Source organism: Malaclemys terrapin, chromosome 22 (genome assembly GCF_027887155.1).
Source record: "Malaclemys terrapin pileata isolate rMalTer1 chromosome 22, rMalTer1.hap1, whole genome shotgun sequence".
Lineage (NCBI taxonomy): Eukaryota > Metazoa > Chordata > Testudines > Emydidae > Malaclemys > Malaclemys terrapin.
The window spans coordinates 8224290-8295717 of record NC_071526.1 but is presented as its reverse complement, the minus strand read 5'-3'; the positions used below and the strand labels follow the sequence as shown (position 1 = coordinate 8295717).

General features: G+C 47.8%; 1 protein-coding gene and 1 long non-coding RNA gene across 4 annotated transcripts in view; one reads left to right on the top strand and one right to left on the bottom strand.

The window, feature by feature from the left end:
* LOC128827895 (uncharacterized) overlaps window positions 1-15943 on the top strand; it is a 25170-nt gene extending 9227 nt beyond the window's left edge. The window contains exons 1-2 of one of the 2 annotated variants that reach the window (XR_008443114.1): window positions 15252-15373; window positions 15636-15943. This is a non-coding gene — a long non-coding RNA (uncharacterized LOC128827895). Of the gene's footprint in view, window positions 1-15251; window positions 15374-15635 lie in introns of those variants that run through there. The other variant, XR_008443113.1, reaches the window with a different exon arrangement.
* A 24838-nt stretch (window positions 15944-40781) lies between these two features.
* Window positions 40782-68750, bottom strand: YTHDF2 (YTH N6-methyladenosine RNA binding protein F2). Of its 2 annotated transcripts, XM_054011917.1 has the most exons (6): window positions 68519-68750; window positions 68042-68066; window positions 67328-67407; window positions 60561-62147; window positions 58100-58185; window positions 40782-41708 (listed from the first exon to the last, which is right to left on the bottom strand). In XM_054011917.1, the coding sequence occupies exons 1-5, from the start codon at window positions 68543-68545 to the stop codon at window positions 58129-58131; spliced, it is 1776 nt and encodes a 591-aa protein (XP_053867892.1). In that variant the 5' UTR covers window positions 68546-68750; the 3' UTR covers window positions 40782-41708; window positions 58100-58128. The 2 variants fall into 2 exon arrangements, with proteins under 2 accessions (XP_053867892.1, XP_053867893.1); XM_054011918.1 differs by lacking the exon at window positions 58100-58185 and having other exon boundaries at window positions 68519-68738.
* Between the last annotated feature and the right edge of the window lie 2678 nt (window positions 68751-71428).

Genomic DNA, 71428 nt, shown 5'->3' with positions numbered 1-71428 from the left:
GGGCTGGCTCTCTGCTGGATGCATCCCTGGCCCCAAAACTGACACTCTAAATACACAAAACAGGCCAAAGATGGGAGGGGAAACTGAGGCAGGGAGTGGGGCAGCGACTCACCCAAGGTCACCCTGCAGGCCGGTAGCAAAGCCAGGAATAGAATCCAGGCCTCCTGAGTCCCAGGCCAGCACCCCCACATCCTTTAGAACATCCTGCTTCAGAGGAGCAGAATCGCTACGTCTTCCAAGTAGAAGGCTCCTAAGTGGTGTTACCGGAGATAGCATTTATTAAGCCAAAAGGGACATTTTCTCCACTTAAGAAAAAAAAACATGTTTCATCCCCCAAAGCAAATAGGTTCCACACTGCTCAGATCCCTAAACCAGCCCCTTTTACCTTCCCTTCTCTTTAAAAAGAAGAATAAAAAAATAGACTGAAACATGGGGATAAAATGTTAATCCGGCCCCTTTCCCCCAGCTTTTGAGATCAGTCACTGAACTGGAGGGCCACCGAGTGAATGCACGTCACTGAAACTGTAATCAAGTCCTTCCATTGACAGGTTTATTATTTTTAAGGCCAGGCCCACTAAGGTTTTCATAATTGCAGTTCAGAGTGTTGAGTGCAGCTGGGGGACAAACAGAGCCAGCCTGGCACTGCGTTAAAAAGAAATATTGTGGATGTGTTTAGTGCTCACGAAAGGAGAGAGTGGCCTGGCCGCTGCTGGGCGACTTTCTCTGCCAAAGCTCCTCAAACTTGACCTGCAGCATACGGACCCTCTCTCCTGACCTGCAGCCCCCTCTTACCCTGCCAATGCTCCTCACTGATGACCTGCGGCCCCCTTGCTATTCCAGCTCTGCCAATGCCCCTCATTCCTGACCTTCAGCCTCCACTGATAATCCTGCTGTGGACCCCTACATAGCTCTGCCAACAGACCAGTCCTGCACCCCCCACAGCTCTAGCAATGCACCTCAGTCACCCCCCTGCTCCTCCAGTTCTGGGCTCCCCACACAGCTTAGCCCAGGCCCCTCAGCCCTACCATACCATTGCCCTCTTGTTCCAGTCCCACATCCCGCCTCTTGAGTGGAGGCAAAGGGCCAGATTCCGAGCTCAGTTACACCAGTGTCATTTCTGACTTCGGAGGAGTTACTCCAGCTTCACACCAATGCAACTAAGATCAGATTCTGGCCCCTCTTGTGCAGTGGTGTCACGTAACGGGGAAACGTTTGCTACGGGTTAGGATGAAACCACTGGAGCCTCCCTTGAAGTCACCAGAGTTGCACCAGTCATGAAGTTGGCCAGTCTTCACTACTGATGTGCGGCCATTAGCTGGGATTTGGACTCTGGGTCCCCAGGGGTGAAAGGCAAGGGCGGGGGGTTTCCTTTCCATCAAAAAACATTAGGGCCTGGATCCTACAATTCCCGCAGGAGTGGAAGATGCTCAGCACCTGGCAGGATCAGGCCCGTAGCCCTGACGGTTGAGCTCTTGGAAATGGTGCAGTGCAGATGGGTTCGTTATTAGGGATTGAAGCACCTTCCCGCAGAAGGGCAGCTTCCATCGAATGCCGTCCCTTGCACGATGCACTGGACGAATGCCGTCCCTCCTGCCAAACCCGCTCAGCTTCACGCTCGTTGTGTGCCATCCTCGATAACCCGTAGCCCCACCGCAACGCCGCGAACTCCCGGGGAAGGCAGATTGATGGGAAACGAGCCAGGCAGCCGTGACGGAGACTGGGCCCACACAGAGCCTTTGCTTAGAAAGGCCACGGCTCGCCTCTTTCCGTTCGCCTGCTCTGAAATCTCACCTCGTTTTCTCCTGTCGAGCTGAAGCATCGACGGAGCTCACCAGTGCAAAAGGACATCCCCCAGAAAGCAGAGACGCTCCCAACAGAAGAGATCCCTCTGTCGCCTTCCCAGGGCTATTAGATAGAAGAACCCCTTTTATTCATGCATAGCGGAGATCTCCAGTCTGCCTAGAGCAAGCTCCTTTCTTACACCTCCAAACTCAACATCCCTTATGAAAAATGAAGCAAAACAACATTCTCTTCCACGGAGACTTGTTTGTACTGACTCGGGTTTATTGCCTTGGTCAGATCTCTGGGGAAAACATTGGTTTTCAAAGACCACCACCATGTCAGGGTTTGGGAGAGAAGTGAGCTCCAGAGATGGGCTATTAGCACCAAATAAATGAAAGGGGACTGTAGATTTAGCAGTCGCTCAAAAAAAAAAAAGGGGGGGGGGAGACGACCTTCCTCGCTATATTATTACTAAATAACAAATTAAATATCGATATTGTGGTAGTGGGGAGGCACCAGAATTGCCCTTATTTGGGTTTTCTATATTAGGAATTTATGTTTCAATTATTCTGGCATTTGATTGGTCTCTGCAGCACCCTCCAAGCCTTTGATGGCAAAACAGGGGTGTACTATTAATTATTATTATTATTCACAAAAGATGCCCATCCCAAGCCATCCCCAGCATAACTGAATTTCACAACCACCACACAATCCAGCGGACTGCTCTCTCCAGTAAAAGTCAGTACAGAGCAACAGACCGAAGCAAATACATGCAGCCATTTAACAAAACTACCCATCTGTGAGCGCAGCCCTGCGGACACTTCTGTACAGGGCCGGCTCCAGGCACCAGCCAAGCAAGCTGGTGCTTGGGGCGGCAGATTGTTGGAGGCAGCGTTCTGCCCAATCCTAGGGCGGCACGGCCGCTTTTTTTGTTTGTTTTTTTTGTTCCGCTCCGGCCGCCCTGTAGGGGGCGGTGGCGCGGAGAACCAGAGCGCCCTGCAGGGCAGTCCTCTTCCTTCCCTCCCCGCCGACCGGAGCGGAGCCCTCGCGGCAGGCGGCAGGAGGCGGCGCAGCGGGAGGGGCCGCGTGGCAGCGCCCCTGCTGTAGCCCTGGCCGCCCCCTTCTCTCTTTCTCCCGCCCGCTCCCTCCCCCTCCCCACCCCCCAAGCCGGTCCCCCTGCACCCGTGCTCCAGCCGCTCCGCAAGTTTTTTTTTTTTTTGCTTGGGGCGGCCAAAAAGCCAGAGCCGGCCCTGCTTCTGTAGATCAACGTTTGCAGGATTGGCCCCTATCTTAGGTAGTTATAAAAGTCAAATTGCTGGGGGGTATTGTCATTAATATCATATGCATATAGACATGATTATATTTAAATTACCATCCCCAAAATGTGCTAAGCGTTTCTCAAACACATGAGCTCACAGTCCCGGCCTCAAAGAGCAAACAATCAAAGGCCCCAGTTCCGGAAACCGTTAAGGGAAGGGCCTGGTCCAAAACCCACCAAAGTCAATGGGAGCCTTTCAGTTGTCTTTAAATAGATTTTGAATCAGGCCTCAGCTGAGTAGCTTGATGCAGGTTAGCACTGCTCAGACAGGCCGAGGTTTGCAGAACAAGGGTCTTTAAGAATAATTTAATAGCACCCATGTTATTATTGGTTTCAAAGTAGCAGCCGTGTTAGTCTGTATCCGCAAAAAGAACAGGAGTACTTGTGGCACCTTAGAGACTAACAAATTTATTTCAGCATAAGCTTTCGTGGGCTACAGCCCACTTCTTCGGAACATCTAGGTCGCATTAGCTTTAAGCTGCTAATCAAAACAGGGCCCATTTTTGCTAGGCATGTGTTGATGCTCAAAATGGTTTACACTGAAGGTCCCTTCATCGGAACTAAAATCAAAATAATTATCTAGGTATTCCGAAAGCGCTTATCATCATGAGATCTGGGCCCCACGTAATGTAGATCTGATGGGATAAAATAGAGAGCATCAGTAACACCTGATAAACCAGAATAGAATGGAAACCAGTCTGGCTTAGCGATATTAATGAAAGCATCATGTGATTGCTTGGAACGCAGCCAGGCCAAATATTTTGGAGGGGTTTCGCGTATGACTGATGAAAAAAAAAAAAAATCTCCTGAGGTTTTATTGCAACTAGAATGTGAATACGTTGATGGCAAGTTCACAAGGGGAATCTGCTGGTTTGGAGATTTCTGTGCATGCATGGTGACACCCCCGCTTGCTATAAAAAGACTGAGATTCACAGGAGGGAATAATTTCTCTGTGAAATTCTCCCATCTCATTCCTGGCTCTGGCTAGAGACCCAGTCTTCCAATACTGACAATGCAGACGCACCGGAGTCAACGGGATTGCTAGCTGGTTTAATGGCTGCAGCATCAAGCCCATGGGGCGTATGCGTCTACAAATCTACTCTCCGTTACGCAGACGTCAAGCCATAGCAACCCCCTTGAAGTCAGTGGAGCTGGAGCCGGTCAGAATTTACAATGGCATAACAGAGATCAGAATCTGGCCCCCCCGCATGCAGGGCTATATGAAACCATCTGTGTGGATTCACATGTCTTCAAGGGAAGTAATTGATGTGCTCAATCCTGCCGGGTGCAGAGCACCCTGGCCCGGTCCAGCATGGACTCTGTATTCCACTCCAGGGAAATGGACCTAGCTAATAGGGCCATGTAAGTCTCCTAGAATCTCAGGGTTGGAAGGGACCTCAGGAGGTCATCTAGTCCAACCCCCTGCTCAAAGCAGGACCAATCCCCACACAGATTTTTACCCCAAATCCCTAAATGGCCCCCTCAAGGATTGAATTCGCCAGCCTGGGTTTAGCAGGCCAATGTGCAAACCACTGAGCTATCCCTCCCCCCTCATACACAGACCCTACCAAAATCAGACCGATCAGGGGTGTCAGGTGCAAATGGGCCACGTGACAGCAGGCTGCCCAATCACACACTTTCATTTCTATTCATTAGGCATGACTAAGCATATCCCGTTGGTAGCTGGGTCTCCAGCCTCCCTGTGGGTCACGGGATGACCCCCAAAACTATGAAAATAAAAAAGGGAGTGCCCTCCTCGCCCCATACTCATCCCACAGCATCAGGGAGGAACACTAAGGAAGGCAGAAAAATCCTATCCAAGACCGTGGCACTGATGGTCACTGCTGTTATCTCAATGGTGGCTCAGCAAACTACCCTTCCAGGGTTTGCTAAGGGCCCTGACCCATTGACGTCAGTGGGTTTTGGAGCAGCTCTCAAATCACCCCGCCAGCTCTGCCTCTCAGTCACTCGACTGAACTCAGTGGGCGTGGCATGAAGTGACTCCTGTTCCCTCCCCATCTCACCGTCCCGGCTCTCCCAAACTAGGCCAGGTTTGCTGCAGATGTGCTGGCTGGTGGGCTGTGTCAGAGCCCAGCGGAATGATGTTCCCAAGCACGCAGAGCTCCATAGCAGAGCCAACCCCCTGACAGATTTCTTTGCACATCAGGGTCCAAGCGAGATATGGGTTGCGTCGAATGATTAGAGATAACCAGCGATGAGTGGCCCTCGCAGCGTGGAGCAGCATTAGCGGAGGATGCTAATATCCATGTTTGGTCCTCTCGTGTTTCATTTTCTCCTTGCTGGTATTAGGATCAATTTCATTTAAATGATCGTTAAATGATCGTTTTAATCCCAGCACTTCGCTTGTCTCTGGCACCCTTTTCTCCGAGGACTGCAAAGAGCTTAAAAAACACCCATTAAGCCTCCCAACTGGCCTGGTAGAGATAATAACGCTGACTCGTGCCCCTTTTACAGCTGGGGAAACTCAGACAGACAGAGAGGGGAAGTGACTTGCGCAAGGTCATCCAATAAGTCAGTGGCAGAGCTAAAGGAAGGCTTCAAGAGTAGTTCTCCAGCCACTCAATATTCTTCCTACCCACAAACAGGGATAAAACGAAGAGACCTGATTCCCAGTCCCAGGACCATACCCCTCCCCCCCAAATCTGGGAATAAAAATCCAGACTCCCTGCCCCCTGCTAAACATTGCTCATTCCCTTTCCCTTCCAGGCCTGGAAAGAGAACCCAGGCGTCCTGACTCCCCGCCTCTCTTGCTCTAACCGTGACTTAAACGCACTGCCTTCCCTTTAAATATATTTAAGTGGAAGTAGCCAGGATTCAGCTTCTAGGAGTAAAACACCCAGCGGGGAACGCCAAATGTATTTACCCGAGCTACAAAGAGGAGGTCAACCATCCACTCGGCCTCATCCCTGCAGAAGCCTGGATGCCCTCTATTGACTCGTGTGGAGAAATCCGCTGGCCGGACTGCGCCCGCTTGCAGGCTTTCTGGGTCACGGCAGGCCTGCAGAGCTAATTTGTCAGCTCCAGAGCCTAACGGTGCCTGAAGCGGAGCTCAACCTAGATCCATGGATTTTAGGGCCAGAAGGGACCATTGTGACCACTGACTCTAGTCTGACCTCCTGTATAACATAGGCCAGGAAGTTTCCCTCTGTATCAAACCCAAGAGGCTGCAGTGCAGTAGAATATAGAGATTCGTAGGCTTTATGGACAGATGGGACTCGGATCATCTTGTCGGATCTGCTGTTTAACAGTGACAGGCCATAGAATTTCACACAGACCCCCCACTCCTACCTCCGGCCTATCGAATCCTCCATCCCCGCTGTTATGTCATGGGGCTCTTCGCAGCTGGCTGGTTTCTGGTTCCGAGTCCAGCGCTAAAAACACACCTGGATTCACCCCGGTCCAGCTCCTCAGCTTGCATGCAGCAGACCTAAGGCTTGAGGAGGGCAGGGTCCTGCGCTGGTGACAGCATGATTGATGCAGCCCGCTCTCAGAAGGCTCATCCAAAAGAAATGAATTACACATATTGATTAGATTCTCATCTGCCTGGGCCAGGCCTGGGTGGGGGAGAGGCTGGCGGGCATGGGGAGGAGAGGGAACCAGGAGGAGGTGACAGTTAATTCAAAAAATTAATTGCTGTCAAGCGGATTTGGATCCCAATCAATCAAGGTCAGGGCGCTGCGATTCCCCGTCGATAGACTTGTGTGCTGCACTGCAGAGCCTGGGCCCGCGGACATGCTAATTGACTGGAAGGGCTCGGCTAGGCACAGCCACGGAGGTGTGGGGGGGATTCTGTAGCCTTCGCCGACCTCCTGCAGGCTCCCATCACTTCCAGCTAAAAATACCCATTAGACAATATCTGCACAACACAAACAGCCGCAGCCCTTCCCTCTCCCAGCCCCCTCCCCGCCCCCTCCTGGGATTAGAAATATCTCGCTTCAGGGCAGAATGACACAATGATAATCATTGATGGGGGTGCGGGGGGGGGAGCAAGAGAGAGAAAATGAACAGGGGGGAGAGACTCAGGGCCCCGGTTCCAATCTGGAAAGGGGTTATTCCTGATTGACACTGGCAAGGATCAGGCCTGCGGATTCGAAGGTGCCAGGAAGGTGGAGTCAGAACCGGTGCTGTCCCTTTAAATGATGCACTCTAACGAATATGACTAATCTCTTATTTATAGCCCCTTCCATTTTAATGAGGCTCCCTGACACTGGCAGCAAACCGCTCTCAATGCATCGGGCTCGGACTCCCCGCCCCATTGACCGAGGAAGATCCTGGGCTCTGGAAGCGCTTGAGTGATCCTGACCTCCCTCCTATGAAGGCCAGGAGGGGCTAGATGCTGGGAGGGAGTTCCTGGGAAAGCCAGGGCAGCGGCCAATAGGGGCCCAGCGATCGCTGCCCCTGCAGCTTGGGTCATTAGAATGGCTTGTGCTGAGCGAGGGGACGTTGAGCCTTGGCTAGGACAATGACGCGGTTGGCTCCCATGCCAGGCAATAGCCTTGAGGCTTTGTGAGCTCATATAAGGGTCTTGTGGCAGGAGCAAGGGGAAGGGCCCTTGGCTTTAAGGTCTCCTCTGAAGGGCAGCACCCCCCCCACCCCCCCGAGCACGGCACTACAGTGCCAGGCCGTGCTCGGCCGCAGACACAGAAGCGGCCACGGAACGTCTGGCTGATCCCAGCTGCCACAGACGCCCCCCTGCGCCGGCTGCCACAGAAATCCTTTTCCCCCGGGCGGGCGTGACAGTTACAGCTGTCATCTCACACGCTGTCTCTCCCCTTCCCAGCAAGCCGCCTGACTGCCTCCCCCCACTCGCCCAGGGGTACACGTTCAAAGGGATTCACACCAACCCAATTAAGACGCGGGGCCCCGATTCCCCATTGCCTTGCACCCTGGGCCGGTCCCTTTCACCAGTGGGCGTGGAATGCCACCGATTCAGAACCGGAGCAGGCCCAGTTTGCACTGGGATAAAGGATGACAACAGAGGATCTGGCTCCAGGCCTCATTTGCCCCTGCCTGGTGCCTCATCTGGTCAACTACCCCAGTGTAAACGGGGTATAAAATGTTACCAAGCTGGAATCCTCTACTCACTCCCCTCTCGGTGCTGCTCTTTTCTCTCCCATCCTGTAGCTGCCTTGTCTCCTTCTGTCCTCAGCTCTTTAGTGCAGAAACGGTCTCAGTCTCACTACGAGTCCGTGCAGCCCCTAGCACAGCAAGTCTCTGATCTCAGTTGGGGCCTCTAGTTTCTAGCATAACAGATGTTCATTGGCTACTCCCTAGCGTTTCTCTTCCGGGAGCATTCCAGTTTGCAGAGTCTGTAATTTGGGTGGATTGTGTTGCTTCTTTGTTTAAGCCATTTGCAAAAGAACATCATGGACCAGATCCTCGGCTGGAGTAAATGGGCTTCAATCACCCTATTGACGTCAAGGCAGCTGATACCTGTTTACAGTAGCTGAGGGTCTGGCCCTGCATGCCTTCCCACAGGAGAGCGGTGCAGTCACAAAGCTCCAGGCTGGGAAGAACGTGTTGTTTTCAACTTGTTCGGTCATCTAGCTGATAAGAAAACTCTCTCCTCGTCTCCTGCTTTTTAAGGAGCTCCTCTGTAGCTGCCTCTTGTGATTTGTGTTTCCGTCTCTGTTTGCAAGGGGTTATAGTTATTATGTGTATTACAGTAGGCCCAGGGTCAGTCAGAGTCCCCATGTCATGCCTCACCACTAGATTAGGGCTGTGGTGAGAAGAAATAAGGCTTATTTATACTGTAAGCTCTGAGGCAGGGACTGTAGGTGAAATGCTGGTCCCATTGACTTCAGATGTCATCCCATGTCTTTAGTGCGTGTCAAGCATCTAGCACGCTTTTGCAGCCAGGCTAATAATACATTGTCCCATCAGGTACAGTCACATGTCACCTTCTCCTGCACCCATTTCTCTCCCCTACCTTAGCTCAGCAAAAGGCCACCACTGTCTCCTGCTATCCGGGGAGTCAGCAAACACACCTATGCACCTAACCAGCTATGCCCCCAATGCTACCATACGATCTGTACAGGCTGGGGAGGGATTCCTTTGCTGAAGCAAATGTTGCAGGGTTAGTTATGGTCATTCAGGAAAGTGATTTAAAGCATTAATGTGGTTGATCATATGCAGCGTGTTAAAGATTTATTTCATTAAAACCACGTGCCCTGCAATGGGCTTTGCACTCAGTTAACAACACAGCAGAGTTCAAAAGATTTGCCGTAGCGCACTGCAGAAATCAGGGTGATTTACATAGAATTTAGGGCTAGCGGGCTTCAGAGGATGCACATAGCACTCGTTACAAGCACAAGTCTTGTTCATCCAGACAGCAGCCTGCTAGTACTAGCTAAGTGTAAGCATATATCTCCTTTTAAAAATACCTGTAATTATTTAGCCATATGAAAGTGAACGAATTGTATTGATTAAACAAATCAGAGATCTGTTTAGTGTTACTACCCAAACCAGGGTGCAGTTTTTTTTATAGGTTAGAAATCTACTATTGGGTTACAGGGACAGAGTCAGGAAAGAAATACTATATTTAAAATATATATAGTTTAAAATTCATATGTTACCAAGACCATCCCTAGATTGCTAGTGCAGAAGGGAAATTAGATTTTCAAAATTCTTTTTCCCTTTTATTTCGCCTGCTTTTATCTTAGTTATTTTTAATTCCACCTAGCTAAGACAATGAAAATAGCTGATAATAGTTGATGTTGGGTCAATTTCACTTCTTGGTTCTCCGGCGGAGCTGCGGCGTTCAGGGGTTTGCAAAGACTGCAGGGGAATTATTTAAGCTCTGGTCCTGCACTGAGAATTCAGGGCATAGGTATGCAAACAAGCTATTGTTCCCATTTAAAGCAAATTATGAACATATTACTAATAATAGAATCATTTCTTTTTAACAAAAAGTGGCATTTTCTAAAGCCCTAAGCAACTCTGCTTCTGCTGAAGCCAAGTGCTGCTCAAAATCCTGCTCAGAACCAAAATATTGGTCCTAACTATTGTGTGGCCAATTCTCACCATTTCATCCCCACTTTCATGATATTGGGTGGTTTGCTTAAAGCCCCAGCTCCTGGAATCAGGTGATTATATGAGAATCTCAGCTTCCATTTTAAAAAAAATTGCTAGCCCTCATGAGTGTGGGGGGAAACAAACAAACAAAACCCCATGAATCCTGAAGGCTCAAACGCAAATAAAAATAAACTAAAAAATATTTTTGTAAATCTCATGATTTTGGAGGAGGAGTGGGGCTAATTCATGACTTTTGAAGCCTTGGCATTAGCAACACTGAAACAATCCATTTTAAATAGCAGAGTACTATGCAATTACTAGGACAAGACTCTAGGAGATGCTCATGCCTGTAGCCTCTGGACACCCTGGGCAAGTTTTGGGTTGGATAGCAAACCACATTCAGTTATTTGCATCCGATAATAATATAGCAGTTTCCATTTGCCAAAGGCCTTGTCATTACCCCCACCTAAAGCACAGAGCAGTGATGGGGCTTGCCCAAATTCAAACAGCCACTGACATCACCCAGGAATTCTGAGCACCAGCCTCACGCTCTCCTGATATCCCCCTGTTAGCTCTGAAAACAAAACCCTTAAACCAACAGGTGCAGCAACCCCCTTACCCTTTACAACGACAAGGCTACGGCTCAGAAACCAGCATGTTCCCCGCACCTTCCCTATTTCCCACCACGTTCAAGCTGCATTAAACCAACCTGAAGAGCGGCTGTGGTTGGCTTGATTGTTTTGCCTTTCGAGGAAGAAACACAAGGCCACTTCTTCATTTGCCAGAGATTTACCCTCTAACCCCACACCCAGGAGCTCTGCAGAGGGGCCTGCAGCCCATCCCTGCAACAGAAGCTGTTTCTAATACCCAAGAGGAACTGGGGCCACCATTACCCTGCCCGCAGAATAGACAAAGGCACTGGATGGTTAGATCTGAGTGAATAAATATTGCAGTGACATGGGGCTTTACATTGTCAGTGGCTTCATCTCTATTTTCTATCTAACCCAGGGCCTGATCCGCACCCAAATGGAGTCAACCAGCGTCTTTCTATTTACTTCAGTGGGCTTTGGGTCAGGCCCCATGCTCCCCACCACATGTACCCTCCTGATTCTGATGAGCTCAGATCCATTTGATTTGTACACAAGTCCAATACCCTAACAGCAAATCTTGCCCATAAACTCACCCTCTACTGTCAATCTCTCTCTGGTGTGCCGCTGACTCCCAAACAGGTCCTTGTGAGGACAAAGCGCAGGGCTTGCAACCTGCCTCCTGGATCTAGTTTGGGGTTTGTTTCATTTTGTTTGTCCTGATCAGGAGGTTGCTCTGGTATCTGGTGAACTCTGCCGCTGGGCTTACACTCATCATGGAGAGGGGAGTTTGGTTTGGTTTGTTAAAGTAAACCCGATCAAGGTGCAGGGAGCTTGACCAAACCCAACTACAATCGATTTAAAGGCGGGGAGGCAAATTCCACACGCGCCCACCGCCTGGGACAGTTTAAATCCTAGGCTGAGCGGATCTCCACCTGAGGGTCATTGAGGGCGGCTGTTTTTAGCTCCAGCCTGGACCTGCCTTGGGTTTCTTTGCTTGTCTTTGTCCGTTTAGTGCTCACGGGACTTTTGGGGCTTCCCTTAGACATGAAATTAACGTCTTTCATGAGCTAATCTTCAAAATGTAGGGGAAAAAACCAAAATGGGTTCAGAGGCGGGGCATCAGCTGAAAATTGGGGGCATCATTATGAATCCGGCTGCAAGAAGCAGCTATGGGAATTCGGATCATGGGAGTTTAGAAACGGGAATCGGATTTTGTGCAGTTGTAGGGGAGCAGGTTATTTAAAAAAAAATAAAGACTTTCCCGTGAAAGAACCTGTCTTTTTGGTGCTTCCGGGTTTCTGATTTCCGTGGGAGATCGAATTATATTTGCTGAGGACTTTAAAAAAAAAAAAGAAGCCCCCCCACCCACCCACTAAACAACCTGCGACCGATTCTAGAACGGGATTTGCTGAGCAAAACAAAATATGGAACCGCGCAATGGAGCCACGAGTCTCCTTTGCTGGAACGCTAAAGAGATGTAACCTCTGAAAATGGGGAGCAGGAGACATGAAATAAACGTCATTTTCCCCCTGACTAAATTATCCCCCTACGAATGTGAATATTTCTCTGGGCCGTGCAGGCGATTTTCTCTATTCAAATGAGTAATGAACAAAATAACATTATTTCCAAAGGCTGATCCCGACCCAGAAACGAATTTTAAGAGGAGAATTTCTTTCCCCTTAAGCGCTTCTCGCTTTCGATGGAGCTGGATTCCCTGCTCAGAACTAGAAATCTGCAACAAACGCAACCACTACGAAATCAAATCAGAGACAACGCGGGTTGCCTTTCAGGAAATCCGTAGATTTTCTATATATTATTAATCCCACCTAACCTTGGCAAGTAGGGGAAGATTCTGAACTTTTACATCTCTTTGTAATCATAATAATTAAACCTTTACAGGGTCTGATTCAAATAAAGTCATCATCGGTGGTTGGGTTTTTTTTATATATATATAAAAACAGGGCGACAAACGTAATGAAGCCACCCAGAAAATACAGAACTAACTAAATCTCCGTTCTAAAAACGATCCCTCGAAAGTTCCCGGGGCCAGCGACTGATCGACACCACCTTTTGGGCAGACACCGGCGGCTTAGAGATTCGACCACTGTCGCAGTCCTAATTAGGGGAATTAACTATTGTTGCTATTTGTGACTGTTGTTAGTTATTGGTCTGGCTTGTTGTCCTTTGCATTTCCGTGGTCCTTTACGATGCGTTGTGCGCCTCGTTAAAAGCCCAGGAAAATGTCGCCGATACACAGCAAACCAGAAGCCGCAAAAGCGGCAGCAAGACAGAAGAATTGAGGGCATGAAGGGAAACCCGGGTGAATTCATAGCAGAGTCTTTCGGGGAAGGGTTAAATCCTTCTATAGGGTGACACAGCAGGCCCCCATTAATATTTATGCATATAGGCTAAAGCCACAGTACGCTCTGGGTGTGCAGCTATACATCCCTGAGTGGGGTCACACAAGGCAGAGGGTTTGGTTTGGTGTCCACGTGAGTTTGTTTATATGTTGTCCAGTTTTTGAGGATAGAATCGTTGAGGATTTTTAGTAAACGGGAATACACTTTTCGGGTGGTTTGTTTGTTTTAAATCATCCATGCAAGTGTTAGTCAACAGGAAGGAGATTAAATGAGTGATATGATTTGCTTCCCTTGCCGCTGTGAAATATACAGATTTTTTCCCCCTCACCCTCACACACACCCCTGTAAAAAAAAGAAATTGACATGGCGAGGCTCCCATCAGTTGCCTGGATGCCTGGCCGTATTTCTAGCAAGTTACCAGATCTCAAGGCTTGTTCTCATCTCCCAGGTGCATAACAGGGTGCCGGGGGGACACCGATGGGTGGCGAGGAGGGTGAAGGATAGGAAGCACAATGAGAAATAGCCTTCGTGAAATAGACAAGATAGGTGGAGAAAATGTTGTCAATTTCAGCCTCCGGGATCACATCTAGAACGAAGACAGCCGTCAGCTAGCAACTTGAAAACTCCAGAAATCTGCGTTGGGTTGTTTTGCTTTGTTCCGAAAATCGAAACGTTGGGGTGTTTTTTTGTTTTGTTTTTGTTTTGTCTTCATTTAAAAATCGCATTAAAAATGAGGATCGTTTCCACCTAAGGCCAAACAAACCAACCACAAGCCTTCAAGTGCTAGAGAGACGGAGACAAAACAGAAAGCGATCCGAGAGGTTCCCCGTAGGTCCTAAGGACATTTTAGGGTTTTAATTCAATTGACAAATAGGGTGGGAACTATTTTTTTTTCTCCCAAAGGCGGCACCATCTTTCCCCCCCAATGTCCCGTTTTCCCTCCGATCTCGGTGTGGGGTTTGTCTAGCAGGCTAATCGCTTTCCCCGGGATTCGTTGTTTAGCAAAATTCCTTTGCCAAAAATAAGCCCCGGCGACACATCGCCTACCGCCTTCTCCGTCCCTTTGAAAAGTTACATGTCAGCGAGGAGCCGCGCGCAGTTTGAGGCGTCACCTCCTTGCTCCGGGGCGCGGGGGGTTTGACCCCCGTTACCACCCACGGTTTAAAAGGGGGCGCAGGGACAGCTGTGCGGTCTGAAATGGTCCCCGGTTGTATTTGTGTCTTGGCTCCGGGGCATGTGTGTTGGATTCACCAACAATTTTGCAACCAGCGAGGCTGCCAGAAAGGGCCCCCAATGCTGCGGATCGAACCGCGGGCGCAACACGCGCGGAGTTTAAGCCGTTATGCAGCCAAGCCTCCCCCCACTGCGGCTTTCCCCCACTCCCCCTTCCTCTTCGCCGGTTTCCATGGCTCTGTGGGTGGCGCTGGCTTCCCCGCTGGATGTGATGGGTGGCCAGGGACGCTCGGGGATGCAAGGACAAGCTTGCGGGGGGATTTGATGAGGGTGATCATCATCGGCCTCATTTCGTTCAAAAATAGCGGCAGCGGCTAATGGACGGGCCTGCTCCAAAGGGAACCAGCAAACCAGCCCAGGGGCGTTATTTGCCTTGTGAGCCTTCAGGGTTCAAACCAACCAGCCCCCATGAACTCGTCCCTCCTCCGAGCAGCTGCCCGCTGCAGGCCGTCTGGAGCGAGGGGCTCTAGGAAGAGGAAACAGAGGCAGGGTTTTCCCCCCTCCCCCCTCTAGCTGGGGGGGGGGTCATCTGCCATATAACCCTATTGTCTGCCTCTCGCCTGTGCCCCAGATCATCTGCCCTTTCCATGGCTCTCACCCCGCTAAATAAACCACTCTGTTGCCCCCCTTCTCCCCTCAATGAAATATTACAACCCCGCCACCCAAAACCCCTCCCCCTTCCCCCACCTTGTTCTCCCCCTGCCCGGCCTGCCGGGTCCCCCGAGCCCCTGTAATCTGAAACAGCTGAGGCTCTGTCACTAATCCTGCTCTCCGAACCGTCGGGGGGGGGGGAGAGAGGAGGGGGCGGGATGGGAGGAGAGAGGCAGGGAGTAAATCGTATAGCACAAGGCATCGCTCGCCCAATGCGGGGCTGCGCTTTGGGGTGGATCGGGATTAGCCAGGCTGCTCCCGAGCGAGCCGAGCCGGATTTCTGGTTTCAGTCCGATTGCCCCTGGAAAGGGAGCCGGCCGGGAGCGGAGGGGGGCTGGCTGGACCCTTCAGAGATCACCTCGCCGCTGCGCCGAGACGCGGGGATGCGGCGGCTGCCGCCCCAGGTGCGTGGAGGAGACGCTTGGAAGGGGCCGGTGTGAAGCCAGTTCTGGGCTAGGGCCGAGCAAAGCAGGAACTCCGTGACCCGGGCGCGGGTGGGGTGGAGGTGGGCGCTGGGCAGGACAAGACTTTCCCATTGTAGTGCTCGGAGGGGGACCCGCTAAGCCCTGGTTTCTCCCCCCCCCCCCCCCCCAAAGACTCTCCGGTGCCTGCCCTGCGTTTTTTTTGTTGCATGATCCTTGTTTGTGTCCCCTCCAAAAATAAAAGCCGACCCGCAGCGGCTGCGGAGAAGAGGGATCTCAGGGTCCGGGGAGGAGCGGGAGGAGAATCTCGACCCCAGCCCTGGAGGGGAGGAAAAAAACAAACGAACCAGCCGAGCAGCCGACCGCGATCACACGGGAGACGGAGGGACCTGGGAGCAGAAGACCCTAAAGTGAAGCGTGGAGGCAGAACCAGGAGTTATCCGCAGCCAGCAGCAGCCCCGTTCCCCGTCTTTGGATGGCGAACCATCCAAAGGAGCGTTGCTCGCTAATCCGGGGTGACTCCGGTTCCTTCGCCGCTCGGCTTCCGCTTTTCGTGTTCACAGCGGACCTTGATTTAATTTCATACAATTAAGGCACGCGGTGAATGCCAAGAGAGAAGCCGGACTCGTACGCCTCTCCCCTGGCACCGCTCCGCGGGGAGGAGATGGATCCGAGACCCGGGCCGCTCCGAAGACAGGAGGGTAAGGCAAAGGGCGAAGATCTCCTCGCTCGGGAGCCGGGTTTGAGCAATAAATACTGTGTGTGTGTGGTTACAATTCCCAGCCTGTTTCTTTTGGCTCGATTTGGCCGTTCTGCCCTGGGCACCTATGGCGCTTGGCTGTGTGCTGGGCTCCGGCGAAGGGCAGGGATACCGCGCAGGGAGCGACCCACTCGCCGGCCAGGGACTCGCGAACCCGGAGGGACATTCGGAGCGAGGCGCAGAGGAGGTGTTTGTGTCCGTGTGAACACCCTGGAAAAGGGACTGCTCCCTTCCAGGCGGTCGATCCCCCGCCTGGGGCATTGTCCTGTGCACACAACAAGGGGGGAAATGTTGCTTTGTACGTGGCGGGGCTGCAGTGTGAGGGTCTTGCTGCTGTCTGCCGGCTGACGGCTCTGCTGGGGGTCCCGGGGACCCTCTTTCACCGGCTGGGGGGACGGGACAAGGGGAGAGAGGCGCTGCTGGGTATTTTGTTACGAGGGATTTAAAAAAAAAAAAAAGGATTCCCCTGGATTTAAAGCGCCAGAAGATGGAGAAGTCTCTTGGGGGTGAAACCGACAAGAACCGACCTGTGTCCTAACGCAGCCGTGTGCGGGTCTTGTCAATTGCAGTCAGAGGGAGGGGGAAGAGGGATGGATGCTATTTAATTCCTGGGATTTAAGACCAACAAGATCTTTGTCCCTCCCTTAAGGGAAACGCCGGCCGCCTTGGCCGATGCGCCCTCGGGGCTTTCCAGCAGCCTGGGCAGGTAATTTTAAAGCCGGGGAGGCAAATTGTGATGGGTCTGGGTTAACTGCAGCTTCCTCGGGGCTGGGGTTCTCCCCTTCCTTACCACGAGCAGCCAGGCGCACTTCTCCATGGGGAGGGCGGGGGAAAGAGACACTCCCAGAGCTGCCCGTGCTCTCCGGGGTTTACGGTAACGGGAGGCCTGGCTGCACGGCGAGAGGCGCCGGAAGCCGCTGGGTGACGGTCGTGCAGCGCAGGAGGGAGCTCTGAGAACGGAGCCTGTCACCCAGGGGTGCCCTGGCTCCATGGTTCTCCCCGCCGCCTCCCTGACCTTTCGCCTTCTCAAGGACAGAAGGACCGGAGGTGTGTGGGGGGTGAGTCAAGACCAGAGTCACCCAGCTGCACCGGGCTGGGTTCTGCCATAGACCGGATTTAAACTAAATGGCTGCATCCCAGCAGTGCCCCCCACCCCAGCCCCATCCACTAACCCCCACACCTGTCCCATGCATCCAGGGGCACCCAGAGGCAAAGAAACGTAGCCCACCACTCTCTCTTTCTCGGGGCTCGTCTACACGGGGCGATCAGGGAATTCAGGCCAATGTGAAGTGGATTAAACTAAACCCGATTAAGGCCACTTTAATTCGGCATAACAGCATCCTCGCAGGGATTAAGATGGTTTCACCCATCCCCTTCAACTTCACACCTTTAGTGAATTCGGATTAGATGGCCCCCATGTAGACAAGCCATCCATAAATACACTCAACGCTGCAGCCACACATACATATTCACAGCTGCCCGCCCTCTGAAATGCACATGCAGATTCACGCTCATGCAAAGCCACACACAGATTCCCAGCCACTCATCTGTACACACTCACACCGGCAAACACAGCCACTCACTACCTGTCACCTTGACCAGCCAGACACAAAAACAACCGGTGATTCCCCCTCCCCCCCTTAAATAACAAGGGGTTTGAGGATGTTTCAGTGACAAGCTTTTAACAAAAAAAACTGTTCTTCTGTCTGTTTGCATCTGTGTCTCTTACCTTGTGACTTTTATTTATAGGACTCGCTTCCAAGAAAGGGAAAGAAGCAGCTAAAAGGGGGAAAAAAGAGACAGAAAAGCAGCACTGGACTTGAACATAATGGGTGAAATCCCCCCTAGAAGCAAAATTCCCCTTATCTTCAATGGAGGCAGGATTTGACCCGGCAGTGGGTGAAACGAGCGAGCGCACGCTGCCATTAGATATAGTTCATGGCAGGGTATAGCCTGCTGCCCAAGTGATGGAGCTCAGAGAGGTTCTGATTCACCAAACACTGGTGCAGCGGTGAGTGCAAAACCACTAAGCCCCAGGCTGATCTGCTGGCACTGGGTACCTCCATTGCGCCAGTGTCAGCGACTGGGCCAGGTGCAGGCCAAGGGTGACTCACCGCCCCAGGGGGGCTTTATTTACGTATTGGTGTTTCTGGTGTAGGGAGGCCTGACCCAAAAGCCCCTGCAAAGGTTCCCAGGGCTGAGGTTTGGCTCAGACCTTGACGAGAGGCATTAAGGAATGAGCCAAGTCTTCACCGGTGCCCCTTTGGAATGCAAAGTGCCGGGTTTTAAGGTTGCGATTTTGATTTTCCCCTGAAAAAAATAAACGCCTCCCTTCCACCCCCCCAGTTTAGCAGCTGCCCATTCTCAGCGCTCTGCTCTGCCTTGCCTAGGATCTCCCTTTCGCCCTGCATTTCCCAGGAGCCTCATCTTTCATCCTGCTGCTGGTTTCTTGATAACTACGCTTCTTTCCTGTCATTCAGCATTTCCAGCCACACAAGCTCCTGTATCACCTTTGATGTTGAGTTAAAATCCAGTGGCCCTCACTTGTGTGTGTGTGTAGGCCCCAGCCAATTTAAATGGCTAAGAGACCCCCCAGGAATATTTTTATCCCACTGCTAAGGAAATTCATTAGAATAAAGCAGCCAGGCATGTGTCAGGCTAGCTGCAGCTAGAGATGGAGTGGCAGCTCATTATAATCCTTAACAGGCGTTTTTCTGATATAGGGCTAATTTGATGGCAGGCCATTAGGAAAGCACCCCTGGGTGAGGTCCCTCATTCTTGACCTCCAGGAGAGGGTGGCCCGTCCTGCTCACATTATAGAAGGATCATAATGTGATCAATGGGATTGATCATCCCTTCCATTTTTTTCATAGCTAGACTGATGGCACAAAGCAACCCCAGGGAAATATTCCCCGTGAGCTATGCAGCGCTAGGCTGAAGCTGTGCAAGGGAGAGCATCTTCAGGAGACTTTAGGCTGATCCATCACCCATTGAAGTCAGTGGGAGTCTTCATTTGATGGCAGTCGACATTGGATCAGGCCCCAAACACTAGAACCCTGGCGGCTTTAGGTTTCCATAACTCACGGGGCACCTTGCAGCATTTTCATCCTAGCCCCGTGCAAGCCTTTTGGGGCAGGGTCCACTTTATGGATTCAGCTCTTTATTCAAAGCGGCTGAAGGAAATACTGGGTCTTGCTAAGAGATCAGAGGCGACAGGGCAAAAGGGGAGGTGGAGTTACCCTATAGTAAGAAATGACTGGGAAAGGGAATGTAAACTTCAGACATAAGCCCGGACTGTAGAGCAAAATGCCTGCCCTGCGCCCCCTTCTACAGCCGTAGCGATCAGGCAAATACTGTTGTTTTGATAGAAAAGAGGAACCGCCAACTGTCTCCATTGCTCGCCTGCCTCCGAAATACAAAGATGGATTTTGGCTTTTTAGGATTTTTCTGAGCTGAGGTGGATTGAAAACATAAAATAAAAATCCATACCTGTTTTTTCTATTTGACCAGTGGCTAAGGGGCTGTGTGTGTGTGTGTGTGTGTGTGTGCGTGTATATATGTGTGTGTGTGTGTGCGCGTGTGTGTGTGTGTGCAAGGAATGTCTACATCTGGCCGAAACACACAGGCAGGCAGGGAGTTAATGAAGTGGAAAGAATGACTATAGATAGAGGACATTTGAGAGGAAGCACGCATTAGGCAAAGCATTTAATAAGAGGGGTTGTTTTTTTCTACATAGAAATGGGGCTTTTTTTTTTTTTTAAATTGGAACTCCACCTTTCCTTCCCATATCCCAAATCAGGCTGCAGTTCTGCTAGTGAGAATACCCTGCGTTTTTCCACCCATGCAAAAAAACTCAATTGGACATTGGTTATCAGCTCTTAACAGAAACAGGACAGCACTGTTCAGCCGTGGGCTGAGAGGATGGGGAAGGCGGGTAACTTGTCAGTGTCATCTAACAAACAGCGACCAGTTCAAATCTTTCCAAAGAAGAGATTTTTCTGTTTAGAAAGGCCTTGACAGTGGGCTGAGAAACAGGCAGACACACAAAGCATACAATGCCTTAAGGGGCCTTCTCCAAAGCCCACTCAGGTCAAAGGGAGTCTTTTCCATTCCTGCTCCATTCCTCTTGCACTCAGCTTTCTCGTCTTTCCTTAGGGTGTTCTGCTCCTTTCCTCTCTTCTACCAGGCTCCGGCACGGAGTTTTCCTACAAATTCTTAATTGATGAAGGAAGAAAAAACTGAAGTCCCCTCCCTCCCCCCCAAAGCTGGAGGATGGAAATGGGAAATTGACAAGGAGGGTTAATTCACAAAGCTCTCCGCCCACGCCTCATTCAGGCCCCAAGTACAATGAAAATGGCCGACCAAGGCCGGTTGGTAGCAGGCAAATTCAATGCACTGCAATAGCAGGGAGGCTGCGGATCAGAGGCTAAGCCTATGAAATCAAGGAAAGGAGAAAAAGCCACGTGCCTCCAAGATCCTTGTTCAGTGTCACTCGCTGCCCCCCTTGCAGTCTGTGGCAAAACACCTGCTGATCAAGGGAGCAGGCCCCAAGTGCCGGAGAGAGCCTGTTTGACCCCTTGCAGACAGTCCCATACAATGAGGCCAACATCGATCATAGGCTTTGAGCTTTATTCTTTATATTACGTTAGATACAAACCAAACCCAGCTCCTGGGTTGATCCAAAGCCCTTGGCAGTCCTCGGAAGGACTCCTGCTGACTGTAGGCCCTTAATTACTGAATTAATGGTCCCGATCCTGCTGCTTCCATTGGGGACGTCTGTGGCCAGTGGTAGCCCTGTGGCAACAAGTCTCTGAGTCCTGATCCGCAGCCGTGGGCTTGTGCTACCTCCCTAAGTGCTGAAGGCCACCCCTACACTCACCCCACATTTCAGAGCCCAAAGTCCAGCCCGAGGCGCAACGTTTACACGGCTGTTTTTAGGGGAGTCGTGCAGGACAGGTGAGTCTGTCAAGCCTGGCTCAGAGGGTCACTACCACGGGCTGCGCAAACATCCCCCTAGAATTCAGTGGCACAACTCCCCTGAACCTGGCTGGCAGGAGGATGGGGCCGTACCACGTCAGAGGTGCAGAAATTGAGTTTCACGTGTCAGGTTTCTCCTGGCCTGGCTGTTTCTATCCCACCCTGTACCATGAGATTTCATGGGGGATTCTGGGGACAAACCAAAACCATGCGCCCAAAGTTACAGCCACTCCGAGAAGTTCAAGAGTTGGCCTTTTGTTCAGGCAGATGAAATTTTTTTACCTTTCCCATACTCCCCTGACGCCCCCTCTCCATTGGCTAAACCAACTAGCTAACATGGATTAATGATGGGACCCAAAACCCTGAACCTTCAGTGCTCAAAGCCTCAGCCAATACTGCTTGAGCTAAAAGGCCGAAGGGCCAGATTTGAAAGGTATTTAGGTGTCTAAAGATGCAAATCAGCGTCTCTCAATGACCAGTCCGAGAACCGGCGCCAGTCCATGAGGTCTCCCTGACACAGTTTAGGGAGACAGCAAGCCGGTCTCTGGCATCCAAAAGGTTGAGAAACCCTGCTTTAGAAAACACCTTTAGGTGCCCACCTCCAATACATTTGAAAATTCGCCCTTAAGACTCCTAGAAGTGTCAGTAGCTCTCTATTTTTTTTTAATGTGAATCAGTCACTAGAGGGCAACAGAGACTCATTCTCCTAGCATGGGTTATAAACACAGGACAGTACTTACCAAGCAAGGTGTCATCTCCCCACCTTTGCATTCGATCTTGGGGGACACCCTGGGAGCATCTGTCCCCCTCGGCATGAGCCTGCAGGTCTGGAGGAGGCACAGGGCAGCTGCTCAACCTGGGAAATGGGGCAAACCTGGGGTACGTTTCCTCCAGGCTGAGCTCTTGGCCCATGGCCTGTGACCTGAGCACTCAGGACGTATCAGGAACCAACACTTCACATTTTACATTTGCAAAGCACGAGGCAAACTAAGGACCCAAGTCCCCACCCACTGGAAGCAATAGCAAAACTCCCGTTGACTTCTCTGGGGCCGTCAGGGCTCGAAGGGCAGAGCACCCGCAGCTCCTAGGAGGTGCTCATTGATACTCAAGGGTCACACTGTGGGTCAGTGGGAGAGCCAAGCACAGAGCAGGGCCGGGTTGTGGTCCTGGGTCCAGGCAGTTCTATCATGCTACCTCTCCAGCTAATGCAGTTAAACTGAAGGGCTAACAGAGCTCAGGCACTGCCTTGGGCTAGTGGGGAGGGGAGGGCACTAGCCCAGACTAGGTTTTCCAAAGTGGAAACATCAAAGATCAGGTCCACAGTTGCTCCTGAACTGTGCTCCCAAGCAAGGCCCGTTTGCTGGCACCAGAAGGATTTGCAGGACGGTGTGCGCGTGCTACTGAAACAAAAGGCACAGGGCACGTGCCTTTGGCTCTAGGCTGTGTGATGCACTGCTGCTCGCTCGGCCCCCCCATGCCGCAGCCCCCGTGGCGTGCTAAATACTTGGGATGCCAGTGGGAGGATCCCTGAGTTCTACTCCCAGTTTGGTCACCAACTTGGACACGTCGTTCCCACTCCGTGCCTCAGTTTCCCCATCTGTAGAAGGGAGATAACACTGATGCACCACACTGAAGAGCTGTGAGATGGATGGACAGAAACCGCTCCGGCAGCATTGAGGGCTATTAGCTGGGCCCTCCCTTTGAAACACCCGGAATTTACATCTTCCTTTAGCGCGAGACACAGATCTGTCCATTTCCGCTTACACCTTTACCCTTCTCCAGGATGACAGAACCTTGGAAATCAGGAAGTTTGCTAGGGCCTCACGGTCCTTGTTCCTGCTGGGTGATTTTTCCATTTGGCCGGGACAAAAGCCTGGTGGAGTTACTTACATTTGCAAAATGAAGCCAGCTTCCCCGCCTGGGCGGACGGCATGCGTCGCCGGGCTTTGCCCACGCACACCTGCTCTGTTGCTTTTCACGTGGAAGCAGACAGAAGCCCCAACCCCACTGCGCCTCTTGCCCGCAGTCGCTGGGCCAGCCAGCACGATGCAGCAGGCACAGGACAGAAAGGGAAGGGACCGACCAAGAGGACTGACGGGGAACTCACAGTCAGGGGGCTGCTGGGAATTCTGGGAGAGGGAATGAAAACGCCGCCATGAATAAGAAACAGCTGCAATTACACCCACTCAGATAAAGCGAGCAGGGCCATCAATCCTCACGCTTTGATGCACAAACTGATCACCAGCTGGGGGTAGGAAGACATCTCTCCCCTCCCCCTCACCTCCGCAGTGATACTGGCCAGGATCACCATGCAGTGCTTACTGGCATGGAATTCCCACTAAGCCCCCTGCCACTACCGGCCTCCCCCCCCCCCCCCCGCCAGTGCTGTACAGTAGGTGCATTACAGGAGATTGGGGGTGTGCCAGGGGGGTGTCAAATCACAACACCCAGCCCTGGCTGCGACCGGAGTCCCACCCTGTGACAGCTCTGTGTCCATTCTGAAATGGAAAGGAATTCTCTTCCCTTAAGGCAGTGGTTCTCAGCCTATTTATCATTGTGGGTCGCATATGCAGGCTACACTATGTTACCTGGGCCGCAGGTTGAGAACCACAGCACACACACCCCAAAATCCCTCCAAAGACCCCTATGCACAGCGCCTCTGGCTCAGAGACCCCTCCACAGAGTGGGGCTGACAGCGGAGCCCTGGGCAGGGGGCCGGGTGGGGCCAGGCGTCAGCCCTGACCCTGGACCTGCCTGCACAGGGTCAGGCAGCCCTGACCCCGGACCCCCACCAGGTAGTGGGGCCGGGCGGCGATCCTAGACCCCTGCTGGCAGCGGGGACAGCAAGTGGTAGCGGTACCAGACCCCCGCCGTGCCAGACGGTCAGGACCCCGGACCCCGCTGTGCGTCCTGGTGGCCTTTAGCACACAGCTGGGAACCGCTCCCTTATGGCAAAGTGTCTCCAGGGCCACTTGGCACATTACCGTCACATCCTAATACATTCAAGAGCCTGCCCAGAAATTTAGGAGCAGGGGATCCCACCTTTCTCCTCGGGTGGCCCACATCTTCAGAGGGAGATTGTCCTGCGGACACCTGCCAGTCATGACCATGCACCCACCCAGCTCCCCTCTCACTGGCCATCACATCCCAGCCCTGAGGCAACTGCTCTCACGGGAAAGAAGCAGTCAGGAGGTATTTAGCTGCTTCTAAAGCAAGATAGCAGCCGGAAATGAGGCAGAGCCAGCTGCCCCTCCACAGCCCACCAGCAAGTGCACCGTGTTTGGGAACCCAGTGAAGTGCTGGAGGGGGACGGTCATGCCGGGAATCAGGAAGTTTGCCTGAGACATGAGCCTGGTGCCAGAATTTGGACCAATCAGCAGGAGGGCGTGTTACAAACAGGTAACACGAAAGGGTGGCTAGGCAGCCCACACCATGCCAATCATTGCTGCTAAAGAGAGGCAGGGCTTGGTGACTTCCCCCAAGTCCCCGCCCCTGCCCGGCCCCTTCTCCACCTCTTCCCCTGAGTGTGCCGCCTCTCCACTCCTCCCTCCTGGAAAGTGGTAAGCGCCGCCAAACAGCTGTTAGGTGGCGGGAAGTGCTGGGAAGGGGGAAGAGCAGGGATGCGGTGCACTGGGGGGAGGAGGGAGAAGGAGGTGAGGAGGGAGGAGCTTGGCTGCAATTTTAACCAGTGGGTGCTCCAGCCCCGGAGTACCCATGGAGTCGGCGCCTCCCTCCCGCTCACCTCCTTACCTGAATATCGGGACAAATGGTGTCCCGAGCGTACATTGATCGGGATGCGGGACAAAGGGTTAAATATCACTCACCCTATATCTGGTCACCCTCGCGCAGGGTAAGGCACTCTGTACAGGAGTCAGGGGTTACATTGGGACTGGGACCAACTCTCAGCCTTGGTGGATCAGGCACAAGCAGAGAAACACATGCCGACCAGCGGGTCCCAGCTGCACCCCCTGCAGGGCCACAAGCATGTATCGCATGGTCCAGAGCGAGCCCTATGTCGCCGTCTCAGCCGGAGTCCGGTTCCTGGGAGCCTGGCCCAATGCTGCACTGCCACTCCAGTTCTGTAACTGAACGCTCCCCTGCCTTGTAAACAACGCCAGATTGGAAACAGCCAGCCAGCTGCTCCATTAAAGCAAACAGCTTTGGAACGCCCGAGAAACTTGTGCTTCACGTCAGCGTCTGTAAGGGACTAGCCACATGCAAAAGCTTTAAATAAACGTGTGATGTAAAATTGGTTTAGTTAAACTAGTGCAAAGGGCTGTATGGACACTCTTAATTCAGTTCGAACCAGGCTTAGCTCCATTAGGAGCAGGTTAATGGAAACTAAGCCACTCAGACTGAAAGAAGAACGTCCATCCAGGGGGTCGCACCCAGTTTATTTCAATCAGTGCAAGTTGGCCTAGACAAGGGCCAAGGAACAGGGTTTTGGAAGAGGGTTTAGAGCCTTCTGAGGGTGAATCCATTAGAACCAGACTCCTCGTGACTTGGCTCCATTTTTTATCCAGAGTGTAAAATCCTTAAGGCTCTGTAAAGTGCTGTAACCACCCAGTTCAATACACATACAAGCTGAATCCCCTAGTGGCTGCACCAGCTGCCTGTGGGTGGGTTTGCATTAGAGACCCCAACCAAGATCATGGCCTCATTGTGCCAGGTGCTGTACATATAACCAGCAAGAGACAGCCTCTGCCCAGAAGAGCCTTATAGACCAGACAGAGGCTGGGCGGGAAAACAGAGACACAGCGAAGGAATAGAAAGCCGGCCTCCCAAGTGCCAGCCCAGCAGCCCAGCCACCACCTGACGGCTGGTGGGGAACCTATGTAAGTCGAGGACTTGAGTACCTATCTCAGATACTTATAGAGCCCCCTTTAGTGTAGTCCCTGAGGACTGTAATGTATTTATCGGCATAACAGCCCTGCAAGGTAGGTTGCTGCTAGTGTCCCCATTGTACAGATGAGGAACTGAGGCAGAGAGAGATTAGTCCCAAGTTCGTACCCTAACTGCTGAGCCATCCTTCCTCGGCCTCCCCAGTCAAACCCAGGATCTTTTACCAGATAAAAAATAAAGGGAAGGGGAAGGGGTTAAATCAAGGCTGGTTTTCCAAAGGAGCCTACGGCCTTCACATCCCTCAGCTGCCTTTGAAAATCTAAATCAACAAGAAAAGTCAGAACATGTGAAATAAGGGGAGGAGGAAAGGGCAAAATGAGACGCTTTATAGCAGCTGCCGCGACCCACCCGGAGACGGCTGGGTTACCATGGCAGGCGGAGCAGTTCCCCTCGCGTGTAGCTCGCACGGCTTTTGGGGAAGAAAGACCCTGCGCATAGATGTTAACGCTGGCAACAGGGAAACCAGGGCACGGGGAAGGGAAGAGAACGGCATCTGCAAGTGTCCTGAAGACCCTAAGCCACTTTGGAGTTGGTCAGGATGGACTGACAGATGGACAAGCAGCCAGACACAGCAGAGAATCAGAACAGCTGTTTCCTCAGAAGCGGGGTGGGCAGCACTATCGTCAGACGCATGGTTGCCGGTCTCTGCGTTGGGCTGCATGAAAGGCTCCCCTGATAATCTCCGTTCCCAGAAGGATGGGGGAGCTAAGAGGGGAGTGAGGAATCAATAAGACAAACAAGGTGTCCTGGCTCCATCCCTTGTCCAGACAGATGGATTCGCCCGGTAAGCAGGCAGGTGGGAGGCCAGGGTGAAGTGAACCCGTCACACGTGTCCACTGCAGTGGGGCTAGTCTGAGCCAATGTCTGAAGTTTGGTAGGAGCCACTAGCCAGGGACACCTGTGGGTCGCCCTTCCCCCACTCCTAGTGACTTCTGCATCTGCTTCACGACCAGACACTAGAGCAGATTACCAAAGCTGGTAACCGGGGTCACCGCACACGTGGCCGAGAGGACCCACTGGGGCAGCAGCTGTTCTACAGAGGAGATGAAGGGCCGAGCCGGCTCCAGCTGTGTTAAGACGATGCCAGCGGGCACCTGCAGGCCACAGTGTCTCAGCTGCGCCTCGTACAAGAAACTCTTTTAAAGTGGGATTGGTGCATTTAGCTCTGGGTTTAGCTCTTGGCCATGAGCATTAACAGAAAGGCCCCCTGGGCTGATGGGTAACCTATGAAAGCCTTTGCCACTTGCTGCCCCACTCACTGAACAATGCTGCCATGGGGAGGGAAATATTTGGGATGTGGAAAGGAAGGTTTGATCCTAATGGGGCAAAAAGCAAGGCTGCAGTTCTAGGAGTTAACAGGCCAAGTAAAGACAGTGGGGTGGCCGAGTGGTTGGGCTTGTCTGCACGGGGAAATTGACTAGCATAGTCAATGGCTTCTACTATAACCTATGCTGGTCAATTTCCCCATGCAGACAAGCGCTCCTACATCAGGAGAAAACTATAAATTGACTTGTCTTGATTTTACTGCGTGTTGATTTGAGCTGGTTAAACTGATTTAAGACTAACTGCTATGCCCACCATCCCCTCTCAACTCTCACCGGAAGATTTAACGAGCTCTTCTTTCTCAAAGGATATCTTCCCTGTTCACAAGCAGAAGGCTCCGAAATATGTCTCATTGGCAACTATTTTCAAGTCCCTCCTCCATAAAGCTCTACAGAAGGAAGAAACAATTATTCTTGTACACTGATTAAAGGAACATCAGAAAAATTTCATTCCCAAGCACGCCTGTTCTGCTGTTTTTTTATACATTAGACTTTTATTCAGATTGTATAAAACACACAGGACTGGATCCCCAGATACTATAAGCTGATGTAGCATCACTGTAAAGGAACAGGGCTGATTTATATGAAGTGGGGAATCCGGCCCTTTATTGTTGTCAACACCATTTTAACTCAAATGCCCGGTTAGGAGAAAAATCTCTCTTAACAAGACCAGTCTCACTCCTATTGAGGGTTCTGTGATGAAGGCCCTGGCCTGGGGCTCAGGAGAGCTGGGTTGAGTTCAACCCAATTAATCTCTCTGGCCCTCAGCTCCTCACACTGTACACAAACACTAGCACCCTGTCTAGTCAGTCTGTACAGCTCCTAGCACAGCAGGGCCATGATCTCAGCTGGACCTCCATAATGTACATTACATAAAGAGCTCCAGCTTTCTAAGGCAAAGCGAAGACTTGTACCTCCTGGAAAACATATCCATTAAGGCCGGCCTCATGCACCATAGACCGGCAACACAAGGAGGTCACAAGTCCATCCCCTTCTCCAGCAGGTCACCTTTCGCTTCCTAACTTTCAGACTCATCACACAGCTGGGCTGAGCCAAACAGCTGCTCTTTCTTTCTACTCTAATTATTCCCACAAAGGGAGGGGGGATGACCCTGCATCATCCCCAAATACCCCCTTGGTTCAAGCCCTGCTGATAAATGAGCCATCTGCTTCCAGAACCGCAGTCACCTCCTTTATTAGCGGGACCTTCGGCCAGGCTCGGATGTCGGCGGCAGCAGAGCAGCATGGAGGGGGGTTATAAAAACGCTGCTACAACTACAAGCAGGGTTTTTCGGCTTAAAATCTAGGCCTGATAATCCAAATGCTGTGAATTTCATTGCTGGTTACGTGCCAACCTCTAACTGCCTGGGGTTAGAACGAAAGCTTCCCCTATGTCCGATCACCCAGACAGACATGTTCTTGTCTGATTGCTGTGGGCTCTTTCCCCTGCCTCTGAGGCAGCCGACTCTGGTTACTGTCAGAGGTCCAATGGGCTGGACGGATCCCTGCTCCAGTGCAGCAAGGCATGAGTGAGCTTTCCCAGGGGCCCTTGCCTGAGATGGGATCGAAACCAGTCGCTTTGACCGCTTTGGAGCTCACGCCGTCGCTGCTGAGTGGGGCACTGATTGCAGTGGTGGGTTGATGCCCAGTAGGAACTGAAATGAGTTTGTTTTCTACAGGCTGGGTCACCCAGGGACACGGCCCCACTAGAGGGGACTTGGCCGGCTGCCTCAGCCCCGAGCACTAGCCGTGGCCAAGCGGGTCACACGAAGGACTCGTGCGGCTTCTGGTGCCATCTCTATGGCCTAGGAATTCAACAACGAGACCAGCTGCCAACGTTCTGATCTCACGGACACCAGAGCACTGAGCCCAGGGGCCGTGACTGGCATCAGAACGTGTTCCAGGCAGAGGTGGGATCTCAGAGTCCAGAGGCCTTGGCAACAGGGGGAGGACAAGCCGGGCTGGGGGCTGGTCATTACAGCGGGGAGGCCAGCAGCCTATAAATAAATGGATCTCATACATAAATGTATAGCACCAAGCAGCCCCGGGCTCCGAGAGGTGTCTCAAGGGAGCAGCGGCTCTTTCCGCCCCCCAACCCGTTCCATGAATACCATTAGCTCCTTAACACCTTCAGTGCTGGAGCCTCTCCGGAGCCCCCCCTTCCATGGGCCGTTGGGAGGCTGGTCTCCCCTAAGGGGCGAACAAGCTGCGCTGGAAGGCAGGGAGCCGTGAGCCCCAGAGAGAGCCGCATGCAGCTTCCAGCTATGGGTGATGCACTGCCCACGCCGCACCACTCACTGCTCTCCCCCTAGATCTTCACCCAAAGTATGAAGCCAACTGGCCTATGAAGCCTTTGCTGCCTTCCTATGCTCAGCACGGCCAGGGAGGGGGGGTTGACTAATGGTTACAGGAGGAGACTGGGGAGCCCAGAGTTGTGGGTTCTGTTCCCCTCCCTGCAGTGTGATGTGGAGGGCATGACCCACCCTCTCCACTCCTCTATTACCCCTGCTGCAGGAGGTGACCAGTCACAGCAAGAGGGGCCCTGAGCAGAACATCTCCCCTGGGGAAATGGGCCAGGACCTGCTCCCCCAGCCAAGCCCCAGGGGTTCCAGCTGCAGCATAGGGCGGCGCATTCGAGTCCCTGCCGGGGACATGGGTGGATACAGCGAATAGCTGAGCCAGCAGCTTGGTGGTGCCTCTCCCAGGAGCGATGGGGATTTCCCTCCCGTGAGTCACCGAAAGACCGCAGGAGGGGGTCTCTGCCTGTGGCTGGTTTGCAAGTGGCAGTGGAAGCCTTTGAACTCCCCGCTGTTGGTTCATTTGAACGGGAGCTGTGGGTCACACGCGCAGGGCAGGCTGGAGACGCGCTGGGGCACGACTTACTGGGCCATGCTCATCTGGCAGCTTCCAGACAGCCCCTGTGCCTGGAGGGGAGCAAACCTGGCACCTTGAGCAATATCCCTGCCCCTCTTTAGATGTGATGCTGTAGGGTCTGCTTCTCTCCAAAGCCAGCCCCTTCCCACCAAGCCCTGCCCTCACCGCCACCCTCATTCCAGCAAGGGCAGATCGGACGAGGTTCCCCTCGAGAGCGAGTTATTAAAAGGACCATGAGTTATTGCCAAGCCCTCCATAGCCCCCGGGAGCTGCTCACAGGGCTGATATAGGCCAAGAACCGGCCCCTGGCTCTCCCTTGCGGAGGGACAGAAGCTCATGAGGCGTGTGTTCAAACACAGAGGTGCTGTCCAGCATGCTCGTGACCAGAGGTTCACCGAGTGCTTTGCAAGACGTGAGTTACCCAATAGGGAAACCAAGGCACAGGCGTGCAGAAAGGTGATGCATATTCAAGGTCAGGAGAAGAACCAGCTGGCCCCAGCCTCTCTCTTGCTCCGGCCAGGACACTACACGAGCAGCTCCCCTGCAGACTGCAAGCGGCCAGCTCTGAACTGTGAGTCAGACGGGCATAAAGGAGGAGTGAGGCACCGAAGAGAGGGACAAACAGCATTGTTCACTCTGGGACTGCAGGCATGGGAGTCGCCTCTGCTGGGACGGGCGCTTCCCATCAGACCCCCTGCCCCAGAGAACTTCCAGATCTAAAATGGACACCAAGGGCAGGGCTCCCCTCTGCAGAGCTGGGCACTGCAGGAACGCCCACATTCCCCCCAGCCCAGTTCAGACTCTGATCCTGCAGCCAGGGGTTGAGCACCCTTAATTCCCGTGGACTCCAGAGGCACTTGAGGGTGCTCGACTGAGCCTTTCCCGCTTTCTAAACCCCTCTGCAAGCCCAGCTGGTATCCGCTGTGAAGGGCAGTTTCCCCACAGGGCCTATGCAGCAAGGCTAAACGGGGCAAGGGCTCCCTCTTGTGGTTAGCACCAGAATCACAGAAGGCCTATATTTTGATAACAGGTTGGTGACTTCACCTTTCCTAGAGTGGAACGGCTCCCGCTTGCGTTCCCACTTTCACATTCTCTTTTGAGGAGATTGGGCTTTAGTTTTTTGTTTTCCCCAGTTGGCTGAAAAGTGTTAAAAGCTGCAAATTAACCGCGATGCCAGGAGTGAGCCGATCTAGAAGGGAAGGTGGGAATGAGGGAGATGTAAGAAAGTGGAAGACCTTTAGATCTTCACTGATCAACCAGATTCGCCCACAGGCCAATTCTGCGCACGCTGTCACCTCCTAAAGCTACCAGAGCTAAAAACAGGAAGATCCATTTAAACGTCACAATAAGAACTTAAAGCAGCAATGCCCGATAAAAGCCAGGAGACCAGGCACTTCAGAGATGCCCTCCAGCTTTTTCATTCTACAGGCCACAGCCCAAGAGGAAGCCTCTGGCCTAGTCCCCCTGTGGGTCTACCCCATTGCCCAACTCCTTTCAAATCTCAGTTGGGCATCAACATTCCTGGCCCACGCCTTTTATCTTCCACTCTGTTTCTCTGTGTAACGAGCATTGGACAAGGGTCTTTCAAGGAGAGGGAAATCGAAGATAGTTTTGTGGCTGAAGCACGGGAGAGATCAGGAAGTCTAGGGTCTATATTCTCATATGTTAAGGGCTGTTATAAAGACAACAGTGACCAATTGTTCTCCATGGCCACTGAAGACAGGACAAGGAGTAATGGGCTTAATCTGCAGCCAGGGAGATTTAGGTTAGATATTAGAAAAAACTTTTTAACTCTAAGGGTAGTTCAGTTCTGGAACAGGTTGGACCAACACCTGTCAGGGTGAGTGTAGGTTTACTTGGCCCTGCCATGAGTGCAGGGTGCTGGGCTAGATGACCTCTCGAGGTCCCTTCCCACTCACCATTTCTATGATCTTTGCCGTTGGCTTTGGGATTCCAGTTCACTTGGGAAAAACCAGGATAGCTTGTACCTACCGTACAGGGCATGTTAGGAAGCCTGATTCATTCACGGGAGCAAAACAACTATTCACACAGTAGGTGCTAGAGGTGGGCAAAATTGTCCACTGGTGCCTACTACAAAGGTGGCATTGTCTGGTTAACCTTGTGCTGGAAGCATTCCTTAGCGTGTAAGGTGGTAGCTATGCAATCCCACAGAGTGCAGCAGTTTCAAAGGTGGGTGTCTAAACTCCACTCTACGTAAAACTGGTGGCTTGGTACATCTGTGATTCAGGCCATTTTATTTAGGTACCTAAACATGGATCTAGGTGTCTGATGTTCAGCCCTCCCCCACACTAAAAATGTTGAGCTTAATGCACTTTTCACTCTATTGATGTCCAGTAGGAACTGAAATGAGTTAGTTTTCTACAGGCTTGGTCACCCAGGGACACGGCCCAACTGGAGGGGACTTGGCCGGCTGCCTCAGCCCCAAGCACTAGCCATGCTGGTTTATATAGTCTCTAAAAAACCCACCACATTCAACTTGGATCAGGACAGATTAATCGGTTTCACGTTCTAGCCCTGGAGCTAGGACAAGGCAGCAGCGTTTGTTTTGCGAACACCCCAGGGAAATTTTTTAAGTGGAACCAAACATCGAAATCTTATGGAGTTAAAAACCAATAGAACCCGTAAAGAGGAAAGCGTTCACTGCTGCACACGGCCTAAGCCCAAGCCTTCAGAAATCATGAGACTGTTTTTTAAAATATGACAAATGTCGGATTCTTTTTATTTACCTGCTGGGTTTTGAGCCTTAGGATTCATGTTTTCCAGCTTCTCAAGGCTAGAAACTTTTTTTTATTATTATTATTATTATTATTATTAAAGAAAAAGACAAGTGTTAGTTTAGGGCAACTGCACCTGTATTCCCCCTTGATGGTCAGGGCCGGCTTTAGGCCGATTCCGGCCCCACACCTGCGCCTACGAGGGCCCCACGCCCTAAGGAAGACCACCTAACTTAGACGCCTTTTTAATTTTTTTACTCACCCGGTGGCGGTCCGGGTCTTCGGCGGCATTTCGGCAGCGGGTCCTTCGGTGCCGCGGAAGACCCGGAACGAGTGAAGGACCCGCCGCTGAAGAGCCACCAAAGACCCGGACCGCCACTGAGTATTCAAATCGGGCTCCGCACTTCCTAAAGCCGGCCCTGTTGATGGTGCAGCAAGGGCACCCAACGCTAGGCTTCCGGCCCCTCAGTTGTGGGATGCCTTGGGTGGAGACACACGTCTCCCTTCTGACTGGGGTATTTCCTGACTACACCGTGAAATCCCCAGCAAGAAGCAGGCTGCCTAAGCAGGCTTCTTTGGCCTCTTTCGGAGACAGCGTACAGTGTAAATGCCACAGGTACAAGTTACCACACAGCAAAGCAAGCATATTTTATTCCTAAGGTAAAAGCATTACAGAGAAAACACATTAAAAACAATTAAAGAACCTACGCGCATGCTAATGAGTTTACCAGAGCTCACCCTGGCTCCAGCAGTCCTTGAAACCACATGAAAACCCCTCTGCAGGGGTTTGAAGTTCATAAAACCCTTTGCTCAGAACAAGAATCCGCGAGTCTGGGAGACACTCGTTCATCCCATTGGAGCGACTGTGAATTGTTAATCAGGCGGACAATGGCTCTTTGCTGCACGCTCAGCTACAGAAGGATGGACTCAGAGGTGGGTCATTTGCATTCCCTTCACCCCAAGTATTGCCTGGGAAATTCACTTCGCACATATTGTCCTCAAATGTCCTTTCAAGTCCCTAAATGCTCCTAGAGATTGCATTCCTCAGGCCTCCGAGTGAAGTTACATACAATTCCACAACAAACAATTGCATTTTTAATACAATGGCCCCCCAAATTATTAACTCTGTAAGGTTTGTCCAGGAGACTTGCAGGATACGGTCATATCGGTCACAGGTTCTCACATAATCACAATACCCCAGGGGCTGGGGCTTTAAGAGAAACCACCGAACACCACAAGACTCAGTAGAACGGAGTTGGCAACGCTGCAACAGAACCTGTGCTCTGGGCTGCAAGCTACCCGCCTCTTCTATTCGGTCAGATCTTCTCATACATCTGGATAACGCTTAACTTCCTGTTGTATACAACAATGGTTCGTATACAGCTTTGAGGCCTCCAGTGAAAGATACTGTTACAGTCATAGCCCCGTCCATGCAAAAATTAGGCCTGGTCTACACCCAGTATAATTCTTTCAGCTGAGGGTGGTTTTGTGTTTTACAGTACTACGGACACAATTATACTGGCAAAAAGGTGCCTTACACCAGCATAGCTATTCCCTTTCCCATATGGGAATAAGCCATACCATTTGTATCAGAATAATTACATCCACACTAGGGGAGGCTGTACACCATTAGATATACCAGTCTAGTTAAAGCAGTGCACATTTGTATTTAGACAACACACAACACAGTTGACATTTCAAGCATTCTTGACACCAACCCCGCCCCCTCTTTTCACCCTCTCGCTCTACCAAGAGGCCAATCCGGATTTCAAGATGCTCACAGGTGGAGAGATCTTCCAATGCACACAGACCCATTGGGATGCATCTAATTCACATCACCGGAAAGCTTAAAAAAAACCCAAGAGCAAGCCCAACGGATATCAAGGTGATCACTCGCTGTGCTCTAGCTCTCGAGGAGTGTCTTTCTTGGACCACGTGGGTGTGTTTTTGGGACGCTCAGACAAAAAGCGAACACCTGCTCCCCCCAAAAAACTGAAGCCAGAATCGTTCAGTCCACCCAAGCAAGATGTGGCTGATGCTGCAGAGGCAGGTAAGAAGATTTAGGAATGGAAAATTATTACAGATCAATTCAAGGCTCTGATCCTGCAATCATTTAAGGATATGCTTAACTTTAGGCACGTAACTTCTGGCCTCGGGCACCGGTGCACCTCAGTCCCTCCTGTTCTCTGTCTAATGCACAGAGTACTCTAGTCTCTTGTGGGCGGTAATACTTGGGAATAATTTTGATTGTTAGGTGTAGTGTGCGGGTGCTGAGTGCCCTGTGATATACAGGAGATCCCTTGAGACTATAAGCACATGCATTTGCAGAACACATTTTGCTTCCTGAGAATTCTCAAACAATATATTCTAAAATAAGAGAAGTTTCATTTCACAGGGAGGGTGGCGCAAGAGAAAGACAGCAGGGGAAACGAGAACCCTGCCTTTGGTTGCCTTAGCAGGCATAACAACAAAGGCCAATGACTTTTGCCAGCCAAGAAGTGCTGAAATTGGCACCCGGCACTGTCGGGAGGAGCTTGAAATGGAATTCAAACATAAGGAGAAGTCAGATCCGCAGTCTGACTGTTCTAGATGTGCAGTTTCATTTTCAAATGCACTTGGGGCTTAGGACCCCAAGTCCCCTGGAAAAATCAATGAGCGAAGTCACTTTTTGTCACCTGTTTTGGCCTCATTGCTAATCAATCTCAGACTAGAACAATCCAGGCAACCAAGGGTCATGAGAGCCCCCTATCTGCTCTGAAACGGCACCTTCATTTGCTTCAGCAGGGGGAAACCGTGTGCGACACACTCCCTCTGGTGGCTGAAAGAAGGGAAAGAAGAAACCAGAGAGGCCTATTTAAAGTGGGCTGCTTGTGACTTCTTAGAGTTGATTTTACTAAGCTGAACTCAAGTGAGCCTGGCAGAGAAAACCTGTTTTACATCAAGAGTTGCCTGTTCTCCAGCTCAGCAGAGCCATTTGTTCAGTGAACAGTTTGCAGCATATGCTACCAAAGAGGTGTCTGGTGGTCAACAGACAATGGAATCTCAGAACTAGGTAATGATCAAACTGCGTGGGGCACCCACTTAGCTCAGGGAGAATGAATATTCTATGGCAGGGGTCGGCAACCTTTCAGAAGTGATGTGCCGAGTCTTCATTTATTCACTCTGATTTAAGGTTTCACGTGCCAGTCATACATTTTAACGTTTTTAGAAAGTAAGTCTATAATATATAAACTAAACTATTGTTGTATGTAAAGTAAATAAGGTTTTTTAAAAATGTTTAAGAAGCTTCATTTAAAATTAAATTAAAATGCAGAGCCCCCCGGACTGGTGGCCAGGACCCGGGCAGTGTGAGTGCCACTGAAAATCAGCTCCCGTGCCGCCTTTGGCGCACGTTGCATAGGTTGCCTACCCCCGTTCTATGGAAATCCATTGAGAAGTTACTGAATTCTACAACTACGGTCCTTGTAAAGTAAAAATATTCCAGCAAATCAACATTTTCACACTTATCTTTACATTACCTGCATGGAGATCATGATGTGTCACGCCACCATGGCCTGAGGACAAAAACCCAAGATTACCCAAATGTAGGAAAGCTTCTTTTGTCCACATCCTGCAACCAGTCCTGCAGTTCACAACACAACACACTGCCAGAGTTCATTAGGAAGTAAAGCTTCCTTAGATCTGTAATAAGATCCCTAGATCTGACCTACCATACAACCTGAATATCACAGTATAGGAATCCTTTATATCCAATGCCAGAAACACACGCACTTGATGACAATGATTCCCCATGTACAGTTACATTCTGAGACCTGTCGGTTGGCCAATTTTTAATCCATTTAATGTGTGCCATAGTCATTTTGTACCATTCTCATTTTTAAAATCAAAATGTCACGAGGTAGTCAATTACCTTACAGAACTCTAAATATATCAACTCTGTTACCTTTATCTACCAAACTCAGCTCATCAAAAGAAGACATCAAATTAGAAAATAGATCCTGTCACACTATAAACCCATGTTGATTGGCATTAACTACAATACCCTCCTTTAATTTTTTATTAATAGAGACCCAGATCATCCACTCCATTATCTTGCCTAGGATTGACAACAGATTGACAAGCCTATAATTACCGGGTTCATCCCATTTACCATTTTTAACAACTAACTTTCTGCCAGTCTTCTGGAACTCACCAGTGTTAACTTACTGAAAATCAACATTAATGGTCCAGCAAGGGCCTCAGCCAGCTCCTTTAAAACTCTTGGATGCAAGTTATGTGGACCTGCTGATTTAAAGATGTCTAACTTTAGTAGCAGCTGTTTAACATAGCATGGAGTTACTACTGGAATGGAAAGAACAGCCTCATCTTTTGCCTGATTACATCATATTTCCCCCCAAATACACAACAGAACACTTATGCCTTTTCTGAATAATTGATAAATCTACTGTTTCCATCTAGTAATGGACCAATACCATTGTTAGGATTCTTTTGGTTCTCAATACACTTAAAGTCCTTTTTATTGTCCTTAACCCTGCTGAACCATAGATTTTTCCATTTGTCCCTTTGCTTCCCCCAACAGCAGCAGGTCAAAGCAGACTACAGAACTTTTAGTCTGCACAGCAGCAAGGCCCACACAGCAACTTGGTGAACTTCAGATTTACCTCTCTGCTTGCCTTGCACTAGGTCTTTATACCGAAAAGCCTTAATACACCATGTGGAAGTCAGCACCATCGGGTCTGTGCGGACTTCCACGGGGAACGCATCCCTGAAGAGCAGATTTGGGTCGCACGTGTGTGCTATAAACTGGAAATATCCCTCAAAAGTAGACCACACATTTTACAATTGCTCCACCCAAAAGGCTGCAAATCACATCAGCATCTAGGAAGAGGTTAAAGCTAGTTTAGCCCTATCAGAAATCCCCATTTCTCTCTCTCTCTCTCTCTCTCTCACACACACACACACACACACACACACCCTCCCCCTATCTTTTTACTCTCAGCACCATCTGTTTGTCCTTCCTTTGATATTTCCTGTAAAATATATGTCAGTGGTTTAAAAATTATATTTGCTCCAACGGCGGCGTTTTGCACCCAATAAGACCTTCCATCTGAGAATCCCAAAGTGCCTTACGTGCAGCAATCAGACTAAATATACCTGGCCTGTGCTTATGAAGCCAGTTTTATTGCAGAGGGGTTAAGTGACTTGCCCAATATTGGAGAAATTTGTGAGATCCAGGGGGAAAACCTGCAGCGCTTGATCCCCAACCCTGTGCCTTAAGCTCAAAACCATCTCTACCTTCCTGAAATACGACTGCTTCATTTCTTCTCCTTGTAGGTAAACCTCAGAGCTGGTTTCCAGACCTGGGTCCTAATCCCACTGAGCTACAGCTGGGCTGACCCCTGTGACAAGCAATGACAAGGAAGACATGTTAAAGTACCAAGTCTAGGCAACTAAGTCAGCTTTGGTTCAGCAAAGCAGCTAGCACAAGAGAACAAATGCCAGAGGCACATCAGCTGGGTGCAGTCCCAGACTGTTTAAAATGACAGTTCACTTAAAAGATAATTTAAAAAAAAGGGGGGCAAAAGTTAGAGTTTCATGTGTTACATCTGAGTCTGAATCCTGGTCAAATTTTATGGGATTTTCAAATTACATTTTTCTGTTCCTTTAACATGTCTTTCCCCTGTTGCTGTGTGAAGATCCACCCTACAATGGGATCTGACTATACAGAAGGGAACAATGAAACTGACTATGCAAAGTATTATGAATTGCATGGACTGACCATACAGAAAAACCTCTCTCTTTTTGGACTTGTTGGACTCGGGTGTTACTCACAACAGCAGCAGAAGACAACTTCAGAGAAAAAGAACGCTTAAATTGACAGGGCCTCTTCAATAACGTACAATGTATATGCTCCTTCCAGCCATTTTGCCCTGGTCATGAAGCTTTAAAAGCTATGCAGACTTTCCATGATCAAGTTTTTCCCGGTGGAACACCAGTTTGTAGAAGGGTACCTCAGATCAATTTGCATTTACACTGCAGAGCAGGGGCAAAGAGAGGGGGCAGTCAGCAGGATGGATGAAGAAATCAAGGGATTAAATCCAGGCTGGGAATCTCAAAAGAAAGTAAGGGACAGAGGTGCCCAAATCCTATTAAATCCAATGAGAGCTGAGCATCAACTCCTTTGAAAATCCTAACCTCAGAGCCCAGGGTGGTAGATAGTCTGTGCAACTGAACTGTTCAGTAAGCAGGCGATCAGGCAGTTAATAGAACATCTTTATACCTGTGACCTTGAGACAAAACACTTAAGTTAGTTTAGACATGAAAAAAAAGTGGGGAAGGGTTTCATTCTCCAGTCTGAAAAGAAGTTTTTTTTTTCCCCCATGAAGCTTTTCAATTAACAGGTTTAGGATTTGTGGAGTTAAACATCTCCCCTTCTGTGACATAACCTCCACTACAACAGCTAGTGCTAATGCAGGAGAATCAGGAAGTGAAACAGATGAGCCCAGTTTCTTTGCCCCAGGTGAAGGAAATGCAGAGTAGACAGCTAGCAATAGTGAAAGCCATTTGATAATCAACACCCATTTAATAACCACAAGATATTTTTAATGACATTCTCCCTCTCAACAGTATCCCATTTCACTAACAAGAATAAAGTACCGTTCCAGAACTCAGATGCTCATTTTGTTTGCAGTCCGCTCAGCAGAAAGAAAAAAAATAAAGGCAAGCAGGAGACTTGGATTTTTGATCTCAAACTATTTCACAAGAAAAAGAGATCATGGACCCAAGTCCACCCGTATGTGTTTGAAGGGCTTTGGTAGGCTCTTCTAACCTACTCACTGTATAGAACTTAATAGCTAATGCACCCCATTATTTGACACGGACACTTTTTGTACTTGGGAAAGAGGCAATGTTGTAGCGTAGGCTAGAGCCAGGTATAGTGCATGCAACTACTGGAGAGCTACGGCCTTCACAGATCAAACACCGTACCTCAGTCCTGACTTGCTGCATCTCCTGCTATTCCAGGCCTGGGCTCCCTACACAGCTGCATCAATGCACCTCAATCCCGATCTGGAGCATCCTTGTTCTTCCCATTCTGACCTTCCTAAACAGGGACATCCTGACAAGTCAGGTATTTCGGGGATAAATATCATTTGTAATGTAGGAAAATGTTCAGAGATCAAACTTGCTTTGCTTGGCACCTTGGAAGGCAGGCCTCCAAATGCAAAAAGCTGGCATGTTAACCAAAGCAGCAATACTCATTTATCAGGCAAATCCCAGCTGTACCAGTTAGTCCCCAGGTTTCATATTTAGGGCCAGTCCACTCTAGCAGAACTCGTATGTTCCCGGACCTGTTTACCATAGACCGTACCCCAATTCTATTTTAATAGGTGCTGTAATGTGAGTCAGCAATACATTAGTTCAGTTTGAGCTTGTTCACACACATAAAAACTATCACCACAGGCTCAGAGTGGGTCTCAACAGTTCTGTTATACGTGGGCCAAACTGACCTGCCTCAAAGCCAGTCTCAAACCAGCGAGAGGAGGGTTTGGATGAGACCAAGCTCCCGTAGAGGATCAGAGTGCACACAAATAAAACAAAGAAGTGCTGGGTCCCAACAAAGATGTTTAAAACAAACCGGGGAAGCCTAGAGCACTGGCTCAAAACCCTGCAGGGATCACACAATAGCCAAGGAACCAGAAGTTAGGAACTGAAGTATTAGCCTGCTACCCCATTTGCAATTTTATTCTCCCATGTACGGCTTCCTCATAGCCACAATCTGGGCACCACCTACCACACTGAAAACTAACTGGACCACAGAAGTGATGCTCAACAGGATCTCACGTTTATTATTGAGAAGTGATTAATGGTGAAAAGAAAGGCAACGCCCATTCCTCATTGGCTTAACAAGAAACTGAAGAAACATATTCACTACACATTTTACAATATTTTTCGTTCAAAATTCATGTTCCTGTAAACAAAACAAGTTTTTACCACTGTTCTCAGCCTTTAAATCAAATTAATCCAGACTTAATCTGTAATCCATATAATGCACAAGAACAGAACATTTCTTAGGACTCCTAGTACTTGACTTTTGAGTAACAAAGGGTCAGAGGAAAACAAACCACCCTTAGACACAACCTTGGCAATAATTTCCATTCAATTCTTCCAGGCAAATAAACCCAAATAATTCATAAAATTCCTCCTCTTCCAGTCCAAGGAAAAAACAGTTCTTCCACTTTCTGCGGCGGATGTCCAAAAAAAGTCACAACTCGGTGTTCCAAGTGCAAATGTCAAAACCAGGGGGAAAGGAGGCACGAGGGAAGTGGAAGAAAGGGATGCAGCGGGGTTTAAAAATTAGAGAAAAAAGGCATATGCCACTTACGGACTTTCAAATCCGGAAAACATAGTAAAAAGACAAAAAACAAAGCATATGCTCTGAAATCACAACCAAAGCCAAAAGAAAGGGGACAGTTTTTACCTATACTCTACCTAGAAGGGATTTTTTTTTTTGTTTTTGTTTTTTTAGTCCTATGTCTCTTGTGACATTCCAATACTTTTTTTTTTTTAAACTGCAAGTTTGTAAGTTTTTTGTTTTAAAGTCAATGAAATTAAGAAAAAAAGTCCTAATTCTCTCTGGGGTGTTCTTTTTTCTCCTCTCGCTCTCTCTTTGAAAGATATCCCGGATGCAACCTCTGCTGCAGTCTCTGTGGGAAGCGTAGACTTTTACTTGACACGGCCTTGGCGTTCCTGCAGGAGAAAAGAGAAGGTGGTTAGTTTAGAGCAACTCTTGCAAAACTTCCATGGGTCAAGAGGGAACAGGATTTTGTTCACTACTATCTCATACACAGACCACGAAAACATAGGGCTGGAACGGATGTCAAAAGATCACCCAGTCCACCTCCCCACACTGAAGCAGGATTAGGGAAGGGATAGCTCAGTGGTTTGAGCATTGGCCTGCTAAACCCAGGGTTGTGGAGTTCAATCCTTGAGGGGGCCACTTAGGGATCTGGGGCAAAATCAGTACTTGGTCCTGCTAGTGAAGGCCGGGGGCTGGACTCGATGACCTTTCAATAGACCTTCCAGTTCTAGGAGATAGGACATCTCCCTTTAATTTTTTCCTGCCATGAGGGCAGGGGACTGGACTCGATCTCTCGAGGTCCCTTCCAGTCCTAGAATCTATGAATTCCTAAAACCTTCCCTGAGGGGCATTTGTCTACATTAATATTTAAAGGTCTATCTGGGTTATGACTGGAGAGGTCCATTATAACTAAGGTGAATCTGAGAAACAGTCCGTTTCTGTTCAAGGAGCAGGAGCTCATTTTAAGAGGGCAGCTGCACATGGCTAGTATGACTATGTACGTACATCGTATCGTGTGATGCCTCCCAGCTTTTACCATTTCCCCTTTAGAATAGCAGTTGCCACCACAACCCCTCCCCTCGCACCCTGCTCCTTTCCTCTCCCTACCCCCAGCAACATCTTTTGCAGACAGCAAGAGCAGAGGTCCTACCAGTCTAATTCATTAAAAAACAGCTCTCTCAGATGCAACCTGCTTAGATTCCTCCTGTTTTGTACAGCCTGCCAAGTATAATGAAGGGAAGTGGGACACAAACAAGGAAAGGGGGGAAAAGGGCAGCCAGTGAAGAGCTAGTGAAATAAACAAACTACTCACTGCTAATGTTCTGTCAATTAACTGGTTGGACACAGTCTGGGGGGCCAGGTAGAGGCAGCCACTGTGCTAGTTATCAGTGAGGGTTTCCAGAGCCTCACTGGTGGGGCGAAACAGGGCTCTCTTCCCCATTCCTGTAAAGGGATCTTCAGAAAGCAGTTCCCAAGAGACCTGCCTCCAGTTCTCAATCCTATCAGGCTAGAAACCAGTCTAGAGAGCGAGTAGGTAACAGTGGGGAGGAGGAGTGACCTGCCCTGGGAAAGGAGGGATTTGGGGGCTTTCAAGAGCGAATTGGCAGCAGGGGTCCATTTGCTGAAGGAGATCAGATACTCATTTATGGCTAGTGAGAACAGGAACTGAAAACCGTTTGTGTTCAGTCCCTCAGTGAACTCGGCACTGGCAAGTTGCTTGCTCAGGGCTGTAAAACCGAGCCCCTGACAGTTCTCCAACCACAGAATTCATGCCTCGTGAAGACTGATGATCCAGGGTACAATCCTTCATTTTAAACAACAACGCTTCCAGCCAACACGAACCGCAGATTCAGGCTGAGGTGGGATTGGTTCACACTTCACTTTTTCAAGGCAGACGGTACAAAAGAAGTGCAAATGGCATTGAATGGAGTGGTAAGCACTGAAACCTAAAGATGGCAATAATGAGAACAGCCGTGCTGGGTCAGACCAATGGTCCATCTAGCTCAGTACCCTCTCTCTGGCAGCAGCCAGGGCCAGGTGCTTCAGAGGGAATGAACACAACAAGGCAATTGGAGTGATCCATTCCCTGTCAGCCAGTCCCCGCTTCTGGCAGTTGGGGGGTTACCCACAGGGCATGGGGTGGTGTCCCTGACCATCTTGGCCAGCGGGTCTCAAACCCTTTTTACGGGCGACCCCTTTCACACAGCAAGCCTCTGAGTGCGACCCCCCCCATAAATATGTTTAAAAGTGTGTTTAATTTAACACCATTATAAATGCTGGAGGCAAGCGAGGTTTTTGGTGGAGGTTGACAGCTCGCGACCCCCCCCCCCCATGAATAACCTCACAACCCCGAGGGGTCCTGACCCCCCCCCGTTTGAGAACCCCTGATCTTGGCTACTAGCCATTGATGGACCTATCCTCCATGAACTTATGATTTTATAGACCTATCATCTCCCTGCTTAGTCGTCTCTTTTCTAATCTGAACAGTCCCAGTCCTTTTAAATCTCTCCTCACATGGAAGTTGTTCCATATCCCTACTCATTTGTTGCCCTTCTCTGCCCCTTTTCCAATTCTAAGAGATCTTTTTTGAGACGAGGTGACCAGAACTGCAGACAGTATTCAAGGTATGAACATACCATGGATTTAATATAGTAGCATTATGATCTATCCCTTTCCTAATGGTCCCTAAATCGTTCGCTTTTTTGACTGCCACTGCACACTGAGCGGATGTTTCCCGAGAATTACCCACGACTCCCAAATCTCTTTCTTACGTGAGAGGGGCTAATTTAGACCCCCTCATTTTGTATGTATAGTTGGGATTTTTTTCCCCCCCCATGTGCATTGTTTTGCAATTATCAACAATGAATTTCATCTGCCGTTTTACTGTCCAGTCTCCCAGTTTAGCGAGATTCCTTTGTAACGCATTAGAGTCAGCTTTGGACTTAACTATCTTGAGTACTGTGTATACTCCTTCATAAGCCGAATTTTTAGTAAAAAAGGGAAGCACCAGAGAAGGGGGTCGGCTTACGAACGGGGATAGAGAGGGAGAGGTGGGACACAGCCCCTCCCCCCCACAGAGGGGGCAAGGAGAGGCAGCACAGCCAGCAGAGCCAGAAGGGAAGAGGCGGGGCCAGAGTCTCTCCGCCCGGTCTGGCCCCCCGGAGCAGGCTGCAGCCAGGCCAGAGCCATCCTCCCCTGGCCCTCCCCAGATAAGGTGGGAAGGGATGGGGAGAGCGTGGGGGTCCTGGGCTAGGGGTAGGGTCATGTGGAGGGTGGTCACAGGGGTTACTCCCCTAACTCCCAGCTTCTCCCCTCCCAAAAATTTCCCCACCAGTTGCTGTCCCGGCCCGTCAGGGTAAGCAGCTGGCGCACCAGGGCACTTTGTTTACTCAGGTTTACCTCCGTGCCTGCAGACGCTCGAGGTAAACAAACCATCTCGGCCCACCAGCGGCTTATCCTGATGGCCCAGGAGCCAAAGTTTGCCAACCCCTGAATTATAGGGTCAGCTTATGAACTGGTTATAAAATTTTTCCATTTTTAACTTATCCATCCGGGGGTGGGGGGGGGTGTCTGCTTATAAACGAACCGGCTTATGATCAAGTATATATGGTAATTTTTGTAGTGTCTACAAGTTTTGCTACCTCACTGTTTGCCCCTTTTCCCAGATTTGTGGATACGTTGAGCAGCACAGGTCTCAGGACAGATCCTTGGGAGACCCCATTATTTCTCTCTCTGTTGTGAACACTGCCATTTATTCCTACCCTTTGTTTCCTATTTTAACCAGTTACTGAGCCATGACAGAACCTTCCCTCTTATCCCAGGACTGCCCACTTTGCTTAAGAGCCTTTGGTGAGGGACCCTGTCAAAGGCTTTCTGAAAGTTCAAGTACACCATATGGACTGGATCACCCTTGTCCACATGTTTGCTGACCCTCTCAAAAAATTCTACTATATAGATAAGGCATGATTTCCCTTTTTAAATGCAACGTTGACTCTTCCCCAACATACTGTGTTCATCTATGGGTTTGATAGCTTTGCTCTTTACTCTAGTTTCACACCATTCGTCTGGTACTGAAGTTAGGCTTACTGGCCTGTAATTGCCAGGATCACCTCTGGAGTCTTTTTTTAAAATTGGTGTCACATTAGCTACCCTCCCATCTTCTGGTAGAGAGACTGATTTAAAGCGATGGTTACACATCACCGTTAGTAGTTCTGCAATTTCATACTTGAGCCCCACCCAGTCCCTTGGGTGAATACCATCTGGTCTTGGGGACTTATTACTGTTTAATTTATCAATTTGTTCCAAAATCTCCTTCTATTGACTTCAATCTGGGACAGTAGAAAAATCAACTATTTTACTGCTGATCATTTTAACAGAAGCAGGTAGTTATTCCAAAATCCCCAAAGTACCTCCTATGGTTCTCCAGGTGCCAAATCCTCATCTGTTCCCTACCCAGCTGCCAAACCCCCACAACTTGCCCTTGACAACTGCTACACCACAATTATGCATTGTCAGGATAAAAATCGACAGTATATCGAAAAACGAAAGTGGAAAAGAGTAAATTACATTGAAATTCATATCAAAGAAACCTCAGTGGCTACTGCATTGATATCATTTGTTTTCATGTTGGATTCATTAACTTTTTAAATGTTAAATGCAGCTGCTGCAAAACTTCCCTCTGTGCTACTTCATAATCAAGGGGCTTTGCCACAGAACTTGAGTCCAGCTTACCACAAAGGGTTAAAAGAATCACGTTGGAGAGAGAGAGAGAGAGAGAGAGATGTTAATTTAAATCGACTCAAAGCATTTTTTTAAACATCCCTGACAATTTAACATGCAACGTCAATAAGACTACCAAAAATTTGCCAGCAGATGAGCTCTCCATGAACAATGATGCTCACATCCAGTTACTGATTGCCTCCTTTTCTCCACCTAGTCATTCCCCGTGATCTCTTGCTTCAAGTTCATTGAAAAAGTTGGCCCCCACTGAAACCATTCTTGGATCCAGTTTCTACCCTCAGCACTGGGAAAAGTTAACCATTACCATTCACCATCAACAACGGAAAATGATAGCTACACGTGTCTGGTTAGCCTCAGGCCTTCGTACCCCAGTACAACTCCCTGGGTCGAGACGCTTCGGCTTGGTCTACATTGAAAAAAGTTATATTGGCATAACTACATTAGTTAGGCATGTGAAAAACCACCCCCCGACCCACAGAGTTATGCCACCAAAACACAACTACGTTGACAGAAGAGTCCTTCCATTCATGTAGCTCATATCATCTGGGGAGATGGTGTTCTGCACTCTCAGAAAACTCCTTCTGTCACAGTCTGTCTTGACACTAGGAGATTCTGCTGGCATAGCCTCCACAGGGTAGACACAGCCATGTTTTGGTACAAGGGGGCCTTTTCTGATTTAGTTTATGTCGCTTGGAAAAAGGTTTAATCTAAATCTAACCAAACCACCCTTACATTGGAATAAGAGTGTCTGCACCCACTGGATAACCAGTAAAAGTTTTGTGCAGACGAGGACTAAGCGCCAATTTGCAACAATACATTTCCTACCCCCATCAACCAAGGATACAGTGAGTGGAACACCGCTTCAGTTTTAAAGCTTCTTCCCCACAATAGGCCTAGTCAACCCCTACTTCCCTTTCTCCACAGGACATCTGAGACAAAGCCCTGGATACTTACACGTTGCCTTTTAGATGAAAATTAGGCTAAGGTGGAGCAAATTCTGTTAATTAATATCTGCCATACAAATGGAGCAGACCTGAAAACAGGCAAAATCAAGAACCACAACAGATAACCAAAGCAGTTTTGATCCCTGGGTACCACGGTACAAATAAATAATAAAGCCATATGCCTGGGGGAAGCTGCAAATCGAAATGAAGTTACCAGGTCTTTCTCCTCCTCTGCCTCCTGGTTCTGAATCCAGCACGGTTCACTAACCAAGGACAGATGGCAATACGCCACACCCACTCAGGAAGAGGTCAACTGCATGAACTGAACTCTACCTTCTCAGGCACAGATGGGTTTTAAGCTAGCTGCAGGAATACACAGCCTTAGAACTGCCACCCCTCCATTGTAGCGTCAAGTGAGAGAGAGTCTCATCTTGTCCTGCAGATGGTGGCTGCAGTCCCTGCTGACCACTTCGACTTATTAGCTGACCAGACAGATCCCAAAACACGCGTTTAATGAGTTGCTTTGTCCTTCCCCTTCCGGGAAAGTAAAGCTACTCCAAAAGCCAAAGCATGGCACAAGGAAAGGAAGACAAGGGGTCTAAGAGGAATAAGAACATAGGAATGGCCCTACTGGGTCAGACCAAAGGTCCATCTAGGCCAGTATCCTGTCTTCCAACAGTGGCCAATGCCAGGTGCCCCAGAGGGAATGAACAGAACAGGGAATCACCAAGTGATCCATCCCCTGTCGCCCATTCCCAGCTTCTGGCAAACAGAGGCTAGGGACACCATCCCTGCCCATCCTGGCTAATCGCCATCGATGGACCTATCCTCCATGAACTTATCTAGTTCTTTTTTGAATGGCACAGGGGAGATGGAGCAAAAAAAAGTCACAGGATACAGGAACAAAGGACAACACAACCCAAGAAGTGTCCCAGAAATGGATCCTTCATGGAATCTGGAAAAAGGCCAGAGATGGAAGGAAGCAGACTAGATACGAACGGTTTAATTTCAGGATGGGGGATCGTACCGCAAGTTTCTCTCAACTGAATATTCAGTATAACAACCTGAAGAGGCTTGAAGAACTAGTGCCGCATTCTGGCGCAGAATAATCCCATTACTTCCCCCACTATTGCAGCTTCACAGAATATTTAGGGGGAGTTTCTTATAAAGAAATGATGTAGGGCAGCTATTTGCCCCGTTCAGATTTTTGGCTCATTCTGTTACCTGCTGCAAGCAACTTTTCCTTGCATGGCACAAGGATCTGGGTTTATGCTCTCATCCATGCATATGCCATGGAGGGAAAGCGAGCAGTTTCCTTCTACTCCGGTGCAACCACTTGGGGTCTGAAAGGCCAGTGTGTACTAATGTGAGCACTGCTCTCAGTGCTGAAGGAGATACGGGGCGTGATTTCATGCTCTTCATTCATGGCAGTTTTTTCTGTGCTTTTGTTTGTAGCTGAACGAGCAGTTTCTCTTGCATTTCCTTTTAGGAAAGGGGCCTTAGTCTAGAGATGACATCCCCTCTATACAATCCAACATAGTCCACGCCCTCATCCAAAGCAGTGGGACATCCCACCACCCACCAGGAGAGATGTCTTGCTCTCCAGGGGTTATAGAAGGTAATAAGTGAGTGCTGGACTATGAGAGAGAGGTAGGTAGGCAGATTTTCTGGGGTCAGAGATGGGGGTTAAGTGCTGTGTACCCACAACATCTCTATTCTTGTTTTTCCTCAGATCTCAGGAGTGTGGGGAATCCTGCTAAGCTAACACCCACGCAAAATCCCAGGAAAAGGGCTTGGGGCATGTGTACCTGCAGGTGTGAACCATGAGATTCTGCCCTTTGACATGCGAATCCCTGGATGACAAAAAATATCCACATTGCGTTTTATTAAAGTTGCCCTTGATCAACAAAGATTGGCTCAAGTATAATGAAAAGTAGAAGAAGAGAGAGGGGACAGACCAGGCAAAGCGAGAGCTGTGACGTGTCAGTGAAGGACGGGGAAGAGCACTGTGGGAATGCAATGGGAGGACTAATTGTACACAGTACCGAGCAACACAATGGATAACAAGAAAAGTATCCTTGCTCAGAGCAGGTGGAATAGACACCTATACACTTTTGCAAGCATGGCCGTGGACATGCTGTGTTTACAGATATCCTAGAGAGCTGAATCAAAATTCTCCATTCCAGACAAGGCCAGAACGTGATTATCCTGCATAATTAATTTCAGCCATGTCACCAGTTATAGGGAGGAAGCCATGATGTCACAAGCCGGCTTGTGACATTACTGAATGAATGGGTCTAGTGCAGCAATCGGATGAGAGGATGCAGTTTCCAGTCACACAGTTTGGGAGCCAATCCTGACAGGAGAGTAAAAGACTTACCTGAAAGTTTATAGTTAGCACCTACATACTATGACGAATAGCACATAAGAAATGACTGATACACAGATGCCAATACTATGTACTTGTATAGCACCTCGCAGAGGCTCTCACATTGATTTACAAGCAGCATTTGCTGTGAGGTAGGCAAGTATTATTCCCACTTTACGGCTGGAGAAAGATTTATCCAAGGTTACAAATAGGGACAGAACCTGCCACAGAACCCAGAACTCAACTGCTAGTTTCAGGCCCTCACCACCACACCAGTGATTGCCAAGCGTGTCAGCACACTTGGTGGTGGGCTGGTCACGGTGTTGTCCGATTTCAACACACTTTACTTTCCCAATGTTTTTTCCACATAAGCAGCTGCTGTAATGAGCACAAGGGTGTTTTGTATGCCTGAGTGGGAGAAGTGGTGAGACCTGAAACTTTTAGGCTGTGGGCTGCATTATGGAAATTGGAAAACCCTTACAATAGACCACGCTCCTTCCGCTAAGGTCATATGCACTGATGACTAAGTTCTGTCCTCTAGATACATGCATGCAACTGCAGCAGAGATCAATGGGAGATGTGCGCCCTGCCCAACAGCAGAATTCTGTCCCATCTTCAATAACGTTTGCTGGAACTACTGGGATTCTTTAAATCTAGAATCATTTTGTTCACTTGGAAATAAACCCTTTACGGCCTCCCATGTCAGATCATATGCAGTCCTAACCAAACTAACACGGTTTCAGGGCTTCCAAAAGTTATGCAACAACACAATGACTTCTGACTTGAACTAGAAATAAGAGTGATGTTTCTACCAATGATGTTTTTGCTCTGCCAGCCTTTCCAACAAGATCAGCTTAAAATGTGGTTATGGTTAGCACAAATAACTCACTGAAATAGCACCTTCTTACTATGCTTATCCGCTCCCCATGCAGCTTCTGAATCTTAAAATGCTCAGTTTATATACAAAACACAATATTTTACTACTGTTGGCACTGGAAAGCCAATACAACTGCAGAGGAAAGAGCTGCATCCTACCCTGACCTACACAGCAACAGAAACGCTAGCTCCATTCAGTCTGCAGATTTTTCTTGGTTTGTGACAATGGCTGAATTTTAGTTATTTATCACTCTGCACTCTTGTAAAGGAGCTCCTTAAAATACAAAAAAGTAAATATACTAGACATGTTGATAACCCCATGCTAGAACTCCTCCTGCTCCGATAGCAAATTAAAATTTAATCAAAATCTTGATTAAACAAGAAAGCCTAACAACTTGACCAGAGGGCAAGCAAAATGAGACCCATCTGTGGGATCATATGCCAAAGGAGGATATGTAATCAGTCCTGGAAATCTGAATTACAGGCACAGACAACCCAAGTGTTCCAGCAAATCTCAACTGCATCCGTCCGCAGGATATTGGAGAAGAGGGACTCTCTCAAAAAGGTCCACATCACAGACTGAAAAGCCAAATCACAGTATCAGGCTGAGTTTGCACATCCTGACAGTTAGAAAGGTCTTGCTTCAGCATAAAAACTGAGCACAACACCTAATGTTTGTCTAAGATGCTGATCACTCTGGTATCTAATCAACAAACGGCTATCAAGGCATACAGAGTAAATAGGGAACAGCAAGATGTCCTCTTTCAAGAGTGGTTGTAACCAAAACAAGACTAACCTATCGTAAGCACTTACAGAACCCCAACCACCACATGATCTGTGCATTTTAAACCCCAGCTTGCATTTTTATGTCAACCATCCAGCTTGGGAGCTAGGGTGTTGGGAGGGACTTCATGGAAGTCTTAGAAAGACTGCCTCTATTTCTGCAGTGGCAGTTACATGCTGTCAGCTGTTCCTGGTTGTCAGCTGGCTGGCAGACATGCTCAAATCCCTAACCCCCCCCCCCCCACCTGCTTTCAAGGCACCACCACGACGGATGCAATCTAGTACAAAGGACTAACTCTGCCAGTCTTCACACTCCAGATCAAAACGGCATTCTGAAGCAACAAGGAGTCCAATTTCTACAAACACTTAGAGGAACTTTCCTGCAGGATGCAGCTGCCCTGAAGCGTGTAACTTGCACAGGAAACAGAATGGTATGTGGTCCTAAAGCAAACAACAACATGCTACTGGACACCAACTACCCAAAGCCACGTCACAATGAGCTAGTTGGTCCTTTTCAGTGAACATGAGCATTTAGATCCCGTACAAAAACCCACAGGTAGTTAAGCTTTGAAAAATTTACCAGCACCCCTTACCCATCGGAAGTTAATACAAGTTATGGGAGCCTTCTGAGTGGGATTCCAGAGACATCTATTAAGCACCACTGGGCTTCCTACCTGGGCATGGTATTTGGACCCGAATCCCCTCCTGGCTTTAGTGTATAGGCAAAATACATTTGTAGCTTCCATTCCAAGATCCCGGAAGGAAACAGGATTCCCTATTCCCACACCCAGCTGTTAATAAGAACATTCCCAACACCCTCCTTCTCCCCCCACCATTTGGTAACTAGGTGCTACAGCTTTCCTGAACAGCCAAATATAAAAACTTACAAGAATCTCATTAGCTTTATTACTGTTCAGAAGGCTATGGGCAACAGCAGTGAAACTGACTATACTCTTGTAAGTTTCAAACTGTGGCTATTGGTGAGGCCTAGAATTTTTCTTCTACTGGCAAGTCCAGTCTTCTTCCCTTGCTCCAGTCTTACTTCATCAGATATTCTTGTGTATACATTGGCATGTATGTCATGACATACATGAGGCAATAATGGACTATTTTTTCAATTTGCTGGCGCTGTGCATTTGACAGCACTGTGTTACCGGGCAGTTTGACTGTTTCCCTGCTTGGGTCTTTCAAGGAGTATGGATCAGACACTTTCTACATGACTTACATGTTAAAGAGTTAAAGTCTCCTATCCCAGCTTTAATAAAGTCAATGGCATTTACCAAGAACCTTCCTTTGAATGTTATTGAAATGATTGGACTTAACAGTAAAGAGTAGAATTCACCATAACTTAAAACAAGGGTTAATGTGAAAAAGGTGCAAATGGAAGATAGCAAGTCCAAACAAAAAGACCTGGTATAACTCAAGGACTGTGTTAAGATCATGCCTGGTAAACAAGAAAATCGTAGAACTAAAAAATGAATGAACCAAAATTGGTGGGTCAGAAACTAGGTTTAATTGGTAAACAAAATCATGAGGGGATGGGCTACTCCACCCATCGCTCCCTTCTGGGGTTCTTAAATATTTTGGGGAGAAAAACTGGCTACTGAAGGAAGCTTCACCATGATGGCTGGTACCCCCACCATCTCCAGGGACCCAGGACCTTTGTCGCCCTGATTCCGAGACACGTCCTAGCCGGACCAGGCCAGACAGAGGGACCCAGATGAGCTCACCACCTTTACGGACTCTAGCTGAATCCCAACCGCCACCTGGGATGAAACAGCATTAGACTTCAACAGCAACAGCTCCAGCCACCTCAGCTAACAACTTCTCTTCTCCCCAGGCGGCCAGTTATTGCCATCTTTCATATTAGCTAAGAGACTATTGAACAAGGAGGTTTTTCCTTCTATACATTTTCTCCAGCTAAAGGGAAAGGGATACTGGATGTTAAAATGTAAATCTTAAGACTTTACATTTCAATTGCTTTGACTGTTTTTCCTTCTTTAACTTTAATAAAAGGTTAAAATGATTTTTAGAAATAATGTATTTAGCTTGCTTAGTATCAAGGCAAAGTCTTTGTATATAAAACCCCTGACCTTGTTTAACACGGTTTAATATTAACATAAACCAGTTACACCATTTATTCCATCTAATACATACAACATTATAGTACATCCTTGATATTTAATCTGCAATGATTACAGGAAAGTAATGCACCCTTGGTGCAGGCTTGGGATCAAATCTCACTCTGGGTCACATGAAATGGGTCCTATGACTTTGGCTGACTACATAGTAGAGAATGTAAGTGTTAGCACCACACAATTTGAACCACAAGATGTTCTGGAGAGTGAAGTTCACCCACTTCCCGGATTCAGAATCTCAATTGATGCGAAGCTAATAAAGCATTTGTTGTACTCATCGTCATACAATACAAATGCGACAGCCAGGTTTGAATAATACTGAAGTCTGGACAACTCTACATCCACCCCCATGGAGCCTGGACAACAAGTACTTCATTCTGTAAGCCAGAGAAGCTTAATATTCATTTTAAGATAAAGTCACAGACAACAGGCCATGCTGTCTCCCACTTCCATTAACCAGTTGATACCAAAATTCAGTTAATGAGCTCCAGTAAGGAGGGCAACACTCCCTAGGACTTTTATACAAATCTCTCTTTTTCCTAGGTATTTAAAAGGGAATCTTATGCCCTATGGACATATGAATTCCTACTTAGTTTTTTAGAGTTGCATAGTGTTGTCTTATAAACATGTCTGCACCCATGTATCAACCTGTTTGTGGCCAAAATATGGCCTGCTACATGATACTCCAGACAGCATGATCCTCAGGGCTTTAATTTCTTAAAGATCTACTATGATGCCAAGAAATTCTTAAAGGTAGCCACTTTATATAGGACCTATACTTTTGTCATTCTTATGACAGACAGGCCAGGGAGCACAGCAACCAATAACACCAATGCACACATAGAAAAGGAAACAAATGCCTTTTAATTTCAAGCTCAATTCGACATAGAGGACAGATGAGAAGGAAATTATAGTTTCTTTTCTTTTTATTATTTCCCCCCCCAAGTTCCTACCTTACTATTCTATTACAAACAATAGACAAGCAGCTAACACAAAAAACCGCTCAGCACTGCCCTTTTAATAAAGAAATTCTAACAGTATGAAACTAGAATTGCTGTCTGCATTTTGAGTGCTCTATAGAATGGCTCACAAAACCCCCAAATGCTGTTATTAACCTGATCAAATGCATTATTACATGACTTATCCTTCAATTAAAAAGCAGCACGCCGGGCAGCTACGCATTGGAAAGAGCAACAATCAACTCCCTCGTCTAGTCATCAGCTTGCATAACCACAATTCTTGTTAACCAAGACTTCCTTGGACAACTTTACTGCAGTAAAAGTGCAGTTGCACTATTTTATAGGACAAATGGTCCAGTTTTGTGCCACTGAGGAACTGGCTTATTAACTTGTAAGGCTGTAAGACTTACTATTACTACGAAGTACAACGGAGTACGATTTTAGAAATTAAGGCAGGGTTCTAATAACCGTAGCTAATATGCTCATACAATGACAAACTAAAGAGTACAAAAAGAATTCCCTTAAATTAATACTCGTCACCGGACACCTTACATAAGGGACAAAGCAAAAAAAGTGACCTGTCAGACAGAAAAAGATCGCAGGAATACATTCTAAGAACAAATAGAAACGTAGGGCTGGAAGGGACCTAAAGAGGTCACAAAGTAGCAGCCGTGTTAGTCTGTATCCTCACTATATGTTCCATTCTATGCATCCGATGAAATGGGCTGTAGCCCACGAAAGCTTATGCTCAAATAAATTTGTTAGTCTCTAAGGTGCCACGAGTACTCCTGTTCTTTCTAAAGAGGTCAGTCATCTAGCTCATGTAAAGCTAAACCTACTAAAACTCTGAATACAGGAGGTTCATGTGTTCACACACTAATACTTTCCTAGTTCTTCCTAGACGCTAATCAGCTTAAGTAGTGTCACCTGATCAATTATACTTCTTCACTGGGCAGAAAAAGCAGGCAGGAGAACACTACATATGCTCAGCTGCATTGAGCTTTCAGAAAACAAAACAGCCAACTGACATTTAGCTTCAGAGAAAAGAAACTTTCCTTGAGAAATTGCTGCTTCTCAGATTATTACAGCTAAGTTACCTAGAGTTCTGTAACACTGCCCTCCACCAATGGGCTATCAACCAGTGTTAGTAAGTTACCAACATTTCCCTAAAAAAACAAACAAAACCACCCACAACATTTTCCCTCCATGTATCAAAATCTCATGAAGTTTCTGGGGAATCCTCTTCCTAAAGCACTCCAAAAACATTCAAAGAACAGCAACACAAACCCTAAACAGCAGCACCTTTAACTTGAATTATTGGAGAGGGGGAAAATCGGACACCCACCACATTAAAAAGGTTTTCATTTTAGTTCACTGTGGTATTAACAGCTGATGCATGCAGCTTAATGTTTGTTAAAAACACAAATGCCAAATAAGATCATTTAAGGGAATTGAGACATATCGACAGATCAAGTTTACTTTGATCAATAAGGACAAAGACAACACTGAGGGAGAAAAGAAAAAAAAAGTCTTCTGCAAACTGTCCCTTGCCAATGTGCCCCTGCACTGTTCTGGAGAGATCACCTCCAGCAGAACAACATTCAATTTCCTTGGTCTCTTCATGGTGCTGCCAGTGAGGGTACCAGTTGTGATTAAGCAATTAGCTCATTGGAAAATGGCCTGAGATTAACTCATTTCATGTAGGCCATTCCCTGCTAGAGGGTAATACCTTTTGGTTACTCACAACGTGTACTGCATTTGACCGGGTGGCCTAGAGGTGAAAGGCTCTTAATCCGATTACCAATCCTAAAGAAACAATTTTAAACTTCTCATCTTGACAACTTCTAGGGATCAGCTTCACAAGCCACCAGTTGACTTTAACAGCCATTAAATCTTGTAGCTTAATGAGATTTATTAACTCGCTAAAACTCAGAGTACGTCTCTGCTACAAGCCTTACAGGGGCCCAGCTGCAGCACTGCAACTACCCCATTGTGGCACCGACATTTGCTACAAAGACAGAAGATGTTTTTCCTTCACTGCAGTATATCCATCCCCTTGAGAGGCAGTAGTTGGATCTATCCGACCCAGCTGTGTCTACAATGGGGGTTAGGTCAACCTAACTGTCACGCAGGATGCAAATTTTTTCACAGCCCTGAGCAATGTAGCTAGGTCAACCTAAGTTTTAGGTGTAGACCAGGCCTCTGTGTCATTGCAGTAACTAGAACTGGATTACTTTTCACAATCTAACTTCCATTTTGTTTGTACTAAGATGGCTTCTGGTTATTCTTATTTTACAGCAGAGGAAAGACACCCTTCTTCTAAAGGAGGAAGCATGTTTCTGGATTAGAGCATTTAAGAAAGAACCATAAGATTTCCCTCTTAAAAAACCCCACAGAATATGTAAGGCTCATTTATCAGTTTCAATTAAGTGCCTTGAGGTTGGATAAAAGGCATAATAAATGCAAAATACACATCAGCAGGTAGGTACTGAGACAAGTAAAGCAGTTTATCCATTTCCTCTATTATTGTATCATTGCAAATGTATTAACTAGCACACAATTTACAGAAGGCTGGAACCGGGACGTGCATTTCAGAACTTTAAAGGGTCATAGCAAGGATATTCAGCACTGGTACACCTATCAATTGACCTCATACTGGCCAGGTTTTTCAGGGGTTTTAGTACAAGTATGGTAGGTAATCTTATGACCCCTGGATGAAAGGAGCCATGTCAGTGCAAGCAAAAATTACTTTACACCATGAACTGCAATACCCAAGAAGACAGAAAAGGAAGTTCTAACTCTGTTTACTCAGAATGGTTTTATCATGTTCTACAGGATAACACAACAGGCATTAGGCAAGAGAACAGTAACAGAAGAATCATGAGGATCTCCACCAATCTTTGGAAAATACTTCCCCTCCTGCTTCTCCAGCCAACTACAAAACCAGAAAAAATACAAACGGTGTTCAACAAAAAACAAACAGTGCTTTAAAAGTGACCATAAAAAAATCCAGGTTAGTAAATGCAGATTTAACATTTAGTTGTTTTTCCACAAGTTGCCCCCCTCAAAATTGGCAGTGACATTTACCACTCAGTATTTTAAAGGAGGTTTAATATTCCTTCGAAGCATCAGGTGTCAACCAATGAGAAAAGAGAATACACTTCAGGAAATAACGGTCCATTTGGCAAATCTACGTCTGTTTTGAGATTGATAGATACATTCCGACACCCAAATCAATACAAGCTTGATTCTTACCTTCTGAAAAGTACCTTTATCAATAGTGAAGGAAGCACACTACAACACGCATTGTCACTGGAACTGGAGAAAGTAAACCTTTATGCAAACTCCTTTCTAAAGTCCACAGAACATGTGCACTGTTTACATGCAATTCATAATGCCAAGGCAACAGAACAGAGCTATAAAGCCGAGATCCAGTGCAATTCTGTAGAGAGCATTCATTTTACCTCCATTGCTTCTGAGTCTGGAATACACAAGATGTTGCCATTCCAATGTAAGCAGAATCTCATGAGACTTCCCTGTTAAATATGCATGACCACTTCACTGAAGTCAATGCAATACCTTCTAGAAACAAAGGGTTACTGCTAGTTTTAAAATATAAAATAAAGCAGTCCACATGCTGCAGCAGTCAGTGATGGAGTGTACTGTGGGAGCAATTGTCAAGGTCTTGAGAAGCCTGAAGCCAGCTTGAGAAGGACTATGTTGGCTATCAGCTTCAACAGTCTTGGATAGGAGAACATCGAACGGTTTGAAGGAAAATCTAATTCTGGATTGGAAAACAGAACAAAATCTAACTAAGGACAGGGAAGAAGTGGAGACCAGCATAAGAACGTACGTACAGCAGAGAGCGGCCCAGTGGTCTGTTCGTAATAGATTTAGACAAACTCAGCCTTTTAACTTCCCTTTATAAAGTGAAAGGACATAGCACAACCACCAAAGTAAAGTACCACTTACATGCCTGTTTAGATATGCTACACAGTGCTCTAAAGAAATCGGTCACTCCCATATATCTTGGATGCAGGTATTCTTAAAGGGATAACCTGAGAAACAGGAGAGAAAACACAGGGAGTCCCCAAAATTTTGAGAGGGTTAGGAGAGAGTACATTCATTAGTCACTCTGTGTAAGCTGCTCTGCAGAAACAACTGTAATAGAACAGCTTTGGCCAAGTTTGAAACCAAATGAAACAGTTGTAAGCTTGTTAAAAGTTAGGCATCAGCCAAACTTGGAGATGTTTAAGCTTCAAGGAACAAGAATGCAGAACATGTACATAGCACCATCTTCCACTGACTGTGACTGCAGAGACAAAGAGCCCTTAGCAATGGGGTTTCTTCAGTACAAAAGAAGTCTAACAGACCATGGACAGGCAGTCTGCGTCATTAACTGCTGCTGGGGCAGTGTTTTAAATTGGTATGTGAATCCTTTTCAGGTGGCCAGCTGAGGTGCTCACAGAATGCTGCCCACACAAGATTTGCTTTTGCCAACAATAGTCACAAGGCAGAAACACAAGTATCCATTTTATTAATGCCCAACAAAACTGGAAGCCAGGAACCAAAGTCTGCTGGTTCTCACTGAAGTGATGAAACAGTAGCCGAAGGAAAACCTAAAGATTTTCAAGGCTGCATCAGAAAGTGATCCGAAAGGTCAAGCTGCCCGAGGTACTGTACTGAAAATGACAGGCTAAGTCACTTCCTCCATACCAGACATAGGGCAGGGACCCAGAGCATATACCATAACAAAGAAAATGAGTCAGTGGTAAAAAGCAAACGTACTACTTCTAAACATACAGGAGTTCATTCCTTGTATCTCTGAAATTCATAGGCATGTTTAAATTCCCTCACAGGGAGAGAGGAAATAGTTTCCTTAACCACTTCTCTACTTGAGTGGTACACTAAGCTAACTCAAATGTAATGCCAAAAGGACTCTCCAATGTTCTAAACATCTTTTTCAGCTGCCATTCCTGCTCTTAGCATTCTCTGTCACTGGTAACTCTTTTTGAAGGAAGCAGGGGAGAGAAACTGCAAATACATTTTAAAAAAACTGAAGTTGAGGTTTAAACCAATTTAATTTCTTAAGATGCTTCTTGTATGGACCATTAGTAAGTTACAATTTAACCTTTTTAATATTTAAAAAATAGTCTAAACTTTAAAAATCTAACAAATTTTCAAATCTGTTTGCTGGGAACTTTCTGCACCTTTGCATTTGTTCTCAGGTCTCTGCTGGGTTCATCACACCCTTTCCCCCTCTTCAGCTGCCTCCCTTCCCCAAGATGTGACCTTTCCTTGCACTGCAAATTCTGTTGCTCTGCACACCTCAAGTGTGAAATGTACTAGGAATCCCACTTCCTGAAGATCTCCAGCCCACACTTCAGTGATCAGATTTCTTAACTTCTCCCTCTGCTGCAAGTTAAAACTTAGTCTGCTCTTGTCTGGTTGCTGCATTCTGGGCCTCAAATGACATGGCAGCTTTTAGGACATGAAACCACCCAGAACCTCCAAGCTGCCATCAAGTCTGGCCAAGTTCACACAATGTCAATATAACTATTCCAATGCGTTCCCACCCAGACTTACAGGTTTTCTGCTAAATGCTAGTCATGTTTGGTATCCCATCTCTGTATACTAGTAACAAACATTAAAATATTGTACTTGAAAAGGTGTGCCCTGTTACATTTGTTGTTCAATGATTGTCACACTGAATTGTTTGCAGCTTATGTTTTAGCTCTTCAAATACCAGGTGGGGGATTTCCGGTTGCTGGAACTAAAGAGGGCCTTACATAACTTGGCAACAAACCAGGAGCTGGTGCTAATTTTTAATTAGTGTTTTGGATCAAATAAGAGTTATATCCCTAAGGGGGGGGGGGGGGGGGGGAGTCATCCACAGGCAAATTCAACACCCTGATTTGTATCTAACTCAGTATGGATGGTACTTTAACTCCACTGGGAAGAATGTTTTGACAACTAAGATTCCACATTGCTTTGTTACATTATCATAGATTACCCGATTGCCTCTCTTACTGTAGAACATATACTTGGCAAAGAGGAGTCTTGACAACACTGATCAATTTTATTTTTTTAATCAGGTAAATTTGATACTCAGAAAAAAAAGTTGGACTTGCAGCACTGACTAGCGTCTAGGTTAGCGCAGGCTGGTGCCACATAAACTTCCCCACACAGCTCCACCAGAACATCCGTGCTGTTCTGCAGAACTCCCTCCTACTCTTGGTCCCATCCAGATCAGGAGCTGCCATACTAGATAGTGGGTTCATGATGTGGGGAAGTGATTAGCTAGGACTAAAGTGAGACCCCAAACTCACTTATGAGCGCAAGTCTCCAGGCTACTTCATTAGTCCATTGAACCACCTAGCTTCTCTATGCTTCCCCATCCCACAAAATTCCTGAAGACAGGCAGGCAGGTTACCTTTTTAACATTTTCCTCCTCCTCCTGGCGTTTCTCATAGTGTGAGAAGTCATCAAAGATGGAGGTGGTGTGCTTGTAGGTGGCAATGATTTTCAACACCTGCTTAGCCTTTTCCAGAGGCACTTCCTGAGTGTCCCTGGAGTTGGTCACTGGTTTATTCTCGTTATTCTCTAGGCGGATGTGCCGCAGCTGGCTGTTGGGAACGTCCTTCACAAAAATCCACCTGACATCAAAACGTCCCTTCCATTTGTCCTGGGACCACACACCTGCACATGTGTTGTAGTCCACAGCAGATTTCATTTCTGCCACTCCGCAGAAGTGACCACTGCCGTTGACGCTGAACAGTAAGTAAACGGGGCCTTTCCCGTTCATGGAGCGATAAGCAGCATCCAGTCTCTTGTTGCCGTGCTCTGTACTGCACCAGATGTTATATTTAATGGAACGGTGGATATCGTCCTCAGAGTAACTCTTAATGATGAAAACCCGGCCGTGTTTTGGGTTCCAGTCAAAATCCTTGGGGTTGTAGTTGTTGATGGACCTCAATTTCTCCAACACCGGGTGCGGCTCCGAAGGAGCGGAACCAGAACTGGCTTGAGATTGTCCCACTCCATTACCATCCACTCCGTTTTGACCAAACCCATTGCCACGGTTACGAGGTGCAACCCAGCGGGTTGGCTGAGTTGCCTGTTGCTGCACCGGTAGCTGGCCTGGCTGTGGTGGTGGTGGGGGCAGTGGCTGTGGCTGTTGCCCTGGAGAAGCCTGTACCACTGGTGGGCTGTTACTGATCTGTTGGCCCACCGGTTGAGGGGACACCTGGGTTGGCTGCTGACCAATATTCTGAACCAAAGCCTGGGAAGGCGCTTTTGCTACCGGCCCTTTGTTATCCCAAGTTCCAATATCCATGTTATGTTTTATTGGAGGCGGCGGAAGACTTGAACCTGCAATGCCATTCTTGGTCTTCAGCTTGGGCTGTTGTTTCGCAGGTTTGCTAGCAATATCAGCCCACGATGTCGGTTTTGGAGGAGCAATGGTAGCAGGAGGCAAACTGTTAGATGCCACGATATTACTGGTAATGGACCCGCTACCAACAGCAGAACCAACAACTTTTGGGACATTGCTTGCAACATCTGTGCTGCCCAACTTCAGTGCTGCCATCCCTTGGTCTATGGTATTCATGCCAGGAGCCTTATTTAGAGTCTCATTGGCAAAAGCAGACTGTCCGTCAATCATGGCTCCACCCAGTGAGCTTGGTGCATAAGCATAACTGCTACTATATCCAGAGCTTTGAGTGGACTGTCCCTGAGAACTGTTATTCCCCCAAGCTGAAAAGTCAATTCCACTTGGAAAGAAGTTAAAGCCATGCTGCCCAAGAAATGGAGTGCTGCCAAGGGCCCCTGGCTGCCCAAACATTGCATCTGGGAGAAAGTGAGGCTCCCCATTGCTTAGCTGTCCATAGGATGTTAAGTAGGGCATGGGTGGGTCACCTCCTGTAGACCAGGCAGCTTCGCCTAACGAGTAGGAGAATCCAATGGATGGACTGTAGTAGCTTGGCAAGTAGGAGTCAGACATTGCAGTGTATGCATTATTCTGCAAAACAAAAATAAGCACTGAATAGTTAGAATAAGCAGAACAAACCATCAAGGGGCCTGGAATAAAAACCCTTTTATTCTCTTCTCGTGCCCCACCCCTCTACCTCAGCTGTTCAAACATATTCAAAGCCTTCAGTAAATAGGCTTCGTGGCTTTCAAATGTATCCTCTGTCAAACGTGTATTAAAACAGTTTCATTGCCAGAAAGATTAAATATAAAGATTTAGGACACTATTCATCCCAAGATGTAGAAGCATGAAGTTTACAGATGCACCGTGTGGAACTGGACACCGATTTTATAGCATGAGCAAAATGAGCTGGAGCTGTTCAACATTTTATCTAGAGTACAAAGAATACCCTTCATCATTTAATACCTGCCTGACGCAGTGGGTTTTAAGGTGGGTTGTTGGTTTTTTTCTTTTTGGATGGGGAGCATTTTATAATCTGCGTGGTTGGTGGGGTTTTGGAAGAAGGGGATTTACAGCGGGGGGAAGGGGACCAATAAAAAGCACTATTAAAATTATGAATAACTCCTTAAACGGTTTTATTAAAGGCCACATTTGTTTCTATTGAAATTATCTCAAATTGATTATCCATAAAAATGTCTCCAAAGGTTAATATTAAGTGTTCACAAATATCCCAAGAACTTTAGAACCAACATGGAATTTACAGTATCATCCCCAAAACTCAAACTATTCTGGAGCTTCGGCCACACGTTATTAGTAACATACTAAAACATGGGATCACCTAAAGCTTTTCCAGAGAGGCCCTTCCAGCACAGCTACAGAGACGGACTTCAGGTTTGGAAAAAAAGCTTGCTGAGTTTTCTTCTCTAGATGTTTACATCCAAACAGCCCCTACATTACTACCATGGATATTTCATTTTGCAATTCGGAAACTTAACAGACATCACTAAGACTTGCTTACATGAAGATCTGTCATTTCATATTTAAGCCATACCACCAGGGAGTTCTTGCAGTAACACTAATGGGTTTTATCATCCAGTAATTCGAACCTGCAGCACACAGGTCTTAGTGCTACATGACAGTTTACATGACGATCCAATGCAGATAAGATGAAAGCCAGGTTCCGTTCCTGTTTAAAAGCTTGGCTTACATCGGGCACCACTCCATTTTTCATTGAATCATGCCTGTGGGTGCCAAGAGCAGTTCCTGAAGGACTTCGTGCCATATATGCATCAAAACCTATATAGGATCAAGATAGCTCTGCACACTAAAGAAACAGCAGTTCTGTCTCCCTATCTCTTTTTGAATTAAGTGAAAGTAACCTGCCTAGACTCAAAATTAAAAGAACAGGTTATATTTGGCCTGAAATTTATCTAAAATTAGTAGAAAATTAATTGTAAAGATACCAATGGAGACAGGTTTTGTTTTAAAAAATTCTCCTGAAGTTCTTGTCACCCAAACAAACATCATATCACTGGGCTACTGCTTGAAAACTGAAAATAAATCTGACTAGTCTATTTTCATTTTCCCAGCTGAGAAGAAAAAGATAAGTGGCACAATAAAAGTGAATTCATAGATTCCAAGACCAGAAGGGACCATCATGATCATCTAGTCTGGCCTCCTGGATAACACAGGCCATAGAACTTCCCCAAAATAAATTCTAGAGCAGATTTTTTAGAAAAACATCCAATCATAATTTCAAAATGGTCAGTGATGGAGAATCCACCATGACCCTTGGTAAGTTGCTCCAACAGTTAATTACCCTCACTGTTAAAAACGTATGGCTTATTTCAAGTCTGAATTTGTCACTTGCAATAATTTATCATTATACTCCTCTCGGCTAAACTGAAGAGCCACTTATTAAATATTTGTTCCCTATGTAGGTACTTGCAGACTAACCAGGTCACCCCTAATCCTTCTTCTCTTTGTTAAGTTAAATAGCTTGAGTTCCTTGAGTCTATCAGTTAGTGTGTTCGGAAGAACAGTTCTAATCGTTTAAGAGTTCGATCTTGCTAAACCTAACTCAGTGAATAGTCTTTACTTTAAAAGTTGATGGGACTATTTACATGAATGAGATGTTGCAGGATTGGGCCCTACCCTGTAGTGTGTAATATAAATAAGGATTTTTTAAGATGTTAGCTAAAAATCATACAATGTTCCTTTAAAGGATAGAGACTCTCTCCCCAGTTTCACAGGTAATTTAAAATACTCCAAGCAAGTTGGCCTTAAAAATATATAATGAAGACTACATTTAAAGCTGGGACCCATTCTATCCTAGGGATGAGATCTTTGGCTTGACAGATTTCTCCCATACAGTGCACACAAAAAGTGACACAGTCAGATCAAATTTGGTCCCTAATCAAGTCAACATATTCTCTTTTCACCCATTCTCTTATGTTTTGTCTCAAATTTTCAGGGGAGGGCTGGATTACAGAATAGACTGATATATTGTCTAAATCTATGTCATACAGAAGAGTTATATTTGTACAATAAACTTATGAACATACAAATTAAAATAAGGGTTAAAACAGTAAATTCAGAGAAGAGAGGTCTGACTGCTCAGTGATGAAATCCTAGCAATGTGCATACGGTTATTAAACATGAAGTCCAGTGCTTCTATCTCTCTCAAACTTGAGTGATGGAGTGTCACTGATTAATATGCAAACAGAAGTCCACCAGTATTCAATTCCCCTGGATGACTAATGCTTTTTGAAAAGCCCCCCCCCCCCCCCCCCCGACTCACTCTTCCTCTGCATTCCTCTCCCCAGGGATTAGAGTTCTAAAGACTTTTTAAAATGTTTAAGACTTACTAACTGTACATTTGAGCTTCGGAATACAAAGCACCTTAGTCAAATTTAAGGAGATTCAGTAGGTTGCCAAATTAGTTAATAGTGGCTCCTAAAATGGCAGCTCCCACTTGCTCCTGAATTAAAAAGTATGCACCTGTGTCATCTAGTTACCTAATGTTTTAAACATATTAGCTGGACTGCAGTTTCAAAATGCAGCCACCCCTCATTATTTGTATTACCATAGCCTCTAGGAGTCCTACTCATACGCAGTTGACTATGTTAGCAAACAATTTAATTTCTGAGGGCCTTGTATACATTTTCTGTCCCATCTTCCGATAACGAACCTTGACACTGTTTTCCTACCAGCCTGTTCCATTTGTTCAGGGGCACCACAGTCAACTCTGTGTGATTGTTTCTCTCATCTTATATGAGCTGACAAAATACGAGAGCAGGTGACAAACTATACAACATAGTGAGAAATGAAAGGAAATCATTCTAATGGGACTTCATTTTATTTGGAGCTAACCAGTTTTGTCTCATCTTTTATTTTTCTTGCTGAATATTTCAAGGGACACCATCAGTTTGAAATTTAGTCGGTTTCAAAGAGTCTTCCAGTATTATGCCAGCCAGTGAATTCCCCTACCAATTTTTGTAGTTCTACAACCAATCATTTTCCTATTTAAAAAAAAGGAGTTTTCCCTGTGTCCTGCGAAATACCATCACAGAGGGGAAAAGTGAGTGACTTATTAAATGTGCTTATTAAATGTTCCAAACAAACAAAACAAAAAAATATTGCTTTTCCTCTAAACTATCAGATATAGTAAATTTAGCTGTTTAGTTAGTAGGTAATAATTTCACACAGAAGTGCAACTTGTAAATTGAAAGTCTCTTTAAATGTTCAAAAACCCTTCAGAATTAGTAGTAGCAACTTCTATGACAACAAAAGTACTATCTAATGAAGTAGGCAGGGACATAGCCATCTGTATCTAGGAGTCTGCGAAATAACCTAAACATAAACACTGTCTACACAGATTCAAAACTAGGTATTTACACTCTTTCTGAGAACTAGACTCCTAAGTGACCTTACCAACCAGGTAGGCTGCTAATGATAGCAATTAAGTTCACTAGAGGCAAGGGAGGATGGGCACTGATTAAATTAAAAAAACAAGGAGATATTAGAAAGTCATACTTGTTGCAAATTAAACAAAGATAGAAGCCTATTTAGAATTCTCATGACAGGAGCCGATCAAATAGGTATCACTGTTTGAAAAAACTCCAACTATAAAAACGTGGTTGACAAAACTAAATGAATTGAGAAATGCAACAACTTATTGACTATTTTAGACTAACACCTGGACTGTTTGAGAACAGATGAGCTAACTGGGATGAACTGAAAAGTCACTAATACAGCTTAATAGGTATACCTACCATAACTGAGTCTATACTGCCTCAAGTCTGTCGTATTCCTTCATCTTTTATATATGTCACACAATACTCGTTTAACAGGATTAACAGTATAAGTTATCTTTATTAAGAAGCTAGTAACAAAAATACAAAAAAAAAGAGTGGTGAGGTCTCTGGTAGTGACAATTTCAGATTTGACTGCAACCTTTACAGCTCAGTTTCTAATTAAAGCTAAGGTTTCGTTTGCCACTGCCTTTTCATTTATCAAACCACCTAGTCTGGTTTTTGTAAAAAATAAAGCAAAACTAACTTCATGCATTTTCCAGTTTGCTTGGTAAAGAGATAAGAACACTGATAATATCCTCTCCGAAAGACAAGCCTCTAGAACATTACCACATTTTACTGAGATATTTCACATTGCCATATAATACAGTCACTCCTCATATTGTATAATCAACCAGAAATGAGTAAGGAGGTGACATGTCTTAAGAGTAAAACTGAAAGTTCAGAAATGATCACAAGATTTATGAATTCCTTTTACTACTTCTAGCATCATCAGAAGCACAACATTTTATGTTCAGGATAAACATTTTGGGGTTCAAATTCTGCCCACGGCTACATCTGTGCAACCCATATAAGTCGCAGAAGTGTTAAGGAGCATCTTTTACCCTTATGTTTGTTCCCCAACCCCAACGTATTTTTTTAAATTATTGCTGTTAAAAAAAACAATATTCATTGTAGCAGCCCTACACCTAAATAATAATATTTAATCAATTAACGAGAACTAATTACCAGAGTGTTTTCTACTCACAGTACTGCCTATTTACTGACAAAACAGAGTATTATTTTAACAGCCATAAAAAGCTAGCAAATGTCAATCTATGGGGTAGAGGAGAGGACTTAAAAACTTCAAAGAAAAGCCAAAGAAAAATTCATTTTAGTCAGTCACTGGCAGAAAATTAAGTAATTGCTTGGCACACCCTACCCCTTAACTAAAGAGATAAGTTTTGTGGTACTCACCGGCCTGGCCTGAGGACTCAAGTAGGGTTCAAAGTCATCATCATTTAACCCATCCTTCTGATGCACAGATCCATTTTGCACTAAGGACAAAATTCATACCCTTAGAAAGAACTCCACAATTCAAACAAGTACATGTATTAACCTAAAAGTATTTTTTGTATTATAACATCGGTAGTGATGTCACTAATGTCTCACTGGTTCTGAATGTTGCCGACTGAGCCACATTAATAAGGGTAAGGTCTCACACACACACCAGCATGGTCCTCTAAAGAAAATTTCCTCTGACCCACAATGGAAGCTAATCTAAGTTCCCTGATTCACTGACAATTACTTCTGCTGTATAGCTTCCAGACATGGCCTGCAGGCAGCTCCAATATATAAACTCACCTGGAGGCAACACAGAAGAGATGAGATTGCTAGAGAAATTCTTTTATCCCGATGCTGAGCTCCCAAAAGAACTTCGTTTCCCACTCCACTCTTATTTCCCATCTGATCCTTTAAAATCCCCATTTTCCATGCTCCAAGGAACCCCCCACATTCCTCACGCCTCCGCCCCGCAAAATCCTGCCCCCCTGCAGCTAGGCCACCACGGGAGCCCCACACGCTGCCTCCAGGCCCCCCGATTTACTACCACCACCACCCAGGGATCCCCACCCCCCACAAAAACAACATCTCCTCCCACCCGCGTCCCCAGGGGGCCCGGCTGCCTCTCACCTTTGTTGCCTTGGCCCTTGGGTCTCTGGAGCGGCGGCAGGAGGCGGCGCGGCGAGACATGGAAGAGAGAGGAGGGGACCGCGGTGAGTGTAGGGAAGAGGCACCGGGCGCCGCAGAGCCCAGCGGGCGGGAGCTCAGGAAGCGCCGGGGTGGGGGGGAGAACCGGGCTGGGTGGGGCCTGGCCCGGGGGGCGGGGGGGCCTGGCCCGGGGGGCGGGGGGGGGCTGGTCCCTGGCGGCGGCGCCCCGGGTCCGGGCGGCGAGGCCAGGCCCGGAGCCTGGCTGGCAGGGGAGGCCCCAGCCGGACCCGACCCCGGCGCGGCCTGGCCGCAGCCTCCCCGCCCTCGCCCAAGAGCCGGCGCGGCCCTGACCCGCCGCAGGGCTGGGGGAAGCCAACGCCGCCCCGCCGGGGCTAGGCCCGAACCCGGGGCCTTTCCCAGCTGCCTCCCCCGAGCGCGGCGCGGCGCGGCGGCCGGTACCTGCTCCAGGAGGCTGCTGGCCGACATGGCTCCGATCGGGCTCCTGGCGGGCGGCGGGGGCGGGCTCCGGGCTCCTGGCGGGCGGGCGGCGGCTTTGTCCGGGGAGCGGGGCGCAGGCACCGCGCGGCTCGGCTTCCTGGCGGACTCTGACTCGCCCGCCCGCGGCTGCTGCGGCTGCCTGCTCGAGCGACGCTCTAGCCAGCGCCTCGCCCCTTCCGCCAGCGTCTATGGCCGGGGCCGCCTGCCTCGAGCTGACACCGTGCGGGCGTCACGAGGGGGCAGCGCGCGCTCCACTCCGAGGCACAATGGCGAGAGAGGAAGCGCGGCGCATGGCGGGCCGCTGGAGGACCGAGGGGCGTCGACAGCGCCACCTGCCGGCAGTACTTATTAATGCAGGTAAAAGGGGGAATTCACTTGGGAGTAGCCCGTAGCTGGGATCTCTTAAAGGGACAGGGTCCCCTTTCATGAGATCCAGGTTCCAATTAAAAGGGAGGATAATGTTCGTTAGCTTTTAGCACTTAAACATGTTTTATCTTTAAATGAAAAATAATTGAAACTTTTAAGTCAAATCATTGAATGCAGCGGTGGTGTAGCCATGTCAGTCCCAGGATATTAGAATGACAAGGTGGGTGAGGTAATATCCTTTATTGGATCAACTTCTGTTGGTGAGAGAGATGAGCTTTCGAGCCCTACAGAGCTCTTCTTCAGGTCTGGGAAATGTACTCAGAGATGCGGGTCCAATAAAAGTAAAATCATGACATTTTAGTGGAATTGCCATTTTAATAAACAATAATGTTTAATGCAAAACTATTGTCACTTTTAAATGAAATAATGTAAGCCCCAATCCTGCAGTCCGACCCACACAGATGGGAATAATCCTGCAAGCCTGAAGGTCCACCTGCACATATCCGCCCCGAGGTCCGCTGGATGGGGGCTTATGTGTTTGCAAGATCAGGCCCTTAATGTTTAATGCATAGGTATTGTTAATAAAATTGAGTATTACAAACAAGCCTCCACCATAGAGACTACAGCATTTCCCAAGGGAGCAAACATGGCTGTTTGCAATATCACAGCCTTGCAATGTTGATTTTGATGGGAGTTGTAGGTATCTGGCACCTCTTACAATCAGGTCATAATAAAGCTGAAGGGATCTTCAGTTGAGCCCCCTTTCTGCAGAACATAATTGCTCTGACATAAGGCCAGCATATGGTGTGTGTGGGGAGGAGTGGGTTGGAGGAAGATGGTAAATAAGGGCTTCCTAAAGGTACAGATTGTTTTCCTCCCACCTCAAACCCTAAACATCATGAGTCAGCCAGATTCCTCACCCCCTGGAAGAGCCCTAGCAGTTTGGAGGTGGAGGGAGTATGGATTGCCGGGGATCAAGCCAGGAAGCATGTGTGTGTAGTTGGAAGTTTTCCATTTATTCAACTAGTGACAGGTGTTACAAAACTTCACTCCTAAATATCTTATAATTCTCTCAATGGATCTCAGGCTTTGTTAGTCTGTGCTCATCGTTCATTGATCTGCCAAGTTCCCATTAACCTTCAAAAACAACATCTATAACTTGGAATTTGGGGTTCTTTAAGGTTTCTCCACCTAGGGATGCGCTGTAGCCTGCTGCTGATCGGAGGAGTTTCTCCTGCCACTTACCTGCAAACCAAAACTCAAGCAAGATCCCAGAGGAGCATGTATTGGTGCCCCCCTGTAGCTGGGACCCCAACTCCAGCAGCACTGTACGATGTGTGCTCAGCGTGGTTGCTTGCATTTACTTCCCACAAGAGAGCACAGGCCTTGTGGTGGTTGAAGTGCCTCCACAGAGAATGAAAAAGAGGCAGAGATGCACTCCGGCAGCAGCTGCCAAACCTGTTGGGGAAGCCATCCAACTTTACTAGCCCGAGGTCTTGGCATTGCCACCTACTCTTCCCCATATGCAGCAGCGTGCACTGTAACCTGTGATGGTGCTGGAAGGAGCTGAAGATTTGCCAGCCATTCCATGACAGTAGCATTCCATTTGGAACCGTCACTCAGACCTTAAAAAGTTCCCTATGTTAAACACGCTAGGAGAGGGAATGGTGGAGGGGGCGCTGCACAGTTGCAATAATCAAACGTGAGGCCATGCATTAACTTCACCAGCATGCAGTTTTCAGCATTCAAGGTGAATACAGGGACATTAACAGGCTGGATTTCCATCACAGCAGGACCCTGACCCAGGCTGCAGTGTTAAACCCACCTCATGGGCAGACTGATCTTGTTCAGTTTTAGTGTTTCATGGCAGTACCTGTACCAGTCCTGCTACTTCAGGCTTTTGCCAGTGATCACTGGCTGCCCCTCCACCCCACTGCCTGCCAGTCCCCTGTCCGCTTTTCTATATGAATGATAAGAATTGGGCCCAACTGCCCTGCTAAACCCTACTGCTGCCATTCCTACTTCCCATTCAAATGGTGGGCATTCTAACCCCCACCCCCACTCCCCCCAATACCTCAACTCACTCTGCTTACCACTCACTTGTTCTAGCTCCCAGTAAAGTCCATGGAAGCTTTTGCCATTAACTGCACTGGTAATGCAGCAAGCCCCATATTCCATTGCAGTTAGAACTGGTAAAAACAAGGCTTTAGGCTGGTAAACTGATAGGCCCGGTTCACAGAAGAGAAATGTAGAGTAGCCAGAAAGGTCTCAGGGGAGCATTGTTCTGTGGTTTTCCCTTGTGTGACGAGCAGTTAATTCCCTGCAGAGAAACAAATCCAGAGACCCTAGGCTCAGAATAGCTCTGAAGTGAGCATCCCAAGTGCATAGGGCAGGTCAGACACAGAGACTTTTATAACAAACCCGCAGTGTGCCTGTCACGCTGATCCAGCACCACACCATCCGAAGAGCTTCGGGAAGCTAGACACAGAGTGGCCCCCATTTCAA

Bases quoted from the DNA above. Each gene is read 5' to 3' on its own strand.
- YTHDF2 (XM_054011917.1), bottom strand. From the start codon at position 68,545: ATGTCGGCCAGCAGCCTCCTGGAGCAG. The intron at 62,148-67,327 runs GTGAGTACCACA...TTTGTTTTGCAG, and splicing joins TGAGTCCTCAGGCCAGGCCG to AATAATGCATACACTGCAAT. The intron at 58,186-60,560 runs GTAACCTGCCTG...CCTGTTTCTCAG, and splicing joins AGGAGGAAAATGTTAAAAAG to GTTATCCCTTTAAGAATACC.